This window comes from Choloepus didactylus, chromosome 4, assembly GCF_015220235.1.
Source record: "Choloepus didactylus isolate mChoDid1 chromosome 4, mChoDid1.pri, whole genome shotgun sequence".
Taxonomy (NCBI): Eukaryota; Metazoa; Chordata; class Mammalia; order Pilosa; family Megalonychidae; genus Choloepus; species Choloepus didactylus.
In genome coordinates, this window is record NC_051310.1 from 104,092,343 (window position 1) to 104,163,173 (window position 70,831).

General features: G+C 50.8%; 1 protein-coding gene across 1 annotated transcript; it reads right to left on the reverse strand.

The window, feature by feature from the left end:
• Positions 1-3,452: 3,452 nt before the first annotated feature.
• On the reverse strand, positions 3,453-30,661 carry LOXL1 (lysyl oxidase like 1). Its single transcript, XM_037833463.1, has 7 exons — positions 29,175-30,661; positions 11,801-11,909; positions 8,707-8,844; positions 8,080-8,236; positions 7,371-7,466; positions 5,634-5,749; positions 3,453-3,793 (listed from the first exon to the last, which is right to left on the reverse strand). The coding sequence occupies exons 1-7, from the start codon at positions 30,328-30,330 to the stop codon at positions 3,787-3,789; spliced, it is 1,779 nt and encodes a 592-aa protein (XP_037689391.1). The 5' UTR covers positions 30,331-30,661; the 3' UTR covers positions 3,453-3,786.
• Between the last annotated feature and the right edge of the window lie 40,170 nt (positions 30,662-70,831).

Sequence of the window (70,831 nt, forward strand, 5' to 3'; positions counted from 1 at the left end):
AGTGTAAGGACTGGGTGTGTTAACAGATGTATGGTGATTAGACCAGAGACTGGCACGTGGCGAAGTGTTCGGGAGCTTAGCTGTTAATAACATTGTTGCTGAGTGGATTCCCCTGCTGGTCTTTTCCCTTCCCCATCCCTAGGAGGCACTTGTGCTGCCACACCCCGAGGGCCAAGACCAGAGGTTGCTTCTGTGAACCAAGGGGCATTAAGCCGGGGATGCAAGGTTGCCCTGAAGGGGAGGAGAGTAGGGGCTAGTAGTTAGAGAGGAGGTGAGAGAAGCTGGCAGGAGAAAAAAAAGTTAGGAGGGCTCCCCCCAGCCTGGAGCGAGGGGTCGGTGGCTCTGCTAGTAGCAAGAACAGTGTCCTGCTCCTGGCAGTGCCCTGGGGAGGTGCTGAACCTCGAGGGACCTAGCCGCATGCTGGTCTTTGTGCCCAAGCTTTGCAGGAAGCAGAGACACCTGCTCTTGGGGCTTCAGGTGACTATTGCAGACTGAAGTCTACAGGGCCCCTCTCTGATGTCCTAGGCCTTTTAAGAACTCTAGGGTGGGGAGGAAATGACAGAGGACACTGAATAGGAGGTGGGGGACTCAAAGCAGATTAAATTTGGTTTTAAGACATTAAGAAGAGGAAAAAGCTATTTCACATAACCAGGGTCAGTGGGGACCAAAGTCCTTCAAGCTTTCCATATTTTGAGTTTCCTTGTTAAAGTGTTTTCAGGAATTGCTCATTCTGTCTCCTAAGAAAGTTCTGCTGGGATTTCCAGGGTGACCTCTGAACGCTGTCCTGCTCTCCTGAACCCTCATGTGCAAGGCTTTAGTGAGGTTCCTGGGCTGCGGGCAGCACCTTTTATTCTTCCTGGCCAGGCGGTGCCAACCCCACTAGGCGTGCCCAGGGGCTCTGCCTGCAAGGACTGCATGCAGGGAGGTTTGCAGGTTAGGGGGTAGGGTCTGGGCTTTTCCAGACAGATGCCTCAAGTATGGGGTGCACCCAGATGCAGACATGGTGAGGAGTGGCCCTGGAGGCTGATCCCTGTGAGTGACTAGCAGGCGGCTCTCGTCTTGACCACCAAGGGGAGGAGCTCCCAGGTGGGAGCTGGGCAGTGGGGTCCCCAGGCAAGGCCGGAGGGTAGACAATGTCAGCCTCATTCTGTCATGGAGGCACTGAGGGAGTCCAGCCAGGCCCTGCTGGCCCGAGGGGTGAGCATTAAGGGGTGACCCGTGGCTCGTGGGCCAGCTCGGGGTGCTGAGAGCCCTCCAGAGCAGAGGGGAGACTCAGGGTAAGGAGTCGGGGCCCTGGGCTTCCTCTGCCACCAGGGTTACACTTTGGATGCTTTTTTTTCATGAAATCTGTAAATATCCTTACAGGCCCCCCACCTGGCCAAGAAATCTGTTAAAGTACTATCTTAGACATCATTTCTATGGATTAAGAATCTCCTTATTCAAAAGGCAGCCCAGATATTTGGCCCGCTCTCTGCCCTTCGCATCTTAATCAGGTGCTTCCTCCACGCAGGCCTACATGCACGTCTCAAAAAAAGAAGGGAGACAGGAGGGGTGATATTTTAGCTCAGGGCCTTATGGAGAGATGCTGCTACCCTGGTAGGGGGGACAGCATGGAGCTATAGGCATTGGGTCCTGGGGAGGGGGGCATGGCTGAGGCTGGGGCCAGGACAGCCGCTACAGTGGGATGTGGGTCCGAGCTGGTGCCAGCATGCTGGCTTCACCAGAGATCCTGCCCCTGTCTCGCTGGGCCCCCCAGCACCGCTCAGCAGGGCTCAGCCCACCCCCTCCGCCCTGCCCCCTCCCAGCCCACCCAGCTCCCCTCCCCCTGGCCCTGCCCAGGGCAGCCTGGCGACCTCAAGGTTCCAGGCCCAGCCTTTGGTTTGGGGTCTTATGCCCCTGCTTCAGGCCTCTGTCTCCACACTTACACCCCAACCCCAAGTTGGACAATGCCCCAGGCCCACCCTGGGCACAGCCTCCAGCAGTCTCTTTACTGAGGATGAGGAGGGAGGCTGGACGGGTGACCCTGAGGTCCTTTCCAGCCCAGTTTGATTCAGACATGTTGGCATAGACCCTCTCCATCTGTGAGCCCCGGAGGGAGGTGCTGGATCAGGAACGGAGTTGGGTGGCTCACCATGCCTGCCCCAGGACAGGGCAGAGGAAGGTAGTTCATTGCCTGCCCCCTTACCCCTGGGGTGAGCACAGGCTGCCCCCAGGAGGCCCTGGCTGGTGCCAAGTGCCGAGCTCCAGTGGGGGCACACAGCATTGCCATGGGCCAAGAGGGTTCCCCGGTCAGCCCTGAGGCCCTAACTGTCTGCCAGGCAAACCTGCTACTGTTTCAGCAGAAGTTGATTTCTAAGCAGAACCCTTGTTTACAGACAGGGGTCCTGCTGCTCCCAGCTTTCTCCTTCCACTGTGCAGTCCCACTCCTCCTCTCCTAGTCCCCTCCAGTGCTGGGCAGCCTGACCCACCACGAGGAGTCCTGGGGTGGCCTGGTCGGCACCCTACAGACCCCCTGTGTGGCCCAGCGTGGAGAGGCCTGGGGGCCTCCCTCACACTCCCAGGCTTCCCTGTGGCAGGGGTGGGGGTGGGGAAGCCACATAGCAAACCCATGTTTGAGGGGAGGAGGGCGTATAGGAAAGGGGGTGATTAAGGAAGGCTTCCAGGAAGCCAGGATTTAAGCCTGCCCTGAAGGGGAAGACAGGAAGGGGCTGGGGCTGGGATGGAGGGTGTTCATATGCCCCACCCCTCACCCTCCTCCCAGATTGTAACAAGGTTCTTTTTGAAGAAGCTGCCCCCTTCTCTCCCCTGCCATCCAATCGTCCTTTCCTTCCTGGTGGGAGGCCGTGTGTACATGGAAGCTCTACCATTCCCGGGGCTGGGAAGCTGCCTGCCCTTAGAGCCCCGTGGGGCTTTGCTTTGAACCCTCGCAGGGGCCATCTCACTAGGAGTGGCCTTCACACTGCCAGCAGCCTTCCTCCTTTCCCGTTGGGTCGTGAGCTCCCTGAGACGGGGAACTGTGTCGATTCCCCTGCGTGAGCTCAGCTTTAGCACAGGGCCTGGCATTCAGTAGGTGCTCAATATGTGCGTAAGGGAATAAGGTGACAAATGGATGGTGGAGTGACTGAGTGAGAACACGAGCAGGGCGGTCCATGTGTGAGGCTGCAGGTGAGTTCAAGAAGGGAGAGGGGGCTGGAGCCACTCACCCCACCCTGGATAGAGGACCCCCTATCCCCCAGAGGGCCTCTTCCCATGCAGGGGGCTTGGCTCTCAGTATAAACCTCAAAGGGTTTGCACAATGGGCTCGATGCCTCACGGTCAAGCTGTGGTTCCGGCCAGGGCTGGTGGTTGCCCTTTCCACATTTTTCCAGGGGAAAGATGAAGCCAAAGGATGTCCCCTGAGCCTAACCTAGCTCCGGCCAGCCCAGCTGCAGGTCACATGCAGATCCGCAGAGTAGAAAAACCTTGTTTTATTCAGCCTAAACCTGGGCAATCTTGCTCTGTGGTATGGCCAAAATAAAAAAAATAAAAACCAACAACCAACAAAACTAAGCTTTAGAGAAAAGTTAAGTACAAAGATGGGCCTGGCATCTGGAATCCCTGTGGTTTCGGTCCACATCCGCTCCCTGAGGTTGGCAGGGAGGGATGCCCCCGGCGTCCAGCTTCCCCTGCCTGTGGGTTTGGGGGCCGGGCTCCTTGGGCCGGGTTTGTCCTGGCAGGAGGCTGCTTGGGGAGCAGGGCCTGCTTTGGGAAAGGGAGAGTTTGGCTGTCTGTCCACCCGCTTGGAGATCAGGATCTAAGGAAGGAAAGACAGCAGGTCAACTGCAGGCAGCAGGGTGGGCACCCCTCCCTCACTGAACTGCCAGCAGAACCCTCTGCAGGCTCCCCAGCTGGGGGTCCCCTTCCACAACTCAGATCCCTTGCAGGCAGGCAGGCGCATGCCCCCATTTCCCTGGGCCGTTTGGGCTCAGCGGAAAGGGACCGGCCCCTCAGTTCCAGAACCCTGGGGAGCCCACATGGGGGCTCCATGGACCTTCACCCTCCAGGGCACGGTCTCAGCACGCCCCTCCCCATGCCGTGAGCCCCAGACTGTTTTCTGTGCCATTAGCAGAACTGCTACTGTCTGGAAATACTCTTTCTTGTTATTTTCTAATTCAGAGCTTTTTTTTTTTTTTAAAGGAAAAAAAGGACTTCTTCCTCTTCAGAAACATGATCGAAACCCGCAGGCGTCAGTCCCGTGGCCTTTCTGGGAAAGCTCCGTCTGCTTCCTGTGCGCACTGGCCCGGCTGCCCGCCTGCGGTCAGGGTCACAGAGACGCTCCAATAATCCCGCCTCGCTCACCCGAGTCCTTTCCAAGCACTTATGTAAAGGGTTCAGAGGAAAGGGGCACAGCCTCCCCCTGCCACCTGCAGGCCCTGGGGTAGCTTCTCCGGTGTGCTCCCCCAGGGGGGCCGCCCTGGAAACGGGGTGCTGTCCCAGCCACCTTTCCCAGCAGCAGGCAGGGGGCCAGAGCCTCCCTGCTCCCCTGAATCCCCTTTCTCATCTCCGTCTGTCCTTCCTTCCTTCCTCCTTCTGGGCCCTCCCTCCGAGTCCTTCTAGGAAGCCTTGTGTACCGATTAGAGGTCGTTCTCACGCTTTGCTGTGGGGGCTTCGTGGCAGCTGTTTCTAAACCAGTCCTGACCCCAGTCTCAGGCTGAACGCCAACCTCGGCCACAGGCTAAACCTCTCATACCTGTCGACCACTCAAAAATACAGACTTTGGGGGAAAGATGCCTCTCTGTGCCTCAGCATCTCTGCCATTTATCCCACGTTGATGGACTAAAGCTCTGTGAGTATTTTATGTTTACTTTTATAGAAAGTAGTTACTTTTACCCGATTAAAAAATTTTTAATTCACACTATATGGAGTTGGGTTTCCTTGTGCACTTGAAAGCAGGGGGTCCCTTCGCAAAGTGCTTCACGTGGAGAACTGGGAGAGAGCCTAAGCAAGCCAGCCCGGAGCAGCTGTGGCTGAGAAGTCTGCCCAGCAGCTGCGTGTCAGAGGCCTGGGCCCAGAGTTCATCAATTTCATCTGCAAAGGGGACCCAGGGACCGATGATGGCTTATGGCAACCCAAATCACTTCCAGTCTAGGACTGTTCACTTCACTCCACTTGGCAAGGACACCAGCGATCATAGCTGCCATGCAGCTGCCAGGCTCTAGAACACATGCAGACATCAGGCCTTCTAAGCCTCCTGCCGTGCCTGCGTGGGAAGTACCTATTGTAGAGCTGATGAGAGCAGCGCGGAGAGGTGAGGTCAACTACCCGGTGTCACAGAGCGAGAAAGTCACAGAACTAGGATTCCAGAAGCCATGAGTTTCCACCGAGTTATGCCCCCTCCTGCTGGTTTCCACCTGAGAAACCTTAGGGAGCCGCACGATTGGGCCCAAATCAACACTCTGCAGACTGAGCCCCACCAAGTGTGCTCAGCTTGGGTTTAGCACAGACAAGGCTCTTTCTGCAGAGTCACCAGGCTGTGCCCAGCTGCAGCTGCACGTGGCCATCAGGGTGACCTAAAGTGCAAGTCCCTCTTGTAATTCATGTGGCTCTGACTGCTCCTGGGTAGGAAAGGGGCTGGGACATGGGTGAGCACTTACTGGACAATTCTGCAGTTTGTTGTAGATACGTAGCGGCCGGTGTAGTGGATGTTGCATCTCACCACATTGTTGGTGAAATCAGACTCCAGAACAGTGTACTTTGGGTTCACGTGCACCTGCAGAAAAAGGGGGAAATCGAGAGAAAAGGAATCTATTCAGGGGGCTGTGCTTCATCTCATCACCAGGGAAGGTGGTGGGGAGGCAGATGGACAGACACAGAGGAGGGACAGAGAGGGAGACAGGGAGATGGAGAGAAACCGTGTGAGACAATGAGGCAGAGACACACAGATAGACATGATGAGAGGCAGAGAGACAGGCAGAAGGAAGGAGAAGTCCATGTGGTCCAAGAAAGCACCATCAGATCACCCTGATCAGAAGATCTGACCCTTCCTCAGAGACTGGACCAGGAGGGCTGGGCAAGTGCTTGGGGTCTGAGAGCTGGGCACTGCTCTAGGGAGCAGTAGTGAGTGAGGGGCTGGGCAGGGGTTCAGTGCCTGGTCTGCCTGCCCCGAGGCCCACACCCTTCCCCCACACACTGTCCAGATGGCCCAATGAGGGCCTGTGTGAGCCAGGTGGCATCTCCTGCTCTGGGACAGACACGCACAGAGATGATGGGCCCCAGCATTGGGTGTTTTTTAAATCTGAAAAGGACCCATTGGAGCACAAGGACACTCTTTAAATGTTGGACTAATTTGGGTGGAGCTGCTTTATTTGCAACATTTAAGAACAGATGCAATTGTGCTACTTGTAAATCCTAGTTTAATCCTTGAGGGTGGGAACTGTGTATTACTTAAGTGGCTCGTAATCTCCAGTGCCCAGAACTCAGAGGAGCCTTTGCACATGCTGGGTGTATAGATGAAGGAGGAAAGGACAAGAATACAGCAGGCAACCCCAGTCCCAGGGTGGGCTGAGCAGAGGTCGAAATCACACGAACCTGCTGAAAGGAGCTCAGGATGGGGTTGCAACACACTATTCCCTGGTTAGTGTATTTTGAATGCAGCCTGGCCACCAGCCTGGTTTTTTTGTTTTTTTTTTTGTGTGTGTGTAGGGTAAAGCCATCTCCTGCAAACCCTTCTTCACTGCTCGTCCTTTGCTGTACTTCTGGGTGGAGCAGATCCAATGAACTGGTACAATGATCCCCACCCTCATCCACACACTGGGATTTGGCTTTGCCAGGTGAGGTCATGACAACCTGGCACCTGCACAGTGTGCACAGATGTTCCAAAGTAGGCTGTGTGTCTTAACATGCTTTTCTACTTGTTCCCCCAACAAGGGGAGGGGAGCAGAGTGAGCATAGACTGGAGCAGGAGCAATTCGTGCTCTACTGGACTCTAGGCCACAGAGGCCTTCGGCTTTGCGAGGATCACCTTCTCAGAGAAGGGCACTGTCTTCTCCTGGATGGCACACAGCCTGCCTTGCCTGCAGAAAGGGGGATGCACCACATGGATGCTCCAGCTCCTCCCCTGCTCTCTGTTCCTCTGTGCCTTGGAACACAGTGTCGCCCTCTCCTCTAGCATCACTGCACCTGGGTTTCTTTATGGAATGAAAGCTGCGTTGACCTGAGGCTAAAACCTTCAGAAGGGAAGTGATGTCCCAGGATGAGGCCCCTGCTCAGCAGCTGGGGATGAGGAAAGCGGCCCAGAGGCTGAAGCATGTTTCAGAGGTGGGCAGGGGTGGGGTGGGGAGCAGTGAGTGTGTCTCTCAGGTGGGAGGGGGTGCAGCAGACCAGGGGCCCACCTTGAGGATGTAGTTCCCAGCCTGGACATCGGTTATGTCGATCCACTGGCAGTCGATGTCTGCATTGTACGTGTCATAGCAGCCTGGGCTCAGGCCCTGAGAAAAGGGACAAGAGGTGAGGCTGGGGTGCTGCTCATTCTGCAGAGCTGCCCCATGGCTACCTGCATCAGCCGGGGCCTCCTTCTTCTGTGTTCCTCCCCTGCTCAGAGTGGATTCTGTCCCCTTCCTAGGCCCACTGGATGGATGGACAAGAGAGAAGATAAAGAGCTATAATAGCCAGATTTTGGAAGGGGGCAGAGGTATGAAATGAAAGATGGAAGGGTGCTTGGGAGAGATAAATGGAGGAACGGATAAAGAGACAGGATATATATGTAGTTTATGGATATTTGCATGAACTGATGGATTTGGGTGGATAAATGGGCAAATGGACCACTGTGCCATCCAGATGGAGTTGGAATGCTCCTTTCCATGAGCAGCCACCTCTGGGAGCAATGCACAGGATGGGGTTGGAGCTGGGAGGGGCAGTTCCAGCAGGCCCTGTGGTGCCCTGAGGACCAGCGTGACAACCCTCACCCTGCCCTGAGCTGAGCAGCCAGGAGCTTTGGCAGCAGCCCCTTTTCAGCTCTGCTCAGCCAGGCCGTTGCTCTCCTCCCTGTATACCCCCCGACCCCAGGCTGCTGTGCCCCCTGCCCCGCCACTGTAGCTCAACCTGTGTGTGCGAGGTGCAGGCATAGCGTTTGAGGTTGCCAAAGTCGCAGGTGCTATCCTCCAGGCAGAAGCTGGCCTTGTGGCCTTCGGCGACCTTCTTGCCTGTGGCTGCGTCCAGCAGGTCGTAGTGGCTGAACTCATCCATGCTATGGTAATGTCTGGGGGCAGAGGAGAGGGCGAGGAGAGAGAAGAGGGACCAGTCATCCAGGGGCCTCCCAACCTGCCCTACCCTGAGATGGGCCCAGGTGACTCTGAAGATGCAGCCTCCCACACAGTCTGGGCTCTTCTGTCCTGTGTTTCCTGGGGCAGCATCTCTGGTGCTCCCCGCCCAGCTGGGCCACCCTAGGAGAGCGCCTCTCCAGGACCCGGTATTCCAGATATTTCTAGCCCCTATCAACCCCGATCCATCCATGTCCCATATTCTGGCCCAGCTTTCTGCTAAGGATCTTCCAAGAAACTTTTACCCCAGCGACCTGTCCTTGCAGGACACACCTCGCCAGGCCCTCCAGCCAGCACCTGCCCCTCCTGGCACTCTGGTGGGGAAGGGGAGCTCAGGCACCAAGGCCGCCTGGAGGCAGGAGTGGATGTGGAAGGAGGCGGCCGAGCCCCTAGCCCTGCCCCCACTCACTGGTGGCAGCTGTGCCACTCCCAGGCATGCCGAGGCCGGTTGGGGAGGAAGTCTGCAGTGCCCTGGTTCTTCACACGCTGCGGGAAGCGCAGCAGCACCCGTACGTCGTAGTCGGTGGCCTCAGGGGCATAGGCTGTGCTGCGGGGACAGGTGGGGAGACTGGGATGAGTGGGGTGGGGGTACAGAGGGGCCACATCAGTCCCACCCCCACGCTGACCCATCTCACTGCCTCCACTGCAGCTGAGGCTCAGGCCTCTTCCTCCCGCTCCTGACCTCCACGCAGGCCTGCCTCCCCGCTCTTTCTGGCCTCCACCATGTGGCCGGCACCTGCCAGTGGAGTCATCCCAAGGCAGGTACCCATCAGGCTCGTGGTGACCCTCTGATGGCTCCAGGTGCCTGCAGGTGACTCTCAGCTGGGGAGAGCCCTGGATTGTGGGGATGGATGTCAGAGTCTTTGGAAGGCTTTTTAAAAATACTCCAACCCAGGGAATCTGGGAAGTCTCCCCTCCTTCAAACTAACTGTTGACCAAAGTATGTCATGTCTTAAGTGTGGGCATAAACAACAGACATGAGTTCCTTGGCGTCAAAGCCCCTTCATACTCCTGGTCTTGTCTGCCCTTCCACTCCCCCACATACTCTGGGTTCCAGCTTCGATATTTTGCCCATGCTGTTCACTACACTTGGGATGCTAAAAGCTCACCCAAACTCCTAGGCCCAACTCAGGTTCCCCTCCTCCAGGAAGTCTGCCCTGGTTGCACCACTCAGAGGAATCCTCCTGCCTGTGAGCTCTAACAGTGCTGCAGACAGCACACCCGATACCACACGTGCCCCACAATGGGTCGGATGGCACGGGGCTGCCTCTCCCTGACTGCATGGCTGCAGAGCCAGCGACCTGTGCTTTTCTATTCGGGGAGCATGGGGCTGGTACAGAGAGCCTGCTCACAGTTCACCTTCAATTCCCAACTGAGACTTGCCTTGTGAGAAGAGGAGAAGGGAAGAGAGAGGAATGAGGGAGGCAGCTAGGACGGACACACACACACACACACACACACACAGTGGGTAGGAACAGGAGGGCTGGCTGAAGCCCCCACCCCCTTCCCTGACTGCTGGCCCGGCTCAGGGGCACTTCCCTTGCACGCATTATGGTCTGGATCCTGGGGCCAGAGGCAGGAGGTGGCCAGTCCCAGGGATTAACTTGCTCTCTGAGAGGATGTCTGGGCAACAGGCAGCTCAGACTCCTGCCTGCCAGGACAGAAAGCCCTCAGCCTCGTCTCAGGGGGGCCTGGAATCCGTCTGTGTCTGGTTGGAACAAAACATCCTCCTTCCCCTCTGTTCAGTTAAATCTCACCCTTCTGTTCGGCTTAGCATATCGTGGGAAACTAGCACGGTCTAGGTTCTAGGCCTGGATTGGCCACAAACTTGTGGTGAGACTTGGAGCAGGTCCCTTCCCTTCTCTGGGTTTTGCAGTGTGGGAACTAGTGCTGGTCCAGGGGCACTGTGGAGGATCTGGAGCTCCAGGGCTCCAGCTCTGCAAGGTTTTCTAGGTCTGCTGCCCCGGGCCCAGCCTCCTCTGAGGCCCCCGACCTTGCTGACCCCTCCCTCCTGTGACGTTGCCCAGGCACTCTTCCAGCTCTCACCCCACTCCACATTCCTTGGTTCTGTCATCGGGACACTCCCTCCAGCCAGACCAGGAGATTCCCCCAAGGCAGGGCCTGGACTTCCTCCTCCTCTCCCCATTCCTAGCTCAGGTCTGGGACCCAGGAGGTTCCATGAAGATGTAGTAATAGCTTGGCTTTGTCCCAAACTCCTCAAAACGGCCACCGAGGCTGTAAGCTCCTCATGGCTGGAGGAGTTAGAGCAGGAGCATTACGCTGTCTTCCCAAGGACAACTGAGAGGGGCAAGACCTGGACGGGCAGCAAACTAAGTGGTACTCAAAGTGTGATCCCTGGACCAGTGTCGGTTTATCCACTGCTTGCTGACAAGTCTGCAGTGAGGTAAGAAACTTGCACCTGAGCACAAATCAACTGTGTCACTAATCACAGTGTTTCATTCAGCTGACTTTTTTTTTTTTTCCAAAGTAAAACTTTCTTGCTGAAGGAAGCAGTGAGTTCAGTTACATTTTATGGCAAGTTCCTTATCTTGTTACAGATAGGTAATGAACAGTTTCCCGTCAGCTTTTTAGTGGCACTGGACTAGAGGTTCCATAAATGAGAAAATACTGGAGTTTCACAGGGCTTCTAGATACTAAAAAGTAAAAGCAAGCAGGGATTTTAGACTTCAAAAAACCCCAGGTAATTAACAAAATAAGTACTTTTGACACAGAGGGATATCAACAAAGAGGTAAGTAAATACATTTTTAAATTTACTTTGAGTATAAGGAGATGTCCACCGAAGCACACGTTTGAGCAGAACACCGCTGATGAATTTAGGGAAGCAAGCTCTGCAGGAGGCAGAGTCGCCCACAAATAGTGAAGCTGTGCTTACCTTCCAGGTTCGTGTAAACTGGTCTTTTTCCCTTCCCTCTGGTGCAACATGTAACTAAGGCCTCCTTGTCACTCATGCCCACTGCCCCTGCTGTGACCAGGAACAGACAGCACAGGCCAGCCAAAGCCACAGCGGTCCTCCGTGGAGATGGCTGCACGGTCCTGGCCTCTATCCTGAAGGCTCACCCACCCTACACGACTTCCCTGGGTCTTGGCATGAGCAATGGAAACCTGGGCTCTCCATGAGGATCCTTAGGGGAGCTCAGATCTGGAAGGACTGAGACCCTTTTGTTGCTCCTCAGTTCCCTCTTCTGTAAAATGGGGGCAGCACATACCTTTAGGACCGGTGTGAAGATTAAATGTCATAGCAAAAATAAAGTTCCCTGCACGAACCGTATATAGAACATGGTTGGTAGCTGCTTGTTCTCTTCCCCTCCCTACTCCCTTGGGACAGGCAAGGCCTATAGATGAAGAGGTCAAGGCCCTGGGAGGCTCCGGCACTTGGCCAAGGTCATACAGCTCATGAGCAGCGTGGCTGGCGAGAGCACTGGGTCCGGGTGATTCCCAAGGGCCTGCTCCAACTCACCACATTTCATTCTCAACCCCTTACCTGGCCAGACACTTCTCCTCCGCAGCACAGCGCAGGGAGTACAGGTGGGCTCTCTGGACGTAAGTGGATGCTTGCACATAGTTGGGGTCCGGGACCAAGTCAGGGAGGCCTAAGTGGGGAGTGGGAGGGAGGGAGGAAGAGCATGACATTGAGGAGGGTCAGGCTGGCCACTGTTAATGCCTAGAGATGTCCCCCAGCCCCCAGCCCCCTTCGCTATCCTCCTTTCTCTACTCAGGCATCATCTGCTGCAGGAGGCCCCCCACCCAAGCTAGGTGTTGACTGGAATCATTCCCCCTGGGTGCTCGGTCCTGGGCTCAGGTGCTCCTTGGGCATCAGGGCTTGGTAGTGTGGGAGCCACTGAGACCTCCTGGAAGAGCTGGGATGTGAGCAAGATCAGGGAGACAGGGTAGAACGTGGAGAGCTAGAGAAGAGAGGGGGTGGATAGCATGAACCAAGTCCTGGGGGCAGGACTGAGTGGACTAAGTCATTCCCTGACAGTGACATTCCCCTCCCTGCCCTTTATTCCCAGGTGTCCAGACACCACCTCTTAGATGCCCTCTGCTCCTCTCCCCACCAGTGGCAGCCTTCTTTTTCTTTTTTTAAAAAAATTTAATATTTATTTATTATTTTTAGGCTTTTCTATTTTTTTTTTTAAATTAATTTATTGTCACACACTCCCTATCCACACCAAGCCTACACTCCTTCTGCGGCATTCTTTGTGAACCACTGAGAGAACCCTCTGGCTTCTGGCCTGGGGTGCATCCCAGAAGGCTCCTGGGCAGAGCCAGGTGAATTTTGGTTGGCAGAGGTGGGGCTGGGCAGGAAGGGCTGGGCTGGAAGGAAAACACGGCCCCGAGCAGGCTGCTGACCGGGCAGGACGCTCAGCCTGGGCGCCCAGCCCGGCCTTCTCAGGGCTCCTCTCCCCCGGCATGGTCTCTCCTTCCCTCTTCCTGCCACTGGGCACCACAGACCCGACCACGCCCTCCCCTGGCTGCACCCTCCAGCTCCTGACCTGAGTGAGGGCCTGGGCCTGGCGCCCTCCCCTGCAGGGCCCAGGGTCCAGCGTTCCGGGGGAAGTCTGGAGACTGCTCCAGCCCTATGGGTCACTTGTTCCCCACGATGTGCCAGAGCCACGGGCCTGCCATCCTGCCACTCTCCCCCGCCCCCTGCCGTGCAGGAGTTAGTCCAAGAAAGAGTTATTGGGTATAAGCAGAAATCAGACTCAGGGGTCCAGACCCCATCTGCAGTGGAATAAAGAAGGAAGGGCCTTCATTTGGGGAGTGATGGGCACAGGGGTGGGGTGGGAGGTAGATGGGGGCACTGCAGAGCCCTGGACTCTATCCCAGCTCAGCCACCGGCTTGCAGGGGACTCAACCTTGGGCAACAGAGTCCCTTCCCCTCAGGCCTCAGAGATCCTGGCAGGTGAATTATAGGGTGGGATGAAATGAGGTTCTAAGGTCTCTCCAGCCTCTTTCAAGCTAAAGAGGGGGCAGGGGAGGACGAGGGTGTGCAAGACAGTGGGGGACAGGGGAGGGGAGGGCTTGAGTCATTCAGACAGTCTTCCAGCCCCCTCCCCTTGCTGCCAAAACCCTCTTGTCAGAAGATGAGGCAAATGAGAGGAACTCTGGCTTCTAAGCCTTTGAAGGGGGTGTCTGAATGAACCCCAAACCACCCCCTCACACACGTACACCTTGGGTCCCCAGACCCCAGACCTGCCCTCTCTGGGGCTGGGGCCTCATGTGGGAGCCTGGTCCCAGCAGCCAGTGTGATCTCACCTACTAGGAATGAGGTGGAAGCTGGAGTACAGGGGTGGGTGAGGATGAGGTAGCTCCTGGCTGATGGGGGCCATCTTGGCGAGCCTAGGCCCTATTATCTAAGCCCCCAGGAATGCCTGCAGTCATTTCCCAAGGACCCTCAGGCCCACAAAGCAAGGGCCCAACTCAGGGCCAAGCTGGGAACTGGTGCTCACCCTCAGGTTCCAGGCATCCTCTGAAGAAGGGTGAGGAAGAGAGATGCATCCCCCTTCACCATCATCAGTGTGCCCTTCCCTCAGCAATATGTGGGGATGGGTCTGCTGGGCCTGAAGCCTCAGGCGACCCAGCATTCAGCACCAGACAGCCCACTCCCCACCCCACCCCAGCCCAGCCCTAGTTTCAGTAAACATTGCACAGATGGCTCCATAAGGCTTTTCTGGCCCGACCCTTCTTCTCCAGGCCATTCCATGAGCTGGCTGTGCAGTCCTGGGAAGTTGGAAGAGCTGACTGAAAAAGACGTCAGGGGTCCTCAGGTCCAATGAGGGACAGGGCTGCTCCTTGCCTTTGACTGAACCCTTACCATGAGCATAGACTGAGCTCTGATCCTGAGTACATACTGAGCCCTGACCCTGGTCACATGTTGAACCCTGACCCTAGTCACACACTGATCCCTGTCCCTAGTTACATACAGAGCCCTCAGCCTGATCACATACTGACCCCTGACCCTGGTCACACACTGAGCCCTGACACTGGTCACAAGCTGAACCCTGACCATGGCTGCATGCTGAGCCCTGACCCTGGTCATATGCTGGACCCTGACCCAGGTCACACACTGGGCCTGACCTGGGTCAAATGCCAAACCCTGATCACGGTCACATGCTGAACCCCAACCCTGGTCACACACTAAGCCCTGACCTAGGTCACACACAGGGCCTTGACCTTGGTTACACACTGAGCCCCAAACCTGGTCATACACTAGGCCTTGACCCTGGTCACACTCTGAACCCTGACCCTGGTCACACACTGAGCCCTGCCCCTAGTCACATGCAAAGCCCTCAGCCTGATCATACACTGAGCCCTGATCCTAGTCCCACGCTGATCCCTGATCCTGGTCAACACTAAGCCCTGACCCTGGTCACACGCTGAGCCCTGAAACTAGTCACATACTGGGCCATGACCCTGGTCACACGTAGAGCCCTCACCCTGATCACACACTAAGCTCTGACCCTGCTCACACACTGAGCCCTGATCCTGGTCAACACTAAGCCCTGACCCTGGTCACATGCTGAGAATGACCCTGGTCACATGTTGAATTCTGACCCTTTCCATATGCTTGGCCCTTATCCGGGTCACACACTGAGTCCTGAACTTGGCCTCTGACTGAGTTATGACCTGCTCCCAGACTTACCCTGATCCTGTACCTGACCAAACACTGAATCCTGAAGGTTGTCCCTGACTCTGAGCCTTAGACTCACTGCTGTTGTTCCCACATGATGGGCTAAAGCTCTCTATACACAAAAAATGTTTTAATGAGTTGCTTTGACATCAATCCTTTTTCATTGTAATTGAATGGGGTGGGTTTTTTGTAAGCTCCAAGCAACACCCAAGGAGGGGTTTTGTGAAGTCCTCCATGAAGGGATTCTGAAGAGAGAAAAAGGACGGACAGCTTGGGGCCACCGGTCAAAATATGAAACATGACCCTGGACCTAGATGAGTATCTTCCTCTTATTACTGAAGAATTTCAGGCTCAGGTGGGTGCCTCCTGCTCCAGGAAGTCTTCCCTGCTTGGCAGTGATCTCACAGACTGCACACTCTTCTATCTCACTACCCCACTGATATTGATCTGTAATTATCTTTAATCATATTTACCTGTATCTCCTCCTCTGCAGCCCACATGCTCCCTGAGGGCAGAGCCTGAGTCCTCCTCACCTCCTCAATGGGGTGACCCCAGTGCTCACCAACGTTTACTGCAGAGATGACTAACTGGCCTCAGTCTCCTCTGACTCTGGCAGGCAAGAGTCTTTAAAAATTAGTGGTTCTAAGAGGGGAATGATTATTGTAATAGTCCTGGATTGTAAGCTCTTACAGCAGTCAAATCTATTCCTGAATTGTAATGGCTTTCTCCAAACTTTGAGATGCTGATCCCTTAGTGTATAACCTGATTGGTCTCTGGAATATTGGGTATCTGTGTGACACATGAAACTCAGAGCTAGAGCTTGGCAGATATGAATGTCAGTATTAGTGCATACAGCCACTGTTAAAAAAAAAAAAAAAAAAAAAGCTGAAAAAGAGCCCAGACTTCAATTAGTGATATGAATGAAGCAGATCTGGTTAAGACTAGAGCAAATCGGGCCAAAGGGTAAAGGTCGAAACTGACTGTGTTCAAACTTCAACTTCCATGTGAGACCAAGGGAAGAGATGTCTATTTGGTGCAGGATCTATATTTTCTAAACAGTATAACTCTACAGTCGGTTTGTTCAAACACCACAATTACATGGAACTTTGAATAGGAAGTGAGATATGGTAGGTTTGTATAGGTTAGAGTGGAACAGTAACATATGCCAAAGTAATTTGGGCAGAGAATAAAAATATATTTATAGGACCCCTCTGAGGAGCTGGGGGAAAATGCAGAAGAGTTGGGCTTCCTCACCTGGACTGATGCTGATGTTGTCACAGACATTGAGGACTGGTGGTTTGATGTGCTGAGCCCTCTATCATGGGACTTGCCTTTATGAAGCTCATTACCACAAGGGAGAGGCTGAACTTGCATATAATTGTGCCTAAGAGTCTCCCTGAGTGCCTCTTTGTTGCTCAGATGTGGCCTCTCTCTCTCTAACTAAGCCACCTCACCAGCAAGTGATCTCACTGCCCTCCCCTCTATGTGGGACCTGACTCCCAGGGGTGTAAATCTCCCTGGCAATGCAGGATATGACTCCCAAGGATGAATCTGGACCCGGCATTGTGGGATTGAGAACATCTTCTTGACCAAAAGGGGGATGTGAAATGAAACGAAATAAAGCTTCAGTGGCTGAGAGATTTCAAATGGAGTTGAGAGGTCACTCTGGTGGACATTTTTTTTTTTTTTATTAAATTCAGTTTTATTGAAATACATTCATACACCATACAATCATCCATGATATACAATCCACTGTCCACAGTATTATAACATAGTTATGCGTTCATCACCACAATCTATCTCTGAACATTTTCCTTACATCAGAAAGAACCAGAACAAGAATAAAAAATAAAAGTGAAAAAAGAACACCCAAATCATCCCATCATCCCACCCCATTTGTCCTTTAGTTTTTATCCCCATTTTTCTACTCATCCATACACTAGATAAAGGGGATGTGATCCACAAGGTCTTCACAATCACACTGTCACCCCTTGTAATCTACATTATTATATAATTGTCTTCAGGAGTCCAGACTGCTGGGTTGGAGTTTGGTAGTTTCAGGTATTTACTTCTAGCTATTCCAATACATTAAAACCTAAGAGGTGTTATCTATATAGTGCATAAGAATGTCCACCAGAGTGACCTCTCGACTCCATTTGAAATCTCTCAGCCACTGAAACCATTTCGTCTCATTTTGCATCCCCCTTTTGGTCAAGAAGATACTCTCAGTCCCACGATGCCGGGTCCACATTCATCCCCGGGAGTCATACTCTGCGTTGCCAGGGAGATTTACACCCCTGGGAGTCGGGTCCCACGTAGGGGGGAGGGCAGCGAGTTCACCTGTCGAGATGGCTCAGTTAGAGAGAGAGAGGGCCACATCTGAGCAACAAAGAGGTACTCAGGGGGAGACTCTTAGGCATCTGCTGGACATTTTTACACACTATATAGATAACACTTTTTAGGTTTTATTGTATTGGAATAGCTAGATGTAAATACCTGAAACTACCAAACTCCAACCCAGTAGCCTGGACTCTTGAAAACAACTGTATAACAATGTAGCTTACAAGGGGTGACAGTGTGATTGTGAAAACCTTGTGGATCGCAGTCCCTTTATCTCGTGTATGGATGAATGAGTAGAAAAATGGGGACAAAAACTGAATGAAAAATAGGGTGGGATGGGGGGGATGGTTTGGGTGTTCTTTTTTACTTTCATTTTTTATACTTATTCTGATTCTTTCTGGTGAAAGGAAAATGTTCAAAAATAGATTGGGATGATGAATGCACAGCTATGTGATGGTACTGTGAACAGTTGATCGTACACCATGGATGACTGTATGGTATATGAATATATCTCAATAAAACTGAATTTAATTTATAACAACAACAAAATTAGTGGCTCAATACATCATTGTTCCAGTCACCCACAAGTGTGATCCACACCTCTTCTCCCAAGACACCAGGGCACATGGGGCCTTTGGAGGAGCTGGAAGAAACAGGCTCAGAGAGGGCTCAGAGAGAGCAATGAATTTGCCCAAGACCACACAGCAAGTCAGAGCAGCTCCAGGAGGAGATCCCAGGTCCCAACTCCCTCAGCCTGATAAGACACTGAGCCCCGATCCTAGTACCATAGATAATCTATACACAGGTATAATCTATACACAGCCAAACGCATAGATACATTGGGTGTCTAGTTTGATACGTTTTGACAATTGCGTACATCTTTTTAACTACCATCACAATCCAACTTTAGATGGTTTCTGTCACCCCAGAAAGTTCTCTTCTGCCCTCGCCCCTACCTAGAGAAACTTCCTTCCCCGTCCATCACCCCAGCAGCCACCGATCTGCTTTTTAATCACCATAGATGAGTCCTGCCACTTCTAGAACATCATACAAATGGAGTCACTCCTATCACAATTTGATTATTTTCTTAGTTCCACCATCTCTGACCATCGCTGGGGCCTCCTGGGGCTCCCCTGGCCTGCTCTGCCCCTGTCACGTCCTCACTGCCCTGGGAAACTGCAGGAAAAGAGGTCAGCCCTGGGAGCCCAGCCCCTCCCCACCCCTTCAGGATCCCCTGCCGAGGTCCTGGGGAACAGCAGGCCCCCTCCCTCAGCTGGTATGTTTTTCCAGGAAGGAACAATGCCTCCTTCTCCGGGCCTGCCCTCCCAGGGGCATTCTGTCGGCAGCCAGGCCTGCAGGCCCGGCCTCTCGGTGCCCTTCGTCATCAGGCTTGGGTGTGGGGAGGGGGGTTGTGTGATGCTGGGAAGGAGGAAGCGGGGAGGGGCTTGAGCTGGGGCCTGTGGGGTGTAGGGGTACGGGTACCGATCTGCCGCTTCCGGCTTGTGAGCTACAACCAGGCCCTTCAGGCAGGCTGGCCAATGTTGAGTGAAAAGAAGTTATAACCAGACCAGGTGACTGCATCCATCTCAGTAAGGGTGTTTTAAAGAAAGATCCTGGAGTGAGGGTGATGCGTACCCATGAGGCAGGTAGGAGCCAAGAGGGAATTTTGAGGAGGAGCTGGGATCTCTTTTTTAGCATATAAGGATTCATCTAGCCCTTGGGCCTGGAACTAGAGGCTCTTTAAAGTGTGTTCCAATGAAAACTTCTCCCAACTCCTGCCTGTTTCTATAAATGCAAAAAATGGAATTAATCATAATTCTCACCTCAGAGGAAACTGAACATTATCACTGGTCTGCAAGGCCCTTTCTTGCCTTAGTTAAAATTTGTTTTCGCTTTCATTCCCATCCCTGATCTGAACATCCAATTTGCAGTGCATTTGGGGTGGGTTGTGTTTTTAAACCATAAAAATGATATCTTATAGATCTCGTTCTTTTTCCTGATTTTTCAGTCAATGTAAACATTTAAGATCTCTCTAGTTCACTGTTTGTCCTCTCTAAATAGAAAGCTACAGTGTGTTCCCAGCACATCCAATCTGTCCAGTCTCCTGGTGATGGACTCCCAGGTTGCTTGCAACTGCCTGTCCATGGACCTGCTCCAGTGAACATCTTGTCCACAACGCCTCATGTACTTGGGTGAGGGTACACATCTAGCCCCCTTTCTAATATTGGATCATCTCCAGTCTTGCTGAGCTTTCTCCCAAGCCTCTAGCTCCACTGCTGGGTGATGGGGTGGGGACGGGTCTGACCACTCAGAGGATAGGTGGACTGTCTCACTCAGGCTGCCCAGGGAGGCCCTGGTCACCATGGGTGTCCTGCCTTCTGACCCAGGAGATAGACAGGAGCCTGGGTTCCTACCCTACTGTGTCACAGACCACGTGTGCAGTGGGTAAGCCCAGCCCCTCTCTGGGCCTCAGTATCCCCAACTACTAATTGCCCTCCACTCCACTCGTGGCCAGAGTAATATGTTGACCATAGGGGCTCATGCATATATAGATTCAGGATGCAGAGAGCCACGGTTGGGGTCATGAGTGGGGTGGGTGGTGGGGGTGGGTTGTAACATGGAGTCAGAGGGCTGCAAAGGCCCTGGGATGGCTGAAGCCAGGCTGCTCTAGTGGGGAAGAGCTGGGTGTGAGTGAACTGGAGTCCCAAGGCCATTCTGCAGGGAGCCACTAATCCCAAGGAAGCCCCTTCATACTTCAGACCCTTCAGGGCAGTGAAGTCACAGACCGGAGGGAAACGGATTAGTGTCCTTCACTCCTGCTCTGCCCCTGGAGCTTCCTCTGCAGGGGATCCAGGGCCCCAGTGGGAGAGACCCTTCATACTTACTCTAGGGGTCCAATGTGCTCTGGACAAGCCCACCCTGTCTTCCTGCCTCAGGAGCCTGGAGCTGCTGGATGGCCCATGTGCCAGCCCACAGGAACCCGAGGTCAGTGAGAGTTTTCTCCTTCCCTGGTGGGACTCACTGGGACCTTCTCATGGGTAAGACTTCAGCAGGCAAGTTTGCCACCTTGTCCAACCTCCCCGATTGCACAGATCCCTTCCACTTTCTGAGCCTCAGTTTCCCCATCTGGATAAAGGAGGAGATTGGACTAACTGGCCCCTGAGCACAGAGTTGACAGACTGATAAACACTTGGAGCTGAAAATACTTTTCAGGAGTTTTCACTCCACCCCTAGCCTTGTGCAAGAGCCTCTAGTTCACTGGATAATGCTTTCACAGTCAGGAAATTCTCCCACTGTCTGACCTAATTCCTTCCTGCTCCATTAGAAGCCTGTCCCCACTGCTCCACGGTTCCCGGAGGCTGCACAGTGCTGATGGCCCTGTGCTGACATTCCTGCCTTGTGCTCACACATCACCTGTTTCCCTCTCAGCATCCCCCTTTCTGTGCGTAAAATAAACCTGGTCTCCTTCAAAACCTTTTCTCCCCAAGCCGCCTGCTCACAAGAAGCAGATGATGGAAAATGGAATGCAAAAGAGTCCTAATCTCTTGAGCTCAGGGCTGGAGAATAAACAAAGTCCAGCAGGAACCAGTCAGTCGGTTGTGAAATATGTGCTGAGCGGGATGTTTTGGCTCATGCAGCCAGACTCCGGAGGAGCCCCTAGGTGGGGAGAAAGCAGAAAGCTTGCCAGAGCACTGCCTTGAATAAAGATGAGTGAGAGAGGGCCCCCAGGGCTCGAGCTGGCAGCTCCGAACCCCATGCAATTATTATCTAATAATCAGGACATTAAATTGTCAGCGCCGGTCCCTGAGGTCCCACATCTGACTGGCGAGTAGACAGGTAAGGTGGCTGCAGAATCCACCTTGTCCTTCCATGAAGGGGCCTGCCCAGCCCAGACAAATGAGCAAAGGGGGACACAAAGGTGAGCCCAGAACCTTCAATGGCCCACTGTTGCCTATAGAAGCAAGCCCAGAGTTCTCAGGGTGGCTTCTGAGGTCTGGCCTTAACCTGTCCTTGCAGACCTTTCAACCCTAAGGCTCAGCACACCCTTGACCTTTTCTGCCCAGCCCCCTACCCACGATGATCTCATGATGCTTTTGTCCTGGAATTCCCTGCTACACACACACATGTACGCACACACAGCCCAGCTCTGCCCAGTCTCGAGGCCCCAAAGCCCAGCTTCTCAGCCTGACCGCCCCTGCCCCCTGCCCCTTTGTACAGCACACAACTGCCACCACCAACAACTGGCAGAGACGGTCCAGGGTCAGCGACTGCTCAGCGACTGCCTCACTCCTTGTGTCTGTGCCACAGGGTCCAGCTTGGAGGAGGGATCTGTGAGTGTTTGTTCATTGAGCAAATCGTCCAGGGAAGCAGGCTGGGGCTGAGCTTAGAGAAGGACAGCGCTGACCCTTGGGGAGGTGGCTGCTGTCTCTGCTCGCCATGCCTTCTGCCGCCTCTTTGCACTCCCTGCTCACACTTCCCAGTGCGAAGACAGCTCCTGCCCCTCCTGACCCTCTGGAATCCCCCTCACCCTTGCAGGCCCTTAGTGCCCTCATTCCCACCCCCACCTCCCTGACACTCCAGCCCCCTGGGTTCCCTCTCTGTCTCCTGAGATCCTTCACAGTGGAGTTTTAATTTTTCTCACACAACCCACTCTCCCCACAACCTTCCCATCTCAGCTGATGGCAATTTCATCCTTTCAGCTCCCCAGGCCACAAACCTGGGTGCTATCTCTGACCCTTCTCTTTCTTTCACACCCCACAACCAATCCATCAGGAAATCCCATCAGCTCTAGCTCCGAAATATACTCCGGCTCTGACTTCTCACCACCTGCGTTGTCACTCACCCGCACCCCTGCTGGCTGCCATCCTCTCTGCCTGGATCTCTGCAGCAGCCCCTTCTGGGTCTCCTTGCCCACCTTCCCACAGTCCACTCCCACCACGGCGGGGGGGGACCCTGTATAAATGTCAGTTTTTGCTCAGCTCAAACCCTGCAGTGGCTCCCAAGTGCAGGGAGAGCAAAAGCCCAAGTCCTCACGGTGCCCACAAGGCCCTCCACGGTCTGCACCTGTTACCTCTCAACCTTGTCTCTTGTTACTCATACCCCTTCCACCAGTTCCAAGCACAGTGGAACACACCTGAAAACACCAGGCACTTCCTGCCTTGGGGACTTTGCAACAGCCACGCCCTCTGCCTGGAATGTTCTCCCCACAGATGGCTTAGGCGTTCACCCCCTTCAAGTCTTTGCTGCAATATCACCTTCACGAGGCCTCTGCTGACCACCTTTCCAAAATCTGTAACCTGCCCCTCCCCCACACTCCTGATCCCCTTGACTCACCTATATTTTTTTCCACAGAGCTTACCACCTTCTAAACGTCTTATTTACCTATTTATTATGATTATTACTTTCACATTAAAATCTAAGATCCACAAGGGCAAGGATCTTTGTCTCTCTTTTCACGCATGGAGACCCAGCTCTAGAACAACGCCCGGCGCACAGCAGGTCCTTCAGTAAGTGGTTCTGAATGGATGAGGCGGTGTCCTGACAAAGCCCCTGCAGGCAGGGAGCTGGTACCGCCTGTGCCTGCTGCACAGCTGCTGGTCCAGGTCTGGGTGCCTGGCGGGTGCTTGTAGCTGGAGAGATGGGAGAGATGGAAATGGGCCTGGACCCCTCTGCGTTCCAGGTGCCTGGCTTCTGGCTGCCGGGCTGGAGCTTCCGTGAGGGCCAGGACCAGTGGGGGGGGGGGGGGCTGAATTCCGGGGCCTGGCACCTGTAACTCCCTGGCGGGGGCATGTAGGAACACTCACCCCACCAGGGTCTGGTGGCATCTGCTGTGGGAGCACAGGCTTCACTGTCAGGGAGAGGGTGGAATTGATTCTCAAAGTCCTTTCTTTGGAAAAAGGATTTGTTTGGGGTTGGAAAACCCAGGGGTCCCATTGGCCCACGGGCAGGGGAAGGGTGGCTGTCTCCTGAAGCTTTGGTGGCAGAGGTCTGAGTCCCTTCCTGCCCTGGTGCCCTCATCCCTGTCGCCTGTTTCCAAGCGCCACTGGAACGCCTGCTGTCTGGAGTGCCCATCGACAAGGGAGAAAGGGATGCAGGCCCAACCCTCATCCTGCCATCCTGAATCCAGGCAAAAGTGCCCCTGGATCCAGCTGCCTGTGGCTAGGAGGCGGTTAGGTCAGAGCCTCTCCTCCCAGCCTGCCAAGCCCGAGTGCCTCCCCGCAGGAATGCCGGGCACAGGAATTGGAAGCAGGTGTGGGCCGCCCAGACGGGCTCCTCTCCCCCTGGTCCTCCTTCCTCTCCTGCCCATTTCAGCTGCTGCCCTGGGGAGTTTTCCATTTGTTCTTGGCTTGGACAGGAAGTGCGGTGGACCCTGACTGGCAGTTATTGGGTAGGGGAGCCCCTTCTGAGAGCAGAGGACATTGAGATGGGTGCCCGGGGGTGAAGAGAGAGGGGCAAGGGGCCCAGAAAGCCAGAACTCCCAGGCCAGGGCTGACAGTGGCCTGGTGCCAGTAAAGCCCTGAAGACTCTCTACTCCTTACGCCCATTACCCCTCAAGACTCTGCGGGGCCTGAAAACTCAAGGCAAAAGTCCAAAGTTTGTTTTTCTCATGGGGTTTAGACCTCAGAGAAACAATAGACACTGAGACAGGTGACACGGGCTTTAAAGCATCCTTCCCCAAGGGGCGGGGACAAGGTGAGGCTGAGGCAGAGTGGAAGTCAGCCTACGTCCATGCTTGGCCAGTCATGTTCTCTGAGACCCTGGGTAAGTGACTTCTCAGAGCCTCACTTCCTCATCTGTAAAGTGGGGAAGATACTACTGTCCATCTCACAAAGTTGTTGGGGGATTAAATAAGAAAATTAAAATTAAATGCTTGGCATAGTGCCTGGTGCATAGTAAGTGATCAAAAAACATCAACTGTTGTTATCATTATTATTTAAAATAGAAGCTATCGCTTCTTGCAGGGATGGTCCAATTTGAGACCAGGAGAGAGAGAAGGTGGCCTCGCAACCAGGTGATAAGAGGGGAGATGGGAAGTCTGCCTGGGATGAGGGTGCTGCGGACACTGTTTGCTCAGACATCAGTGACCCCTGACTGCCAGCCGGTGGGGGCAGGAAAAGGAACCGGGTCCTTCTGCCTTTACTGCCTGTCTGATCCCACGTCTTTCTGAAGGAGCCACCTGAGACACCTGCAGGGAAGGGAGGGGGAATGCTGAGCCAGACTCCCTGGGCTCAAACAGGGCTCCACCAGTTACCTGTTATGTGACCTTGGGCAAGTTACTCAACCTCTCAGACTGCCTCAGTTTCCCCATCTGCAAAATGGGGATAATAATAGTCCCCCTATCATTGGGTTGTCAGAAGGATTAAATGGCTCTAATTGTAAGGGTCCAAGTCCAGCACCAGGCACATAGTAAACCCGATACAATTGTTTGTTAAATGAGTGTTCTGTAGTCTGGAGTGAGCATGACAAAGCTTCACCCTGACACCACGCTGGGGAGGGACTCTTTGCTTCCCAAGCCCTTCAACCCACAATCCCATTTCATCCTGCTACAACCAGTGCCTGGAATATAGTAGTCAGTCAAATGTCTGTTAAATGAATGATTGAAAGAATTAATGAATGAATGAGGTGGGCAGGGTAAACAATAATGCATAAACATTTTTTAAAATAATGTATGGTGGTTAAGAACTCAGCATAGAGAGTCACATAAAGTCAAACCCTGCTTTCACGGTTAAGAGGGAGTATGACAGTCAGCAAGTGAGCCTGTCCCCTTATCTGTAAAGGGGAACTAAGTACCTGGCTCCTGAGGGTCGCTGTGGGAATTAAGAGCGACATATGTAAAGTGTGCAATAAATGCTAGGTAATTTTGTTCCCTGGTTGCAAATAGGGAAACTGAGGTTCAGCGAAGACAAGTTGGTGGAGTAGCCCTGAGCCTGTGCCCTGCCCCGCCTGGCTCGCTGGTCTCCTCAGAGCACTGCAATCCTCTGACTGAGCACTGTCCTGCATCTCAGTGCAAGGCAGAGAGCACACGCTCAGTCTGAATTCTGGCTCAGCCACGTCCAGCTGTGAGACCATTCCGGCCTCAGTTTTCTCTTTTGTAGGAGGATGATAATCTTCAGCTCACTGGGAGGTTTTGAGGATGATTGAAATTGCACATTTAAGCCACTAAGCTCAGCAGGTGCTCCTCGGCAAAGACCGAGTTGGTAGCATTATCCCTGCCTTCGAGTTCTAACTCGGAAAGCCTGGGTGGTGGAGGCCTACTTCTGTCCTTTCCTGCAATGACTCCAAGCCCTGGGGAGGCAGAAGGGGGTCTGGGGGGGGAGACAGCTGGCCTGGGTTAGCAGGAGGCCTGGATGTGAGGTCCAGGCAGTGGGGCAAGGAGCCAGATGGCTCTCAGGGACTGAGGGTCCTGGTCTGGCCTCTTGGGCCCAGGAGGCTGGACAGAGAGGGGGGAAGCAGCCCAGGCCCCATGGGGGGCTGTGGAGGCCTGAGAGAAGGAAAGAGGAGGAAAAGAGGAGGAAGCACGTGCCTCAGGTGCTAGAGCTAAGATGCTTAGATTTTGTCCTGAAGGTCTTGGGGAGCCACAGAACCTTCTTGAGCAGGGGAGTGACATGGTTACCACTGCCAGGGTTTATCTGCCCAACGTGTGGGATGGATGGAAAAGGGAGAGCCTGGGGATAAGGGTCACTCCTGCCTCCAAATGTCCATGTGAGGACAGGAATGGAGGATACATGCTGGGTGACACTGGCTCAGCCACTAGGCTATACCTTGTAAGGACAGCCAGGGCAGCCTGCTCCATGTTATGTTCACACAAGGGCCAGGAATGGTGAATCAGGCCAGGCAAGGAGGAGTGACGGGAGGCCTAAGGGGAGAGCTGTGGTCTTCTGGAGCTGGGGGAGATCTTAGCTGGCACAGAGACCACCAGCTCCAGGAGGCTGAGGCTGTAGGGGAGGCAGCAGCAGGGGCAAGGGGGCCTGGAGAGGAGGAGGGCCAGGCAGTGGTCGAGGGAGAGGCCACGTGGGAGCCTGCAGAGCCCAGGGGACCACCCTCCAGGCCTCTCTGCACCGACGTGCTGTGAGAGCCAGGGAAACACCCGACCCAGTCTGGATCTCCGTTTCCTCCTCTCATTCTTTCCAGTTACATGATTCAAAGGTGGGGACCATGATGCTGCAGGAGGCCTTGGGCAGCCCCAGAGCCCCAGCTGGGAGGGAAGAGGGTGCGGGCGCCCGAGAAAGGAACAGGGCTCAGGACAGGCGCTTGGAAACCACCAAAACACGGAAGGACGTGGGCGGCGTGCACATGTGTTTGGTGTTGCGAGGACACATCCCCGCCCACACGCGCGCGCACAGGCTGCCAGCAGCGGCCTCAGACCCCTTGGTGTGTGGCCAGGAGGAATGAGGTCAGGTTTGGAGAATCCGCCCTGGGCTCCCGCACCAGGCCTGGGGGTCTGATCTGGAGCACAAAGCTCGGCCTTCCTCGCCCTGGGATTTTCCATGGTCTCGACCTAGCCAGGTGGGGAGGTGCCTTTGCTCTCCCTCGGCCTCTTCCGAGCCCCAAACTAGCCTTTTCCCCATACACACTCCCACCCACTCCACTGCCTCCTTAACAAGGGGAGGTGGTGAGGAACTGTCCCTTGCTGCAATTCTTGAGCACCTGCTCTGGGAAGTAAGCCCTGAGCCCCCAGCCCCTGACGGGGAGACCCCTCCTCTGGCTCCCATAGCCACTGCCCCCTGTCCCCTGTTTGCCCAATGGCAGCACTGAGTTGCCCCTCTCTGCTACGTGCCCCTCACCAGGGCAGGGCCTGGGTTTGCTGCATACCAGCACACAAGGCTTGGCACTGAGTGTACTCCATTCAGGGGAGAAAAGGCTTTCACCCAAAATGAACTGTGGGGCTCAGGGGCAATGGCCAGAGGCCCTCCAAAGCACCAAGCAGCCCCGCTTCAGACTCAGCCTTGCCCTGGCCTATTCCACTCTGAACGTAACGGCTCCCCTGACGTACTGATGGGCCAAAGAGGGGCCCTAGAAAGCCCACTGGCTGGGAGCCCAGAGGCCGAGGCTTAGGCCTGGCTCTGCCAGCACTGGGCTGTGCCATTTGAGGCCTCGGTTGTCTCCTCTGCCCAGAGGTGGAGCTCTTCTGGCCGAGACCTACTCTGAGGTCTTGCATTCTAAGAAAAGCTGCTACAAAAGCTTAGCACCCTTTAGGAAACAGGCTCTAGGAGCCGTGGAGGCCCAGCTGTAAGGCATTCTGCTGTAGGGATGCTGCAAGTTTCCAGCAAGGGCCAGACTGAGGTGGGTCATGGTGGGCAGGAGAACACATCCTTCGTCATGTCACAAAAGGACCCTCTAGCTAGTTCCTGTCCTGAGCTCCTGCAGGGTCTCAAAGGGGCATTTAGCACCCAACTTGAGTGCTAGGCCTTAATGTGCGGAAGCAAGTGCCATCAGTGGGAACACTCCTGTCAATGAGCCTTGGGGTCCAGCAGCCCCCAGGGAGGCAGGAGGCCCCTCAGCAGTAGCCCTCCCCCAAGGTCAGTCTGGCTGGAGACAAGGCAGTGCTCCCCTGAGGAGCTGAGGCTGTGGGTTTGGTCCCTGGGTCCCTGGGCCCACAAGGCACAGCCCTCACCTAGCGGTCCTGACAGTGTACAACAGAGAATAGTGTGTAAAAGACATCTTTTGTAGCCTGAGAAAGGCAGGTCAGGGTGGAGCACATATCCATGGGGTGCTGAACAGAAGACACTGACCATAGCTGACCACTCTGCAGGGAGAGAAGAATGGGAATTCTAGGATAGCAGGGGATGGGCAGATGGCCTTCCAGCCCTGCCCAGTCCACCAGTTGGCCCTTACCACAGTAGCTCCCCCAGCACCTGTGGAGGTGCCCCATCTAAGGATCCCAGGCTGCCCCTCTACTGCCTCCTCATGTGTAGAGCATTTGGTCAGTCCCAAGACCGGGTCATATTGTCACCCCCCCCCCCCATGAAAAGCCAGAGGGAGGCACTCCCAGGGCTAGGGGTGAGGTGAGTGAGACGATTGGGCATCAAAAAGATCAGTAACCAAGATGAGTAGTATTTTAATGCAATATTTTTTTTTAAATCAAAATGAACACAAGAAGTACATAATGAACAAAATACTAAAATTTCAAGTAAAGATAGGATCAGTCTTACTGATTTTTCCTTTTACCTCAGCTCCAGTGTGGCTCAGCATCAAAATATTGCATTAAAATATTACTCATCTTGACTATTGAGTTTTTCGGTACCCCCTTAAATTCTGTGCCCCAGGCCAGCGCCTCGCTTGCCTCTCTTTAGTCCTGCCCTTGCAGCATCCCCCTCAGGGAGCTCTAGGTCAGCTCGCCTGGGCTCCTGCCTGGGCCAGGAGAGTCATGGATAAATTCCTGCTCATTCAGACCAATGCTCATATGCCCAGCCATGGGGAACTTGCCATACCTCCAGAATCATCCCCTGAGGCCTTTCAGACCCCAAGTTTCTGATGCTTCCTGCCTCATCCTGCGAAACTGGCACAGGGGCGCTCCATGGATGGAGGACTTGCCAGGACTGGAATGAGGCGGCAGCAGGGCGTTGGGCACCCTCCTTTGTCCCCAAATGACCCAAGCCGAGTCAGGAAGGTGTCTCCCCCAGAAGCTCAGCCAGTCCCTCCCCCCTCTCTCAAAGCCAGGGTCAGGATCTAGACTTGCCTGGCAAATCCTGGCACTGGTGATGCCTGGGTGGAGGAAGGCTGGGAGGTGGGAAATCACGGAGGCTGTTGGCTGGGGGCTGGGGGTGGAGGAGGCCTTAGTAAAGGATGGAGTTGGGGTCTGGGCGCAGAGAGCGATTCACCAATGACCAGGAGGCGGGACAGAGGGGCCTCGAGCCCGGGTGCGTCGGGGACCGGTACTCACCACGACCGTTCTGGTTGGGTCTGTACACGCTGCCCACGCTGAGGCGGCCCTGCTGCGCGCCGTTCCGCTCCGCACCCGGCGGGGGCGCGTCGGAGCTGCGCACGGGCAGGTAGGGCGGCTCCAGCACGCGGAAGGGGGGCTGCGGCTCCACGACCCGCGGCGGGACGTAGGCCTCGGGCGGCACGTTGGCGTAGGGCGGGTACCAACCGAGGCGGGGTTCGCTGCCGTAGGCGCCGCCGTTGCCCTGCGCCGCGTCCGGGCTTGGGTCCGGGTAGGCCTGCTCAAAGCCCGCGGTGCCCTCGTTGTACAGGCTGTGAGAGTAGCGGCGGTCTAAGCCGTCGGAGGGCTGCGGCTGCGGCGCGTACGGCCTCTCCGGGCCCGGGGCCGGGGCCGGGTAGAAGCCCTGGGGCGAGTACTCCGGCTGCTCCTCGCCACCGCCGAACTCCTCGTAGCGCGTCCGGGGCTGGAAGGGGTAGATGACCCCCGCCGAGGCCACGGCCGCCGCCCCTGCGCCCACGCCGCCGCCCGCGCTGCGGTAGTACACGTAACCCTGATCGTAGGTCCGTGCCGCGGGGTCGTAGTTCTCATACTGGCTGACGAAGGGCGCCTGCGGGTAGGGGAACTGCTGCGGGTAGGAGAGCGGCTGGCGGTAGGTGGTGGCGAAGGCCGAGGCCGAGGCCGAGACCGAGGAGGCGGAGCCCCCATGCCTTTGCTGGGAGACTGAGGTGCGGGCCCGGGCCATCCCCGTGCTGTCCCCGACGGCCACTTCGCGCCAGTTGTCGGGCACCTGGCCGAAACCAAATGGGTGCCGCGCCTGGCCGCGTATAGTGTCCGATCCAATGCGCCCGGGCATTGGCAGGGACGGAGCCTGTCGACGCCGGGGTCCTCCGTGGCTGCGCCGCTGCGAGGCCTGGGGGCTGCCCGCCAGTAGCACCCGGGAGTTACTCTCGGCGCCCTGAGGCCCGGCCGGCACGTACTCTGAGCCCGAGTTGAGCAGGCTGTACACCTGCCCGTTGTTCTCCCACTGGATCAGCTGTCGCCAGCGCCCTGGGTCTGAGCCCCGCTCCGGCTGCGCCTGCTGCCCGTGCACCAGGACGCAGAGGCAGGCGCCCCACATCAGGGCCCCCAGCTGCCAGCCGGCCGGGGCCAGAGCCATGGTGGCCCCTCTGCAGAGGCCTCGTGGACAGAGAGGCTCTCGGGAGTGGCCCCCTGTGTGTGCTTCTCTTCCCACGGCCTCGAGGACAGGACGGCTTCTTGCCTGCCCCAGCTCTAGCTTTGTCCATCCTGGCCTTGTCCCGAGCGGGACGGCTCCTCCGATGACAGCATTTCGAGGCCAAGGAGTCAGGGCAGGGCGGGGGTGGTGCCCAGGGCTGCACGAGGCTCTCTGCAGGGCACCGGCTGGGCAGGACCGCCTGGGGGCCTTACATGGCCAGCCCAGCACTGGCTGGCCGCTGGGCTGGCGCTTTCTCACTCTGAATGAATAAGCAACAGCCTGGGAGCCTTGGGAGGTTTCGGGCAGCTTGGTCCGCCTGCTGGGGCCTCCTCCGCGGGGCCCTATGGTCCGCCGGGTTTTAGCTATTTGGCCTATCCCACAGCTGCTGTGATCAGTCCCTGACACTCCCAGCCAAGCCACAGACCTGCCTCGGAGGGAAGGAATGAAGTAGGGAGTAGGAGGGGGCCTCTGGGGACTCAGTAAGTGGGGCCCTGGCAGGCAGAACAGGGCCGGGGAGTCAGCACCACCTTGTCCCTTCCTCTCTTCTTTGGGAGAGGACAGAACCCAGCTTTCCTTGTCTCTTCCTTTCTTACTGGGCTTTTTATTTAGGCTTGAACTCCCCTGACTTCTGTCCACTCCAGCCTCTCCCCAGGACCCCTGGGTTGTCTTTCTCCTATATCCCTGAAGTCACCCCCTTGCTGATGGGCCATCTTGGGAAGATGCTGAGCTCAAGGGGGCTGGAGCTTCAGCTTTTTCCCTTCTTAGCACACCTCTGGGCCTCACTGTCCTAGTCTGTAGATTGGGAGTTGCTCCTGAGCCGAATAGGAATTGTAAAATTATGAGAGAGATGAACTTCTCACACATCACCTGTGGTTTCTGATCTACCTCTCTTGATTCCACATAGCCTGGTAATAACCCAAGTGCACGTAGGGATAAAATGAAACCCAGGGGCAGCCTTTGATATGGGATACGGGTCATTTTGAGGTAGAGGAGCCTTTAAGCATAGTACAAAAGTATAGGGAATTCAGGAGAAGCAGGGCCTTTTCCCTGTGCTGTGATTAAGTTGCTGGGTGATCTTGAGCAAGTCACTTCCCTGCTCTGATCCAGTGGTCACATCTGATTAATGTAGGGTTAGACGAGATGCGCTGTTAGGAGGTGCTCTGTTCCCTCTGGGGTGGTGGAGATAGGAGGGGTCCCAGAGGTTTGACCACTTCGGCATCTGAGACATCACCTTCTGAATTCTGTTCTTTGTGGACTGCCTTCTCCACCCTTGCTCCTGGGAACTGAAGGACAGAAGTTTGCCTTTTGTAGGAAGAACCTGCTCTTAAGTTGGCCCCTGCAAACTCCCCTTCTTCTTTGGAAACTCCTAGAGCCCACCTTGGGAGGAGACAGGCAAGGTGGACTTTCCTTGCAATCCGCAAACCTTCTCTTTGCCCCTTACTCCCATCTGACCAGTCAACACCTGTTCACCCATTGCACTGATCTTCAGGTAACTCAGGGCTTGCATCTACCCTTTAAATATTCATAACCCAGGCTAGGGGTGGGGGTTTTCCAACACCATTCCTGGCCAGGAAGCATTCAACTTGGACCCCTCAACTCCCCAGCATTTGGTTCGGTCCCGAGGCAAGAGGGTCTGGAGTGACCTGGTTGGCTTAGGACACCAATCAAGATGCCCGGGGACAGGCTCACTGAGGACTGGGATCTGGAGAGTTAAGTCTTCCCTCTCTGCTGCCTGCCCCCTGCAGTGCTGGCCTCAGCTGCTTGGAATCCTTGGGGTCCTGTGCAGCTCTCATGCCAGATGGGCAGCAGCGCCAGGAGAGGAGGAGGAGAAGTGGAAACAGGCCTCAGGATACCCCCAGGCAGGGAGGGGAAAGGAAGAGGAGGGACAGAGGGAAGACAGAGGATGGTGATGAGGAAGTGGGAGCCCCATTGGCCTGGAGTTGAGAAGGCACAACCCCTCTCCTTGAGCCAGGCAGGGGACGGGGGCTACCCCAGGGAGCTGTGGGGAGATGTCTAGATGAACAGGGCAACGGCCATCCTGCTCAGCCGGCCTCAGCCTCGGAGCCAGCGCTTGGCGTGAAATCCTAGCCGCTGCTGGCTCCTGCTCCCCTTTTTTCTTAATAAGGTCGAATCAAAGTGAGTCAGAGGAGCCAAGTTTCCTGTTAGGCTCTGTTTGAATAAACTCCGCTCTGAACATAGCTTGGGCCTCCAAGTAGCCTCTCCAGGCCAGGGCTGTGGCCCTACCAGCCGCCCCTGCTGAAACCAGAGGCCCTGGGGTCCTGGCCACTCCCCAGGGAAGCCCATTAAACTGTCAGAGTTTCAGGGTCTTCGTCTGTGACCTGGGAGTAATAGCACTTCTCTCGTGGCATATTTGGGAGGATGAAATGAGAGGATTATAGAGCATACCCAGCGCAGTGGCAGGCAGGCAGCTGCTGTTTTCTTGCTTTCCTCTTGACTTGAGAGAGAAGGGAGGGGTTTGTCTCCCTAGGTCCCCCCCCCCCCCATTTTCTCTGTCCCTTTCCTGTTTTTATCTGTCTTCAAATTCTTTCCTTGCCCAGGGTGAGCCTTGTACAGGCAGGGCCTGAAGTGGCATCTCCCTCAGGGCCTGTCCTCTTCCCCTTTCTCTACTCCCTCCCTCTGACCTCCTTCTCCCTGCCAGGCTGGGTCTCCCACAGTGGCCCATAGGTCCAGCTGGGCTGGGGCCTGCAGCTCTGTGAGCCCCAGGGGGCCTGCCTGGTTCCCCTTCTCTGCACTTGGGGCAAGGCCTTGCCTCAGGAGCTGGAGGTAGGCTGGCATCCTTCGGTTGAAACCTGCAGAGTGGTGACCTGGAAGAGACCCAGGAAGCTGTGGAGCCAGGAGGTGAAAGTAGGGCTTGGACTTCCTCTCACCAGGCTGGACCTGAGCTGCGGGAGGGGACGGGGAGGGCAAGACAGCTCCTCTTTCTAGGCCTGTTCTGCACTGGCTGGGGTCTATACCCACATTTTTTTTTTTAATGAAATTCAGTTTTATTGAAATATATTCACATACCATACAATCATCCACGGTGTACAATCAACCGTTCACAGTATGATCCTATAATTATGCATTCATCACCACAATGTATTTCTGAACATTTTCCTTACATCAGAAAGAATCAGAATAAGAATAAAAAATAAAAGTATAAAACCATCCCCCTCATCCCACCCTATTTTTCATTTAGTTTTTGTCCCCATTTTTGTATTCATCCACCCATAAACTAGATAAAGAGAGTGTGATCCCCAAGGTTTTCACAATCACACTGTCACCCCTTGTAATCTACGTTATTATACAATCATCTTCAGGAGTCCAGACTGCTGGGTTGGAGTTTGATACTTTCAGGTATTTACTTCTAGCTATTCCAATACATTAAAACCTAAGAGGTGTTATCTATATAGTGCATAAGAATGTCCACCGGAGTGACCTCTCGACTCCATTTGAAATCTCTCAGCCACTGGAACTATTTCATCTCATTTCGCATCCCCCTTTTGCATACCCACATTTTAAAGACCCAGGGAGGCTTGTGGTTGAGGCTAGCTGCCCATCCCATCCCTGCCACTTGTACGGCCCATGACATAGGGCTGAAAGAGCCTGATGACAATCTACAATTTATTAAGCACCTACTGTATGCTCAGCTCCAGCTGGGTTGCTCTATTGCTGGGGCTCCCATGGAGCAGCCATGTCCCATGACACTGTGATAGAACTCCAGGCTAGGGATAGTCAGAGGGGGGAGTGAAGAGTGAAGTGCCTGAGAAGCAGAGGGCCTGAGGAGCCGAGAAGGGACCACGGCCATGGTATGTCTCACGGCTTTGCAGAGGAAAGGACCCGGAGGCCTGCTGTGGATCAGCAGGATTCCATTGCTGGGGATGAGGGATAAGGGCAGGCCCTGGAGTGCCCCTGCCCTCCATCTCCCGGACCGGGCAGGGCTGTGTCTCTGCCTCCTTCCCATGATCCGCGACTGCCTGGCACCTGGGCGGGCAGCTCAGAAAGGGCTGTTGATGGGATTTATGCTGAACTGGAAATGGAAGTCCCACCCAGGCCAGCAGAGCTCTGTGCGGGCCCAGCTGCTTCCTTTGGAAAGTGGGGCTGGAGGAAGTGCTGAGTGAGGAGGCAGGCGAGCTGGCACAGGAAGCGCTGACTCTGCAGGGATAGGACCACCGAGTGACCACCGCCAGCTGGGCCCCGGGCCCACTCTTCCCCCCCGGCAGCCACATCTGGCACAGGGGCGGGGGAGGTGAGGGGACTTGGGTCCCTAGAGCCAAGGCAGCCATACAGGGGGCCCACCGAGGGGGCTGGGCCCTTTGGTTTGGAAGTGTCTCTCTTGAGGGCTGGAACTTAGGAGCAGCCTGGAAGTGGGGGAGGTGAGGTCAGAGCCTTTGTGAGGGGCATGTAGGGTGGGGGGAAGGGAAAGAACCCACCCTTCTCCAGGACCCAGGGGAATTCAGGGACTCTGGCCACTTCCCACTCTACTTTCCCTCCTGGCTCTTTGGACTGCCCCCACCACACACACACACACACACACACACACACACACACACACACTCCTGCAATTGGACACACACACACACACACTCCTGCAATTGGACACACACACACACACACACACACACACACACACACACTCCTGCAATTGGAAATACCAGAGCTGATATAATAGTCTGGGTATCGAGGCAAAGTTCCAAGAGGCAGGAGGCCCTCTCAGGCCTCTCAGCCACCAGCCAGCTTCTAGTGCAGGCAGGGCTCTGGGGTAGGCTGAATGGGAGCCTTCCCTGTGCCCCACCCCCACCCCAGCTTGGCCCAGCCCAGAGCTGCTGGAGGCAGGGGAGGGCCCTTGTTAGAAGACGTCACTGGCTGGGAAAGGAGGGTTAATCCCAAGGGCCTTCTCCCTGCCAGGCTGAGTCTCCCGCAGTGGCCAATAGGCCCAGCTGGGCCAGGGCCAGCAGCTCTTTGAGCCCCAGGGAGCCTGTGTGGTTCCCCTTCTCTACACTTGGGGCAAGGCTGGAGGTATGCTGGCATGCTTAGGTTGCCACCTGAAGAGTAGGGTTCTGAAAGAGACCTGGGGAATGGGGTGGAGCGGGGGCAAACAGCTCTGCCAGCTCAGCCTCAGCTAGAGCAAGCTCAGGCAGGGGCTGCTGGGTGGTTGGGCCCTTTGGTCCCATAGGTCAAGCAGCTCTTAGGGTTTTGGTTTGGGGGGGGTGGGCTGGGGTTGGGGGGGTCGTACTTCAGACACCATGGGGTAAATGGGAGGATGCAACAGAGATCCCTTGGACTGCAGCCTGATGAAGCTCTAGAGAATTAGCAGGGAAACTAAGGCAGGAATCCAATGGTACTGACTAGTAAATAGACAGGCTAAGGGAAGACTACAGTCCTCTTATCTCTCTGTCTCTATCTACCTCTGTATGCTTAACTTTCACTTGCATCTCTGGGTTTCTCTAGCGTTTTTTGTTTAGTTGTTTCTTTTTTCACTACCTTCCCATTTTCTCATTCATTCATTCCTTTTTCTGTCTGTCTTCCTTAGTCTGTCTTTGCCTCCGTCTCTGGGTCCTGCAGTCTCCATCTCTCTATCTCTGTTTCTGTTCTCATTTCATTCATTCATTCATTCTCTATGTCCCTCAGTCTGTCTTTGCCTCTGTCACTGTGTCTTGTCTTCCCTGTCTGTCTATATTTCTGTTTCTGTTCTTTGACATCTCTCTTATTCATTCATTCTGTCTCTATCCTTGCTGGTGTTTCTTCCAGTTATCCATTCATTAATCCACTTACTCACTAATGCCAGGTCTGTTGCAGAGAAGCCAGACCTGTTTGAGGGCCCAGAGAGCTTGCGGTCTAGTGAGAGTGGTGGACATGTGAGTAGACAAGCACAGACGATCCCTGGGTGTTTGTGGAGACACGGTGCTGGCTCTCTGTGACCTTTGAGAGGCATTTCTCTCTCCTTCAATCTCAATGTCTGTCCATCCATCTCCATCCAAGCTTTGTTTCTGCTTGCTGTGGGGATGTGTGGTTTGCTTATTTCCCTGTAGTGGGAGAAAGCAGTGGAACTGAAGAAGGGCAGGTGGGCTGGGGTGAGGGTGGGGGAGTGATGGGAGGAGCAGTGCCCTTGGGGGCAGCATGGATAGCCACACCTGCCGGAGGGCTGGGGACAGGGCTCCCTCTCCAGGACACAGCTCTGCCCCAGGACTGCTTCAGGGAACTTCAGGTCACAGTGATTTCCCAAGTTCCATCCAAGCCATCTGGCACTTGGGATTCTCTTCAAAGAGTGTTTCCGTGAAGGAAGTTCTTGGGTTAAGTAAGGTATGTGGTCGTGGGTAGGGATTAAGCTCCTACTGTATTCACAAGACTGGACAAAATAAGGCTTTTGACTGGTGCATTTCCTTTACTTCAATGTATGTGGTTCCCTGACACCCAGAAGGCTGTGGTTTGGGAGAAGAAGGGGCCACAGGGTGATGAAAGAGGAGTGGAGACAAAATATCAGCAATCCTCTTAAGTTTTTAAAAATAACTTTTCACTTCAGATAACTAAAGAAATATGTCAATTATAGGAAACTTAGAAAATACATACTAAACGAGAAAAAATAGCTCATCCTATAACCTAGAGAAAACCACTGTTCTGGGCTTTATTTTCCTTACTTAAAAAAATTGGGGTCACATTGCATATGCTGTCACGATATTTGATGAACATATTCCTGTGTCAGGCAACTACCAGGACCCACTTCTTTCAGTTTTACGTTGATCACAGGAGCTCCTGGCTGCCCAGATGAGGAGGTGATCAAGCCTCCGTTCCCTGAGAAGCTCTCTGTGCTGGGTGGGGGAACTGGCTCGCCGAGCTGCTGCCTCAGCCCTCCAATGGGAACCTCAGGACTGGAGCTGGCTCCTGAGCCTATAGTCGGACCTCTATCTCCACCCCCCTCCGGTGGGTTTCATCTGTGAGGTGGGCTCTGCAAACAGATGTGAGCTGGGGCATCTCCACCCACAGGTTGAGAAGAGAAGGCGGGATGGTGGGGATGCTTTAAATCCCTGTCGGCCCCAAAGGCCTGCCCCTTCCCGCACAGCCACTTCCTTCCCGCAACATTGGGAGGACCAGACTTTCCCAGGCCATGAGTTGTTGGTTACAAGCTCCCCGTGGAGCAAGTGGTACAAGTGGTGCCGACCCCAGCCTTATGGGTACACAGCCAAGAGGAAACCTCCAGGGACTCCTCCCTGACCCCAGATGACCTGCTCTAAGAATCTCTTGTGTTACCCTAAGGGGAGAAGTATCTGTCAACTTAAATTTTTTAAAATTACTTTTTAAAATTTTAGTATAACATACATACAGAAAAGCACATACATCCTAAGTATGCAGCTTGGCAAATGATCACAAAGTGAATTTACCCACGTGACCACCACCTAGCTCAAGAAATGCAGCATCGCAGCAGCTGGCAGTTTCTGACAGGGTGCTCCTTAAAGTTCCACCTATGACAATGCCTGGCCGCATCTCAAGTTGTTTTTCTTCAACAAGATTTTTTTTTTTTAATAGCAAGACAGAGAATTTATTGATAAATGAGAGGTGCAAGTTGGCTTGTGAAAAGTTTGTTTTTTTTAAAAAATTCAGTTTTATTGAGATATATTCACATACCATACAATCATCCATGGTGTACAATCAGTTGTTCACAGCACCATCATATAGTTATGCATTCGTCACTCCAATCTATTTTAAACATTTTTCTTATACCAGAAAGAATAAGAATAAGAATCAAAAATAAAAGTAAAAAAGAACACCCAAATCATCCCCCCCACCCAATTTTTCATTTAGTTTTTTGTCCCCATTTTTCTACTCACCATACACTGGATAAAGGGAGTGTGATCCACAAGGCTTTCGCAATCACACTGTCACCCCTTGTAAGCTACATTGTTATACAATCGTCTTCAAGAGTCCAGGCTACTGGGTTGCAGTTTGATAGTTTCAGGTATTTACTTCTGTCTATTCCAATACATTAAAACCTAAAAAGCGTTATCTATATTGTGTGTAAGAATGTCCTCCAGAGTGACCTCTCGACTCCTTTTGGAATCTCTCAGCCACTGAAACTTTATTTCGTTTCACTTCACATCCCCCACTTTGGTCAAGAAGATGTTCTCAATCCCACAATGCCAGGTCCAGGTTCATCCTCGGGAGTCATATGCTGTATCTTCAACAAGATTTTTAATGACTGGATTATGTGGAAAAATAATCGTTGGATGAATAACTCTCCCTTTGTTGATTAATATTTTCTAGTATAAATGGTGCTGTAATGAGCACTGTGTCATGTACTGGGGCTGCTGTAACAAACGACCACAAACTGGGTGCCTTAAAACAACTGACATTTATCCTCTCACAGTTCTGGAGGGCAGCATTCTGAAATCAAGGTGCTGGCAGGGCCACGCTCCTTCCAGAGCCTCTCGAGGAGGAGCCTTTTTGCCTTTCCCAGCTTCTGGTGGCTCTCGTCTTTCCTTGGCTCCCGGCAGCATCACTCGGATCTGCAGCTGTCTTCCCATGGCCATCTTCTCCCCGTGTCTCTCTGTGTCATCTCCCCTTCTTCTGAGGACACCTGTCATTGGTTTAGGGATGACCACCCTAACCCCGTATGACCTCATCTAAACCCATTGCGTCTGCAAAGACCCTGTTTCCTAGTGAGGTCACATTTCGAGGTTCTGGATACGAATTTTGAGGGGACACTACTCAACTCACTGCAAGTACATGCAAACATCAGTCTTCACATTCAGCTCTGCTGGGTGATGGCATCAGGTTCCTGGGTTTGGTTCCAGCTTCCATTATTTGTACGCTGTGTGACCCAGGAAAAGTCGGTCTCTTCGTGGCTTTTTCCTCTGTATAAAGTGGGGATACTGATATGGATTTAAATGAGGTGGCATTTGGGGTGCATTTAGTGCAGAGCCTGTTACATGCATACACTCAACAAGCATCAGCCTTTGTTAGTCCCTTAGTTTAATGTTTTGGAAGTTGGATTTCTGGTGAAATGGTCTGTATGTTTTAAGGCTTTGGCACAAATTACCCAGCTGCCTCCAGAAAGGTTGCCCCCATTTACCTGTCCCAAATGTCCTCGCCATCATCAACACTGGGTACTCTCTTTTTTAAAGAGCGTTCAACATTGGATGGGTTAAAACCAAGGTAACTCATTTATATATATATAGATTTTTTATTGAGGTTGTTCACATACCATACAACTATCCAAAGATCCAAAGTGTACAGTCAGTTGCCCATGGTACCACCATACAGCTGTGCATCAACACAATTTTTTTTCAATTTTTAGAACATTTTCATTACTCCAGAAAAGAAACAAAGACAAAAAAAGGAAACTCAAATCTTCCCATACCCCTAACCATGCCCCCCTCCATTATTGATTCGTAGTATTGGTATAGTACATTTGTTACTGTTGATGAAAGAATGTTAAAATACTACTTACTGTAGTGTATAATCTGCAATAGGTATATATTTTTTTCCTATATGCCCCTCTATTATTAATTTCTAGTTATGGTGTCATGCACTTTTTCTGGTTCATGAAAGAGATTTCTAATATTTGTACAGTTAATCAGGGACATTGTCCACCACAAGATTCACTGTTTTATACATTCCCATCTTTTAACCTCCAACTTTCCTTCTCGTGACACACGTGACTCTGAGCTTACCCTTTCTACCACCTTCATACACCTTTCAGCACTGTTATTCTCACAACATGGTATCATCACCCTTGTCCATTTCCAAATATTTAAGTTCACCCTAGTTGAACATTCTGCTCATAATAAGCAACCACTCCACCTTCTTTAGCCTCATTCTATATCCTGGTAACTTATATTTCATGTCTATGGGTTTACATATTGTAATTAGTTCATATCAGTAAGGTAACTCATTTTTTTAATTCCAATTTATTTATTTATTTATTATTTATTTTTATTAATTTCAGTTTTATTGAAATACATTCACACACCATACAATCAATCATCCATGGTATACAATCCAGTGTCCACAGTATGATAACATAGTTATGTGTTCGTCACCACAATCTATCTCTGAACATTTTCCTTACATCAGAAAGAACCAGAAAAAGAATAAAAAATAAAAGTGAAAAAAGAACACCCAAATCATCCCCCCATCCCACCCCATTTGTCCTTTAGTTTTTATCCCCATTTTTCTACTCATCCATACACTAGATAAAGGGGATGTGATCCACAAGGTCTTCACAATCACACTGTCACCCCTTGTAATCTACATTATTATATAATTGTCTTCAGGAGTCCAGACTGCTGGGTTGGAGCTTGGTAGTTTCAGATATTTACTTCTAGCTATTCCAATACATTAAAACCTAAGAGGTGTTATCTATATAGTGCATAAGAATGTCCACCAGAGTGACCTCTCGACTCCATTTGAAATCTCTCAGCCACTGAAACTATTTCGTCTCATTTTGCATCCCCCTTTTGGTCAAGAAGATAATCTCAGTCCCACGATGCCGGGTCCACATTCATCCCTGGGAGTCATATTCTGCATTGCCAGGGAGATTTACACCCCTGGGAGTCGGGTCTCACGTAGGGGGGAGGGCAGCGAGTTCACCTGTCGAGATGGCTCAGTTAGAGAGAGAGAGGGCCACATCTGAGCAACAAAGAGGTACTCAGGGGGAGACTCTTAGGCACCATTACATGCAAGTTTAGACTCTCCTTTGTGGTAATGAGCTTCATAAGGGCAAGTCCCATGCTCGAGGGCTCAGCACATCAAACCGCCAGTCCCAATGTTTGTGACAACATCAACACCAGTCCAGGTGAGGATGTCCAACACATCCACACCTTCCCCCAGATCCTTGGGGCTGGGGAGGGGGAGGCTGTAAATATATTTTTTATTATCTGCCCAAATTACTCTGGGATGTGTCACTATTTCACTCCAGCCTATACTAACCTACCGTATCTCACTCCCTATTCAAAGTTCCATGCAATTGTGGTGTTTGAACAAATCGACTGTAGAGTTGTACCGTTTAGAAAATTTAGATCCTGTGGTAACTCATTTTTAAGTTGCGTTTTTTTGATCACCTGTGAAAGTGAACATTTTGTCCTATTTGTTGACCTCCCGACTAGTCTTCCTGCTTCTACCATTGGGTCCCAGAAGTCCATTCTCAACATGGCAACCAGAATGATGTTTTTAAGGCACAAGTCAAAATTTCACTCTTCTGCTTAAAACCCTGCAACGGTTCCCCATTTCACTCGGAATGAAATAGTCCTCTTAGTGGCATCTGGGACCTCACCGTTTGGCCCCTTGTCCCCTCACTGCTGGTCTCCCACCACACCCCCCACCCCCTGCTCCTGCCACGCTGGTCTCCCCACTGTCCCTCCAGGGCACCATAGCTCCTCACGCACATATCCTCTGCCGTCCACGTGGCCAACTCGCCTGACTTGTTCAAGGCTTTGCTCGAAAGTCGCTTTCTCAGTGAGGCCTCCCCTGATCCCTGCACCTCCCATAGCCCACCTCTGGTCACCTTATCTTATTCTGCCTTTCTCTTACCACTAGTACTTATCACCTTCTAAAATACTCCATGATTCATGTGTATATTGTCTGTCTCGCCCGCTAGAATGCAAGCTCCATGATTACAGGGCCCCCTGTCTTGTTCACTGCTGTGTCCCATGAACCTAAAACTGAGTCTGGCACGTTGAAGGCGCTCAATAAATATTTGTTGAATAAATGAGTGATGAATTTCCCATTCCTATTCTTTGACTATTTTCTATTGGTACATTCATCTTTTTGGTATTGATTTATAAGGTGTAATATATTTAGCATCTGCTTCATTTTTCACTCTTTGTCATATACTGTGCAGCTAATTTTTAAAGCTTGTCATTTGCTTCGACATTTTTTATAGTTCATTGATGTCCTCGTTTTTAAGCTGTCAGATTATTAATCTTTCCTTCACGGTCTCAGACTTTATTGTTGTACTTAGAATGACCTTTCCCTTCATCAAGAATATGTAAACTTTCAATTAAATTTTCTTCTATGATTTTATAATTTCATGTCACTTTTTAAAAATATTTAACTCTTTAATCTATTTCATCTTCAGGTATGGTGAGAGTTTAGAATCTAACTTTAAAAAAAGTAAGTGACTATCCCAATATAAATCATAGATGAATTCATCATCTCTCAGTGAACCGAAAATCTGAAAGGCCACCTTTACCATACCCTGAATACTTCTATGTGTTTGGTTAGGTTTCAATTCTGTTCCATCAGTCTATCAGATCAATATTACATCAATATTGCCCAATGTTAATAATTGTGGCTTTTTAATAAGGGTTGATAACTAAGAGTGCAAGTCCCCTTTATTCTTTTGATAAAAATTATTCTTGGCTATTGTCACATATATTCTTCAAGATGAACTCTAGTTTTAATTTTTTCCCAAGGAAAACAAACAAACAAAAATCCCCCTGGGATTTGGAGAGGGATTACATTTATAGATTAATTTAGTGATGATCGACTTCTTTCCATCGAGTGTTTCCATCAGGAACATGGAATATCTATTAGTAAAGTCTTTTTTTAAATTGTTGTTCCTCAGTGAAGTTTTGTCTTATAGATGAATGCATGCATTTGGTGCTTATTTTCATGCAATAGGGCAATGGCGTTTGTGTTCCGATGCTTCTGACACGGCTCCGGGTGACCTCCACCTCCTGCGAATGTCGGACCTGGTGACTCGCTTCTAATGAGTAGAATATGGCAAAGGGGATGGAATGGGACTTCTGGGATTAGGGTGTAAAAGACTACAACTTCTGTCTCTCTCTGAGGATCCGTGGGGTAGGGAGGGGGCACCAGCCCACCAACCTCCAAGGAGCTGCCTTCTGCCAACGAGCTGAACGTGCTTGGAAGCACATCCTCCCCCAACTGAGCCTGCAGGCGAGATCCCAGCCCTGGCCGTCACCTTGACTGTGAGAGGCCATGAGACCCAGGACCCAGCTAATCCACACCTGGATTCCTGACCGGCATAAACTGTGAGATAATAATTGTTGTTGTTTTAAGCCACTAAATTTTGTTTTAATTTGTTGTGCAGCAATAGATAACTAAAAAAGCGCCTTTTTTTTTTTTTTTTTTTGGCATTGTATTTCCTAACAGGTTATTAGGAAAGGGAAAAGCTATTAAATTTTTTATACTTATTTTATAACCAATCACTTTATGAAACTCTTCTATTCTGATAATGTTATATTTATTTTCTTGTTTTTTTAGGAAGACAATCATTTGCAAATAATTATAATTCTTCTCTTCTTTTCTAATTTTTTTCTGTCTAATTGCAATAGCTAGGATCTTTAGAACAATGTTAACTAATAAGATAGTCAAAATCTTTGTGTATTCCCAGATTTAATAGGAATGTTTCTTGCATTTCACTCTTTTTGACCCTTCGTTTGAAATTTAATATTTTTTATTATGTGAAATAAGTATATTTTGATTTCCAGTTTAATAGAGCTTTAAAAAAAATTCAGGAATGGATGTTGAAATTTACCAAACATCTGTCCAGCATGTAAAATGATCTTTTTCTCCTTTGACCTGGTGCTGTGGTAAATCAGTTTACTGCAGTTCTAAGGGAGAATCATCCATACATTACGGGAATGTTTGCTCATGGTGTATTCTTTTAATATATTGTTGGACTCACATTGGACTTATTCTGATTAAATCTTTATTAGGACTCTATGTGCGTATAAATGAAATTGGTGGTATGACCTGCTCATTCATTCTGTCTCTCTCTCTTTGTGCCATTTGCCAGGTTTTAGTGTCTGGGTTATTCTGGTCCTGCAGAAAGAATTGGGAGTGTGTGTGCCAAGATTCTGGCAAGAAACATAATTCACCCAAGATGGTTTAACTGAAAGAGATTTTCATGAAGGACTCCTTATGGAAGGGAACAAATGAGGGAGAGTGGGGCACCAGGGACTCGCATTAAGGGGTAACTGTTCCATCCCTAGGGTTGCAGGGAAGGGGGGGGAACCAGTGTGCCCAGAGCCCAGAGAGAGCTGGAACTTGGGAGAAGAGGTCAGGGCAAGAGCTGAGGTTGTGGAGGGACACAGCTATTGCCACTAAAGTGGAGAGAGAGCAGGGAGGATACACAGAATCTTCTCTCCTCCTACCCGCCAGTCCCCTGCCTGTGCCTCCCATTGTCAGAACCCAACCCAAAGCTGGAAAGCCAGGGAGCCTAGTGGAATGCAGTTTGCAGGGCTCAGTCTCCTGGGGCACAGGGTAAGGCGGGGAAGGATGGGGGGTGGGGTGGGGTGCTGGTTTGGATGTATTATGTCCCCCTAAATGCCATTATCTTTGATGCAGTCTTGTGTGGGCAGGAAACATATTGGTATTGATCGGGTTGGAGACTTTTGATTGGATGTTTCCGTGGAGATGTGATCACTCAGTTGAGGGCAAGATCTTTCATTGGATAATTTCCATGGAGGTATGACCCTGCCCATTCAGCATGGGCCTTAATTAGTTTACTGAAGCACTATGTAAGCTCAGACAGAAGGAGCAAGCTTGCTATGGCCAAGAGGGACACTTTGAAGGATGCACAGGAGCTGAGAGAGCAGCTGCAGATGAGAGACAGTTTGAAGGTGGCCGTTGAAAGTAGACTCTTGTTCCGGAGAAGCTCAGAGAGGACAAACACTCCAAGAGCAACTAAGAGTGACATTTTTGAGGAACTGCAGCCTAGAGAGGAACGTCCTGGGAGAAAGCCATTTGGAAGCCAGAACTTTGGAGCAGAAGCCAGCCACATGCCTTCCCAGCTAACAGAGGTTTTCCGGACACCATTGACCATCCTCCAGTTAAGGTACGCGATTGTTGATGTGTTACCTTGGACACTTTATGGCCTTAAGACTGTAACTGTGTAACCAAATAAACTCCCTTTATTTATAAAAGCCAATCCATCTCTGGTGTTTTGCATTCTGACAGCTTTAGCAAACTATAACAGGTGGCAAGGAGGGTTGGAGGGGTAGGAGTGCATCACCAGCCTGGGCAAGTTGTGAATCTTTTTCTATGTTTGGAATCATTCAAATAGCAATCATTCTGAATAGACTTCCTTTTAAAATTATCTGGACCTAACAGCTTTCTTGTAGGTACTGATTGAAAACCTTAAAGTATGTTTTTTTAAAAAAGTATTTGTATATTCAGATACTCAGATTTTCTTTTCACCATTGAGTCAATTTTGATCATTTATATTTTCCTAGCTAAACCATGTATTTCACTGAGAGTTTCAAATTTAATAAATAGAATCAGACCTTGGTAGTCACTTGTATGCTTTGAGACCATTCATTATTTGGGAGAGCAGGCTAATAGACTGTGGCGTATATATTTTCTGTGTTCTGAAATGTGTTTAATTTTTCTAGGTTGCTTAATATATGGTATACATGTACTTTTAAAAGGCTTTACTTAAAAAGGTATCTTCTGTATTTTTAGGATGTTGAAGTTTATAATGGGTATATTAAATCAACCACATTAATTATATTTTTTGCCTTATTTATTTGAATGGGTTTCACACTTCAATATGCAAAAGAACCACCCATGGAATTCATAAACGTGGATTTCTTGGCCATATTCCTGGATATTTGGATTCATGGTTCTGCATCCCAGATGATTCTGATATGGCCATGCTTTCATTCACACTCTCCTGTGTCCTTGTCAGGAAATAAGCTTCTCCTGTCAAGTAATAAAAATAAATGTGCTAAAATGCTGAACTGCCATTGCTTTTCTTAAATTTCCTATGCTGCTAAATCTTTTTATTTTACATTCCAGCCTACATTATTTATTACATAAAAGCTCACTACTTCCAAATGTCCCCGCAATTCCCCTCCTGGGTATACTCAAAAGAATTGAAAAAAGTTGTTCGAACAAATCCTTGTACGTGAATGTTCGTATCAGCCCTAGTCACAATAGCCAAAAGGTGGAAACCACCCAAACGTCCATCCGTGGATGAATGGATAAAAATGTGGTATATCCATAAAAAGGAATACAGTCCTGACACATGCTACAACTTTGAAATACTACGCTAAGTCAAAGAAGTCATACTCAAAAGGTACATATTGATGATTCCATTTATAGGAAATATCCAGAATAGGTAAATTCACAGAGACAGAAAGCAGGTGGCTAGGTGGCTAGGGGCTTGGGAGAGAGGGGAATAGGGACAGCTAGCTTAACAAATATGAGGTTTACTTTTGGGGTGACGAAAATGTTTTGGAACAAGAAAGGGGATGGTTGCACGACTTTGAGAATGTACTAAATGCCACTGGATTGCATACTTTAAAATGGTGAATTTTATGTTATGCAAGTAAATAAAATGCTAAAAAAAAAAGAGGTATGTAAAGCAAAAACCCCACAAGAACCCACAAATAAATAAAACACACGTGTGTGCTCTTTACTTTTGTATCTTTTTTCCATTTAAGGATTTTTGCCTTAAATTCCATTCTTTCTCAGATTAATCTTGAAACCACTCTTTTTAGAAACAGATTTCTGAGGTATAATCCACATACTATACAATTAAACTATTTTAAGTGTACATTTGAATGAATTTTAGTATATTCACAAAATTGTGCAACCATCATAATCTAATTTTAGAACATTTCTCCCATCCTAAAAAGAAACCTCATGCCCATTTACAATCACTCCCCATTTTCCCCTTCCCCCAGCCCCTGACCATCACAAGTCTACCTCTGTCTCTATAGATTTGCCTTTCTTGGATAGTTCGTACAAATGGAATTATATAATACGTGATCTTTTGTGTCTGGCTTCTTTACACTGAGCATAATATTTGTGAGGTCCATCCATGTTGTAGCATGTGTTAGTATTTTGTCCCTTTTTATTGATGAATAGTATTTTGTTATATAGATATCCACATTTTGTTTATCCATTCATCAGCTGACGAACATTTGGGTTGTTACTGCTTTTTGCCTATTGTGAATAAGGCTGCCATGAAACTTCTGTGTAAGTCTTTGAGTTGATATATGTTTTTGTTTCTCTTGTATAGCTATTCAGGATTGGGATTTCTGGATCATATGGTAAATTTACGTTTAACTTTCTAAGAAATCGCCAAGTTGTTTTCCAAAGTGGCTGTACCCTTTTACACTCCTACCAGCAATGTATGAGGAGGGTTCCAATTTCTCTATGTTCTCATGATCACTTTTATTGTGTCTCTTTGATTATAGCCATCTTAGTGATGAGAAATGGTAGATCCTTGTGGCTTTGATTTGCATTTTCCTAATGACTAGTGATGCTGAGCATGTTTTCATATGCTTATTGGTCATCTGAATGTCTTTTTTGGAAAAACGTCTAATCAAATCCTTTGCCCATTTAAAAAATTGGGTTATTTGTCTTTCTGTGTTGAGTTGTAAGTGTCTTTTATATATTCTGGATACAATCCCTTTCTGAATATATGATTGGCAAATATTTTCACCCATTCTTTGGTTTATCTTGTCATTTTATGGATGATGTCTTTTGAAAGAAACCAGTTTTCAAATCTGTACTTGCCTAATAAATCTCTGCACTTCTTCCCTGGTGATTCTCAGGTGCTTTAAGTAGGTCTCTTTTAGAAAACAAAGTTTCTTATTGCTTTTTGAGTCAATCTGAGAAATTTTGCATTTTAATAGTAAAGTTTAGCCCATTTACATTTATTTTATAGAAGATATGTTTGGATTTGCTTCTGTTGTTTGATTTTATTCTTCTCTGTGTGTGTGTGTTTAAATCTCCTTGTGTGACTATGTCATTGGTTTTGTGCATTTGTTTGTTTTGCCTGTTTTGATATGGACTAGGTCTTGTTTCTTTTCCTTTTTTTTAAATTTTCTAGTTACCTGGAAAATAAACTTAAAAAAATGTAATAGTGGTTATAAGTCATTTTACAGGAAGAATTATAGTGCTTGAATATACCACTTTGCTTTATATATCAAGAATTAAATACACCTTTTATAACCTTCCATTCCTCCCTCCCCACGTTTCAATTTTTGTGGGAGTAATCTGGGATTTTATTATTGATACTATGCTAATAATACTGGAGTAATATATTTCTACATTATATATCTCGAGTGTTATTTCTGAAATTTACCTTCTGTTTATCTCTTGTCTGCGGGACACTGATTACGTGCTTTGACTTGGCGGGCCTGGGCTGGGGGAACTGATCAGCCCCTGGGGAGGGTGGTGGGCACGGGCGACAGCGCCCTCCACAGCCCCCCGGGCCTGGGAAAGTGAGGCCGGAGGCAGGCCCCATTTTCTCACCCAAAATACTACTGTTGGGAGAGGCTTGCCGGAGGGAACCGCCTTTTCCCCACCCCCTTATCTCGCCTGGACACTCCCCATTGCCAGAGCAACTCCCCCACCGTCAGTGCGCATGCGCAGTTACCAAAACAACTCCCGCCCCTTGTCTATCAACCTCTGCGTCCTCTCTGAACCAATCCAAGCCTTCGACCTCTACAGCTACCCCGCCCTCTAATCGCCCAATATAAGCTTGTGCTCTCGCCTAATAAAGCTCTCTCGCTCTCTTAGTTTTCTTCTATGACCCTAAAAGAACCGTGTCCCGCCTGTTCCTTTCTCGCCGCCCTCCACACCTTGCACGCCTCCCGCCGGGGACCTGGCCAAGTCCCCCGCCTCGCCCTCGCCTCCGGGAAAGAGCCCCCGCCGCCGGTACCCTCAGAGCAAGCCTGGGAGCCTAGGATTTAGCAACCGGCCGCCACCCTCCCCCAGATGAGTCAACTGCGACCGCAACTGGCGCCCAACGTGGGGCGCGACCTCTCCACGCAGCGATCCAGTACACCACCCGCTCGCCCGGACGCCTCTCCAGCTCCCCTTCTCCTCGCCTGCAAGGTAAGGGCCGCCTCTCCTTCGCCGCTCCCGGAGCCGCTTCTCCCTCGCCGCTCCGCGTTAGGGGCCGCCTCTCCCTCGCCGCTCCGCGTTAGGGGCCGCTTCTCCCTCGCCGCTCCGCGTTAGGGGCCGCCTCTCCCTCGCCGCTCCGCGTTAGGGGCCGCCTCTCCCTCGCCGCTCCGGAGCCGCTCCTCCCTTCCCCAATTATCCCGGCTGCCTCTCGTCCTTTTCTTCTATGTCCCCCATTCCTTCTGACACTCTTCCTCCAGTAGCTCTCCCTCTTCCCCTCCATTACTTTGCTGTAGTCCTTTGTGTCTTTGTTTCTTTGTTTGGCGCCGTGTACCTCTTTGCAACCGCCCCCCCAGACTGCTCCAAAATGGCGAACTTCCTCCTTCTTCTTCTACTGAGGGGAGGAAGTGCTCCAGTGATGACGTCAGCCCTAAGCCCTGCCGGACCTTTCACAGGGCGGAGCTAGTCCGCCATCTTACGCCTTAGGCCCCGCCCTTTCACAGGGCGGAGTTAGTCCGCCATCTTATGCCTTAGGCCCCGCCCTTTCACAGGGCGGAGTTAGTCCGCCATCTTGTGCCTTGGACCCCGCCCTTTCACAGGGCGGAGTTAGTCCGCCATCTTATGCCTTAGACCCCGCCCTTTCACAGGGCGGAGCTAGTCCGCCATCTTGTGCCTTGGACCCCGCCCTTTCACAGGGCGGAGCTAGTCCACCATCTTGTGTCTTAACCACGCCTACCGCGCCGCCATCTTGCGACGTTTGGGGCCTCCCACTTCCGCCTCCCCCTTCGACAAGCTCCCCCTCGGAGCCGCTACCGGCAGCTGCCGCCGCTCCTCCCACCCTGCCGACTAACAACCCCTGGCTGCCTTCTACACCTCAAGGCAACCCTTAGGACAGCGCTGCCCCTGCCCCCACCCCTGTGCCAGGCCCTCTGCTTTGGGTGCACCCTGCTAAAAGCCGGCTTAGCAAAATTTGCCCCGCAGTGCGGCTCTGAATCAGCCTAGCTTCAGATCTAGTCACCCTGGCTGTTCATGTATTTGGAGCGCCGCCGGAAAAAATTGTTTGGCCCCTGGACGCAGGCCAAACCCGCCTGCTTATACGTGACATGCAAATCCTCTTAGAAGGATTTCAGGGGGAATTCAGCTGCCACTATCCTAGCCATCGACTGTTACAGGGGCTCGCCAAGCTTCCCTTCCGCAGCCCCTTCCATCTTTTCCCCTCCTCTGCACCCATCCCGGGTGCCACTACTGTCTTCACTGACGCCTCCAAAACCCGTTTTGCCTTCCTCTCTTATTCTCAGGACCACCCGGAACCCCGCCTATTCAGTTATGTCAACCTTCATTCAGTTCAAGTGGGGGAAATTCTGGCGGTGTCATACGCGCTAAACACCCACTGCAACCACCCAGTAAACATTTTCACAGATAGCCTCTACACGTATCAAGTCTGCCGAGTCCTCGCGTTTTCCACCTTTTTCCCGGGAGACTCGGCCATTGATAAAGCACTTTCTGACCTCAGAAGCATCCTGGAGCATTGACAGGATCCTTGGTTCATTAGCCACATTCATAGTCACTCAGGCCTTCCGGGGCCCTTGGCTAATGGCAACAGTATAGTAGACCAAGCGGTCTCAGCTCAAAATATCCAAGCTATGCTAACCCACACGGCAGCCCCTCCGGGGGATGCTGTTAATCAGGCCAAGTTATTGCATTCCAGGTTTCACTTTTCGGCTACGTCGTTACATCATCTATGTGGCCTCCCCTTAGATACCTGTAAACATCTTGTCCGCAATTGTGCAACTTGTGCGCCCTTTGCGCCGCTTGGCCCCCTGCAACCTCAGGGAGTCAACCCACGAGGCCTAAAGCCCAATTCTAGATGGCAAATGGACGTAACTCACGTTCCGTCCTTTGGACGCCTCAAATATGTGCATGTAATAATTGACACCTTCTCGGCCATGTGTTATGCAGTCCCCCTTGCCGGGGAAACGGCCAAACACTGTATCAAGGCCCTAAGACAAGGAATTCTCTTCATGGGAGTCCCCTGGGACCTAAAAACGGACAATGGGCCTGCCTATCGCAGTGCCTCCTTTGCGGCCTTTCTTCAGTTATATAACATCACCCATCATTTCGGCATCCCTTATAATCCTCAGGGTCAAGCCATTGTGGAAGCAGTCCATCGCCGCTTAAAAACACAAATTGAAAAAGAAAGGGCAATGCTCCCCCAGGCAACTCCAGGGGACCTTGTCATAGCAGCCCTTATTCACCTTAATCTACTCACATTCAATAAAGAAGGGCTTTCACCCCTACATAAACATTGGGGGCCCTCGTATAGACCCACCCAGGCCCCGATGGTTTACTGGAAGGACCCAGAGAATAATGCCTGGAAGGGTCCCTCCCCACTCCTCGCCCAGGGGCGCGGGTTTGCTTGTGTTTTCCCAGATGATGCAGCACAACCAATCTGGATCCCAGGAAGGGCAATCCGGCCCGCCACCAGCAACCACGCGTCTAACGAGACGAGAACGCTGTCGTCTCCGCAACCTAGTGCACCAGATGACAACAGTACACCTGGGCCTGGACCCCAGTCCGAGTAAATTCCTCCAACTCCAATCTTACCTCCTCTTGTTGGCTTTGCCTCTCCACTTCCTCCCCCCTGTATGAGCCGGTCGCCTCCAACCTCTCTTTTTCAGAAAACACAGAGGACAGCCCTTCGGAATGCAATTGGAATACCTCTGCCGTCCCCTTAACCTTTCATTCAGTCTCCTTTACAGGAAAGTGCATCCGCCCTCACTCGAGTAACTCTCCCAGCCTCACAGCTTGTGCCAACTACTCCTCTCCCAGCAGCTCTGCCAAGTTTCTTATTCCCCACAACTCCTCCCAATGGCTCTGCTCCTCTACAGGACTTACCCCCTGCCTTAATATACAAACCCTCAATACAACTCATGAAACTTGCCTCTTGATTGTCCTCATCCCTAGGGTCCTATACCACAGTGAGGAAGACTTCTTCCTCCGCCTGGAAACAACTGCAGCTCCTGCCCCTCTGCAAAAGCGAGAACCCATCACCGTTCTCACGATTGCCTCCCTCCTAGGTCTTGCAGGCGCTGGCACCGGAATCGCTGCATTAGCCAGTCAAAGCTCCGCCCTAACTCATCTCCGGGCGGCTGTTGACGAGGACATTCGTCACCTACAGAACGCTATTTCCCATCTTAAAAATTCTGTCAATTCCCTCTCTGAGGTAGTGCTCCAAAACCGCCGAGGTCTCGACCTTCTCCTCCTCAAAGAAGGAGGCCTCTGCGCCGCCCTAAAAAAAGAGTGTTGTGTTTATGCCAATTCCACAGGTCTCGCCGAAGACAGCCTAAAAAAGGTCCGAGAGGGACTGGAGCAATGTAGAAGAGACCGTGAAGCCACCAGCTATTGGTCCCACATCTTTACTCCCCTCCTTCCTTACCTTCTCCCTCTCCTCGGCCCCCTACTAATGATTATTCTAGCTCTCACTTTAGGACCCTGCATTATCCGCAGAATTGTCCAGCTTGTAAGGAAACAAACGGATGCTATTTTTTCCTCGTTCGTGCAAGTCCAGTACCAGCGACTCACCACCTCTGACGCTCCCTACTCCAAGATGACAACCAACCCTCCGCGACCTCACCGCCACCGGTCAACCCGCCGACCACGAGGCCCTTCTCAATTGCCTGAACCTCATACCAACCTCGAGCTCCAGCTTCTCTGAACCTTCAACTTTAAACCTCCCACCTTCGCCCATCCCGCTAGCAGCAAGGCCCCTGTCGAGCGCCCGGGCGCCACACCAATGCCGAGCTCCAGCCTCGCTGAGCCACCGTCAACCCTTTTTCCCCTCCTCAACCTTCCCCTTCCCTCATCCCTTAGCGGACCTCTCCGGTAAGCTTCTTCCTTTAATTTGAAAAGAAGGGGGAAATGCGGGACACTGATTACGTGCTTTGACTTGGCGGGCCTGGGCTGGGGGAACTGATCAGCCCCTGGGGAGGGTGGTGGGCACGGGCGACAGCGCCCTCCACAGCCCCCCGGGCCTGGGAAAGTGAGGCCGGAGGCAGGCCCCATTTTCTCACCCAAAATACTACTGTTGGGAGAGGCTTGCCGGAGGGAACCGCCTTTTCCCCACCCCCTTATCTCGCCTGGACACTCCCCATTGCCAGAGCAACTCCCCCACCGTCAGTGCGCATGCGCAGTTACCAAAACAACTCCCGCCCCTTGTCTATCAACCTCTGCGTCCTCTCTGAACCAATCCAAGCCTTCGACCTCTACAGCTACCCCGCCCTCTAATCGCCCAATATAAGCTTGTGCTCTCGCCTAATAAAGCTCTCTCGCTCTCTTAGTTTTCTTCTATGACCCTAAAAGAACCGTGTCCCGCCTGTTCCTTTCTCGCCGCCCTCCACACCTTGCACGCCTCCCGCCGGGGACCTGGCCAAGTCCCCCGCCTCGCCCTCGCCTCCGGGAAAGAGCCCCCGCCGCCGGTACCCTCAGAGCAAGCCTGGGAGCCTAGGATTTAGCAACCGGCCGCCACCCTCCCCCAGACGAGTCAACTGCGACCGCACTTGTCTTTCTGTTTTCAACTTGTACTTTCATCCTTTGCTTTGTGATATTGGGGCTGGGACTCTGCTACTCGTATTGCAATATTTCCACACTCTCAGGGCCAGCCTCATTCCATCCCTTCTGCTTCCCCAGGGGCCCTCTCCTCCAAACTTTTAACCTTTACTATGTTCCCCAGCCCATGGGGTAGTGGCTTCTTCCTGAAGGTACAACCTCTGCAATAACTCAATGCCCACCTTTTGCCTCTTCACAGTTCTCAAATTCCTGGTTAACAATTATTTATAATAAATTATATTTGTTAAAATAACTGGTATGGGTTCTGTCTCCTGGCTGGACACTGGCTGATGCATATGTAATCATGTGTTTAATATATTTTTAATATTCATTTCCAGGTCTTTTATACAATGCCCCAAATTGATTTTTTTTTTACTTTAGTTTTGCTTATTTTGATTCTTTCTTGTTTGCTAACAGTATATCTCTGTGTATCTCCCCCCCCCCCCCCAACGCTGCCATGAAATGTAGCGGCCTGCAAGACATGGTATTTATGGAAGTCTCTTTCTGCTGTGTTCATGCATAAATGCACCTGGAAGATTGTTGAAATCTTCGGTAACAACTGTGACCCCTCATAATTCTGTAGAACACTGGTGCCCAAAGTGTATTCCATTGAGCACTGTGGAAAAGGGTTTCTTACTCTAATAAGTTTGAAAACTGTGCTTGTTAATATTGCTAATTTAACAACATGCACGCATACTTTAAAACCCCTGAGAAACCTCCAGTATAGGATTTTGCCTTGTTTTGCTTAATTCAGCATTTCCTAAGTTTATCTTTATGACAGAATCTTTTTTTTTTATATTTTATTTTGAAATAAATTCAAACTTACAGGAACAGTTGCAAAAACAATACAAACCCCATACATAGAACTCCAGCATACCCCGACCCCCTCCCCCAATACCCCGATCCACCAACTTTAACATCCTGTCACACCACCATTTCTTTCTTTCCCTCCCTCCCTCCATCATCTATTGCTTTGTCTTCTGAACATATGAGAGCAAGCTGCACACATCCTTGAACAAACAATATAATTCACATATACATTTCCCATGAACAAGAACATTCTTTTATGCAATCCCATTAAGCACAGCTAAGAAATTCAAGAAATTCAACATTGATACAAAGCTTATATTCTATATTTCCTTTTTTTGTTTTTTTTCTTATGTCCCAACTGTGTCCCTTTGAGCCTCCTCTCCTCCATCTTCAGATCCCATCCAGGATCATCCTTGGCATTTAATTGTCATTATCTATTTAGACTGTCTTTTTTTTTTTTTCACTTGTGGAAACATATATACAGCCTAAATCTTCCCATTCCAACCCCTCCCTAGCATTCCATTAGTGGGATTAATCACATTTAGAATGTTGCAATGCTATCACCTTCCTACCATCCATTACTAGAAATTTCCCTTCACCCCAAACAGAAACCCTACACTCATTTCTTAACTCCCCATTGCCCCTTCCCCACTTCTTGTAACCCATACTCCACTTTTCATCTCTATCGTCATATTCTCTGATACTTTCTTTGTGTTTACCATGGAGCTTAAATTTAACCTCTTAAGTCTATAACAATCTAGTTTTTCTTTCATACCAACTTAACTTCAATAGGACACATAAACTATGTTCTTTTACTCCTCCATTCCCCCACCTGTATGTAGTTCTTGTCAAAAATTACATATTTTACATTGAGTCCAAAACCACTGATTTATCATTACAGTTTATGCATTTTAGGTCCTGTAGGAAGTAAATAGTGGAGTTACAAATCAAAAATACAGTAGTATTGGTATTTATATTTACCACGTGATCTTTACTGGAAATCTTTATTTCTTCATGTGGTATCAGTCAATTGTTTAGTGTCCCTTCCTTTCATCTTGCTCAATTCCCTTTAGCATTTCTTATAGGACTGATCTACTGGTGATGAAGTCCCTCAGCTTTTGCTTATCCGGGAATGTTTTCATCTCCCCCTCATTTTTACCCTCCAGGTGTTTGTGAATTTTCTGTCTCTGATGGTTATTGGCTTCTATTTGTACTCCATTGCGGTCAGAGAATGTGCTTTGAATAAATTCATTTTTTTTTTTTAATTTATTGAGGCTTGTTTCATGTCCCAGCATATTATCTATTCTGGAGAAAGATCTGTGATCACTAGAGAAGAATGTGTGTCCTGGTGATTTGGGATGTTAGGTTCTATATATGTATGACAGAACCTGTTAACTTTCAATGTAAGTACGGAATCTCTTCTAATTGTACATTTTAAGAAATGTTGTTCTAGATATTTCTCCCATTTTCCCCTCTGGATGGGTGCATATAAGATTATTTCTTTACCCTTAAAAGTGAAAACAAAGCTGCATGCTATTTCTAATTATTCATTTCTTGTCATTAATGTGACTTAGAAAAAGAGGAACCTTTTACATTTATAGGCCTGGGCTTTTCGTCCACTCATAAATACAGTATTCTCCTTGGGTTCTTAATTTTGTTTCACATACACAGTCTCTGCATTGGGCCCTAATATCTATCAGGTTTTCTCCATTTTCTTTTTTTTTTAAATCCTTTTGGCCTTTTCCTCTGCATTTTCAGAGAACTTTTCATATTTTCCTCCACATTTACAGATTCAGTTTTCTGTAGATTCAATTTTGTTCTTTACCATTTTAATGCAATTTAAAGTTTTGCTGCTGTGGTTTTAGTTTGGTTATAGCTTCATTTCCACCTGCCACTCAGCCAGCAGCTTTCTCATCTCATTCTTTTCATCTTGTTTTTCAACTCTTGTTTCTCAGAGTTCGTGTTTTAATTAAATCAACTGAGTAAAAAGCATATGTGGTCTGAGTTATGTTTCTGTGATAAATCTTTTTCCAAGAATTATGTCTCCCTGCCCTTTGAGTGCCAATTCTCTTCCTTTCATGATGCAGAATCTTTTCAAAGGCTCTGTGTGTGCATTCGTGTTTGCTTTTTCCTTAAAACAAAAATGAATGTTTTATAAAATCTCGTGATTTCCCACAAAAGAAGGGGGAAGGAAGTGGGTTCTCTTTAGCTCACTGCCCACCTGAATGATTTTCCAATCGTCTTGTCATAATTAAGTTGAAATTGTGCAACTGCGAATTCACATCTCCGGCTCGCTATGAACATGAACTGCTTGTGACTTATGCCCCCCACCCCATTAGCCGCATTGATCTCTGAGTCTAGCTAGCTGGTGGGGCTGTGTGTGTATGTATTCTGCTTTTCTTTCCCGTCTCAGGTAGTGTCCTAGACAGGGATCTGGTTGGGTAAAGGTGGGAGTGAGCTGTGGGAAGGCCCAGTGGTGCCCCTTGCCTCCTGATTTAGGGAAGCCAACACTCCAGGGGCCAGCTAAACGTGCCCCATGTTCTGGGTTGCCAGGCTGCCCCGCCAGGTAACTGATGCAGGTGTAAATAGTCTTGTTCTAGGTGCTAGTGCCTGCCCTATCATGGAAGGAGGAAAGTGGTATCAGGGAGAAACCACTTCAGGGAGGAGCTTCCATCCCCCTGCCCCGCAGCTATCCAATTGCATAGCAACCACATGTACCCCAAGGCCTCCCAGTCAATTACTTCCAAACACTGTTGATCTGCAACACTGAAATGGCTTCCAAATGACATTTTCTGCAAGTCCCACCCGCCTTGCAGATTTGGGGGACAATAGGCAAATTATGCCAGGATCTTATCTACTTGCTTCCCATGGTACAGTTTTGCTTTCTCAGAAACTAGAGTTGTGAATCAGCCCTGGAGTTCTCCCTTCAATGAGGATCTTGCACATTTTATAGAGATTCCAGCATCTCTGGTATGGAAATGTGCCTTCCTGGTTTCCAGGGCCGACACGAGCTTTCCCCTTTTTTAAAATATTCTTTTGATCATTTCAGCTGGGGTCTTGGAGGGAGGAAAGTTCTGCAGGAATGTAACAGGATGTTGCCTGGGACATTCCCTCCTGTTTTGAAGTTGCAGCTCAGACACAGAGCTGAGTACAAAAGGCACTAGAGACCCTGCATTCCACATTCATTGGGTTGCCAGTGAGCAGCCTGCAATTAATACCATCTTCCTTCTGCAGAGCTTGCAAAAGGGGGCTGGGCTGGCTCTTCTCCCATCAACCACCACAACCTCCACAGTGAATTTAAGAGGAGCAGAGAGAGGGGAATGCAGTCGTTTGCCATGTGGGAGTGCAGTGTTTGTGGCAGAGGCAGCTTTCTCCCCTCTGTATGGGCGGAGGGGGGTACTTTCCCTCCCTGAAGCCACAAGGGAATCACTCCTAAGTAGAGACAAGCATTTCATCCTCCAGGTGGGTGTCTGCTTAGTCTTGGACTCGGTGACATACCTCTGAGCTGCCTGGGTAGGGAAAAAAGAGAAATTGAAGACACGATGGGGCAAAGAGCGTGCACTGAGAACAGTAGCTGGGCCCAAGCTGACTGGCTGGCACTCCACACATACAGGTCGCCCTGTAGAGCAGAGGTCCTCCATGCGAGAGACTCTTGAACAACCATCACTCAGGGCAGCATGGAAGGGGTGGAATTAGCCACAGAAGCAGTGGCAGTCCACCCAGGGGCAGACAGTCATGTGAGGAGGAGATTTGCTTCCACATCTTCTCCTGAACCCCCATCCCAGAGATGCCTAGAAGAGGGAGGGAGACGAGGGGTCTAGAACAGGGTGGACATCCTCTCTCTGAGCCAAGCAACTGGAAGTGGGAGGACATTCTGAGCAGGGGTGGAGATGGGGAAGGAGATGAACAGGAACAAGTCTTGATTACTGAAATGAGACTGCTCTATTAGCTGGATATGACCGGGGAGTTATGGGATGCAGCCAAGAAGCTATTAAGATCCCTCATCGCCCAGCAGGAAAGGGGATTTCAACAGGGCACAGTTGGGGGACAGTTATTAGAAAAAATTTCATGTTTCTACCCCAATAAATTGAGCCTCTACAATAAACCCATTACACCTAAAAAATCTTTCTTAAGAGTAAAAGAAATAAACAGCTTTGGAATTTTTAGTGATAGGAGATGGGTAAAAGCATGCGATGGGACCATCTGTGAGTGAGTCTGGATGGAGGAGGCTGGGGCTGGAGGAGCAAGTTCCTGTCTGTCCGTTTGCTTGCAAGCTGCAGAAGCGCAACTCATACTAGCTTAAGCAAAAATGGTAATTCATTAGAAGGATCCTGGAGCATCTCACAGAATCTAAGTTAAGTGTCAAATAATTGAGCGAGGGAAGGGCAGTGATGCAGGTGGGCATCAGCGACTGCTGGAACTAGGGATGGAAACTCCAAGCCCTCAAGTTTGCTTCTTGTCGCAGGCCAGCTTTATTCTTTTTTCTCACTGCAGGCTGGTTTTGTGCACAAGGCAGGAAATATGGCCACTGACAGCTTCCAAGTTGTGTAGCTTGGAGGTTCTGCCACAAGAGACAACTGCTTTTTAATGGTCTCAAGTCTAAGAGCACTGGAGGAGGAATTCCTTAGCCGAGCTCAAGCCAGATGCACAGCCCTGGACCTGTCAGCCTGGCCTCGGGAGGGGTGGAAACTTCTCCGAAGGAGGTGGAAGGGGAGCCACACTGATAAGCAGGAAGAAAGAGGGTCAGTGCTGGCCAGGCTGTTGTCACTGATGTTCCCTACAGTGTCTGGCTGTTGGACACTTGGCCCAGGCTGGCCCTTCTGCAAAGGAATCTGATGACCCGCCATTCCTCTACCTCCCAGGGTGCTATGCCAGCTGCAGAGGCTCTGATGAAACTGTGCCTTCACCCCTCATGGAGCCCTGGCAAGTGTGACAGGTAACAACAGCAGGAATAATAAGAGCTGACATTTATTGTGCATTTACTTATTGTACCAGCCCCTGGGCTGTGATCTATATGAATTTTGCATCGAATCCTCCCAGCCACCATATTATTTCCCTCGTTTTGCAGATGAGGCTGCAGATTTGGAGAGGTTAAGCACCCAAGTCCCACAGCTGGTGAGCGGCAGTACTGGCACCCTGCTCAGGCACCATCAGGCTCTGCTGCCTCCAAGATTGTAGGTCAGGGCCTTGGCATTTCCAGAGAGGCTAGAAAAGTCTTCCTGGCCTGGGTATAGTTTGTCATGTGGGCTTGCGGGCATCACTGCAAGAGCCTGAGAATCTCCCGGGAGCTGTGCCCTTCACGCTACCCAGCCATGTCACCAGGAGGCTCCAGAAGGCCGCGAGCTCTGGAGGGGCTGACTCTCCTGGAAGCAGCTGGCTGTGGTCATGGCCGGATCCTGTGTCCCAGGGGCTTTGGGCCCAGAGTGGGCCCGGTTCTCCTCTTCTCCCTTGGTCTCTCATCTCCCTTCCCCCCACCCCTCTCTTCTGATAGTTTTCCCTCTCTCTACTCTGGGCGGGGAGTGGGTATCCCCAGGCGTACAGAGCCTTCTCCATGGGCTCTCCCAGGTCGAATGGGGCTGACAGCGCTGCGGTCAGCAGAGGGCGCCAAAGCCTCTCCACACACCCAGCCGAGGCCGCCTGCAGGGAGAGCAGGGAGCTCGGTCTGCGGGGCAGGGAGAGCATGCGGGGTCTCAGTCAGCCGGGGGTCTGCGCGCCTGAGTCCCCAGACGACCAATGGGCACGTGCCCTCGTGTATGCGTGTGTGTGTGTGCGCACGCGTCTGCGTGTGGTTCATCCAGGCAGCACATCTGACAGCCTCACAGGGTCCAGGAGGAAGGTCAGGATTGCGGCATATGGACAGATACTGTGTTCAGACAAGACACTGAATTTACGTATCTCAGTAAAACTATTTCTGGGCAGGCGTTAGAATTCTAGTTTCTGTTATTCTGGAGGGACAGACAAAGAATGACTTTCTGTGATGAGAGGGTGTATTAGTTAGGGTTCTCTGGGGAAACAGAACCAACAGGAGAGATCTGTAAATATGAGATTTTATAAAAGTGTCTCACGCAACTGTGGGGATGCACGAGTCCAAATTCCATAGGGCAGGCAGCAAGCTGGCACCTCCAGTGATGGTGTTCGATGAACTTCCCATGAGAGGCTGGCTGGCTGAAGTAGAAGTGAAAGCTCTCTCTTCTCCCTTAAAAGTCCTCAACTGACTGGACCATTGTGAAAGACATGCCCTACGTTGATGTGATCAGTCACAGCTGCAGTCAACTGACCAATGATTTAATAAACCAGCCACAAATGTCCTTGCAGTAACGGCCAGGCCAGCGCTTGCCTGACAAGACAGCTGGGCACCATCACCTAACCAAACTAACACATGAACCCAACCATCACAGAGGGGAACACAGTTATCGCGCCCTCCCTCTGTGCCAGGCCTCGGCTGGAAGGTTTAACACCTGTTATCTGGCCCATCCCAGCAGTACTGGGAGGCAGACAATTAGCCCATTTACAGATGAGGACGATGAGGCTCAGGGAGGATAAGTAACTTCCCAGAGGACACACAGCCAGGAAGTGGTGGAGCTAAGATTTGAACCCTAATCTCTTTGATTCCACAGTCCATGGTGGTTTAACATCTTCTAAACCTGCCCTCTCAATGCTGTGTTTTCCCTGCATGCAGCTGCCACGAAAGACAGCCCAATGGAGTTCCGGGAGCAGCAGCTGGCTCCTGGCTGGAGTGACTGAGCTGGGAAATTAATGTTGATGGACAATTTGTGGCTGATTTCTAGGATTCAAGGAAGAAATGACTATATTTAGATGTTTGCTGTGGGCTAGTTAGCTGGTGTGGAGGGAGGGCCCAGATTAGGGGGAGGGAGAGAGAAACAGAGGGAGAGAGAAGCTATGTTGTCTGGCCCGTGTCTTCCCCTTGGATTGGGTCTCTGCAGCCAGCTTTGCCTGGATGCATGGAAGCTGATTGGTGAGGGTCTCTTTAGGAAGGAAAGGCCTAGCCATGTCCCCAGGCTGGTGGGACAGAAAACAAGTTTGCAGGGGAGAGCCTTGCAGACCTGAGGATCTCCTTTCTATATAAATGCGATTGGTCCTTGGTTTGTTCTATGCCTGAGGGTACTTGTTGGTGCTGGGGCTCTGTAGATCAGCACTTGGCATAGCTCAGAGCCAAGGAACAGTTTCTCAGCCCTGCAAATGCATCTTCAATGGGGTTAGGGGTGACGTTTTTCCCTTTGATTTTCCTGACCTCAGCTGCCTCTCTCCTCATGGCCCAGGACCTGGGACACGCCCCTTCTCCCTCACGAGGGTAAATTGAGGCACTTACTCTGGAAGCTTTTGGACTTGGTTTTTCCTGAACAAACTGCTTCCCAGAAGAGCAGAGAGGCTAGGACTTGCCTTCTCTTTGCATGGAGGTCGGTGGCTGTGCCCCAGCCTGCCCCCCTCCACAGCACTCCTTGTCCCTTTCATATGTGACCAGTGGAACTGGTCCCTCATCCTTGTCTTCCACCTGCCACCATGCTCCCCACCCAAATTTCATTCACTAGACAATGTCGTGGAGCAAGGTCAAATTTACTGACAATTTGAAAAGGAAGATCAAGAAGAGGATTTCACACCCCATGGCAATGCTTGAAATCCTTCTTTGACATTTCTCTCAGGCCTCTCCCTCTCTTCCCCCACTTAGATCTCCCCCTCCCCGGCTCCACCCTCCCAATTTTGCCCACCCAAGTCCTTCCAGTGAGCAGCACAAGGGACCCTGTCATCAAGACCCAACTTACTGAGGAGGCCATGGAGAGTTACAAATAACAACAAACATTCTGGGGCTCTGAGTCTGAGTAGTTTAGACTGGCCAAAAGGACATGAAATCGGAGCCCAGGAGACCTGCCTAGTCCCACCCCACCCGTGGGGTGGGCCTGTCCCTTCCCTTCCCAAGCTTCAGTTTCCTTACACGATACTCAGAGACATTCGCATTCTCCTGACATTCAGGCTGGTGCATTTCTTTCTAGAACACAGTGCCTTGAGGGGGAGGCACCCAGCATATCCATCTTGGCAACCTGCCACCCAGTCGACCACCATCCCCAAGCTGATTCTGTCCTGCCCCTTGAGAGGCTCAGAGCCAGGACATGTAGCAAATGTGATGAAACACGTTCATGGGAGCCATAGAATCATGGGGAGAGGTGGGCAAAGGCAGTGGGGGCTCTCTGAAGCTAAAAAAACACCCTGATTTGTAGCTGTTGCCAATTTCCATGGTGTAAATACTCCCACCATAGACAATTTCAAGCTACCATCATCCATCACTGAGCATGAAATTAGGAAGAAATGCACAAATTTGGTTCCTCCAAGCCAGTGCAAGCTGACCTCAGCACCCCACTGAGTATAGGGAAGGGCCTGAACCCAGGGACCCTAACCTCAAGGATGTGCTGAAATCAGCCTGGTAGAGCCACCCTGCAGGCCCCTCAATCTGCGTGTCCCTTTCATTGGTTGATTTAAAATGGAAGAATAAAAACTCAAGGGAATGTTGTGAGAGAATTTTTTTCAGAAACAATCAAATCACTTAGCAGTTTAATTGCCTAAATATTTTTTACTTAATTTGAAATTGCTCATCATGTGAGTAATTGGGCAATGTATTATTGAATTACTGAGAGATTTAATGCCTAAATTGAAGAAGCAATCAAACATTTGCCCCTTTGATGCAAGCAATTGATTGACACCTAAAGAGGCATTCACTTGGTGGCTGGGGCTGGGGGGCGCCGGAGACCTTGTCCCCAGGCCCTGGGAGTCAGCACACAGCAGAAGCAGGGGTCGGGCCTGGGCCCGGCCGCCATCCTGGACTCCCTCATGCTGCCACGCTCTTTGCTCTTTGCTCTGCAGTTCTTACTTTTGTCTGCCCTTGGCTCCTGTTTCTGTCTGTCCCTCCCATTCTCAAACTGTCTTCCTGTTTCTGCCTCTGTGTGTTTGTCTCTGTTTGCCTTGTCTCACTCTGTCTTCTTCCCTCGCTCTGTGGCATTTGTTTGTTTTGTCTGTGTCTGCTTTTTCTCCCCATCTCTCTCGCCCTTTCCCTCCTCACCTCCTCCGTGGTGGCTGTGGTGGATCGAATTGTGGACCCCAGTTCAGACATGTTCTTGGTCTTGGTTTGCATTCTGGTTGGTGTGGATCCACCATAAGTTAGATCCCTCCAAGATGTGGCTATTGTTAAGGTGTGAATCCCGTTGGGTTTTAATCCGGATTTCTGGAGTCCTTTATAAGCAAGTGAAAGTCAGACAGAGAGAGAAGCCACAGGGAGCTGCCAGAAGCTAAAGTCAATGGAACCCGTAGGGGAAAGGAAAAGACACCACCATGTGCATTGCCGTGTGATGGAGAAGCCATGGAATCCCTATGGTTGCTGGTTGTCCAGAAGACGCCAACCCCGGGAAGAAGCAAGCCTTCTAGTCTCTGAAACTGTGAAACAAAAAATTCCTATGTTAAGTCAGCCTGTTGTGTCATCATTGTTTTAGCAGCTGGAAAACTAAAACAGCATCTGTCTGTTTCTCATGGTCTCTGTCCATATCTTGAATTCTCTTTTCTAACACACACACATACCTGGCCTTTGTCTTCCCTCCCAGGGGCTCCTCCCTGCTCTGGTTTGCACCTGACCCAGCTGTCCTCCACTCCTTGGTTCCTGCCCACATCCATCTTCACACAATGTGCCTACTTGTCACTCCTCCCACCTGGAGCTGCCCTGCCCCTTGAGGGAGGCTCAGGGCCAGGACCTGGAGCAAATGCTGTGGATCCACAGATGTGCTCAAGGTTTCCTCACACCTGGAGAGCCACAGGTTTGGGGTGCGGTGGACAAGGCAAGGTGGCTCTCTGAAGAAAAATAAAAGCCCTGATATAGCAGTTGCTAATTCCATGGTGTAAATGATCCAAACATGGTCAATTTCAAGCTAACAATGTGACCTCACTGAACACTAAATTGGGAAGAGATGCACAGATTTGGTGCTTGTGAGTCAGTGCAAGCTGATTTCAGCACCCCACTGTGCAGGGAACTGGGCCTGCCTTCCTGCCCCCAAGATGTTAGGGAGGTTGCCCCCAGAGCTGGCCATGGAGCAGCCCTGCATCCTCCCTAGGACAAAGTCTTACTGCACCTCATGGGACTGACTCTGGCCCAGACTAACTCTGTTATTCATTTTTTAATTTTACTCTAGTAACAGCTATACAATCTAAAATTTCCCCTTTTAACCACATTCAAATATACATTTCAGTGCTATTAATTACATTCACTATGTTGTGCTACCATCACCACCATCCATTACCAAAAGTTTTCTGTCATCCCAGATGGAAACTCCGTAGAATTTAAGTATTAACACCCCATTCCCTCCCCTCATATATAATGCTGCTATAAACTTCAGTGTGCAAGTATCTGTTCAAATACCTGCTTTTAATGTTTTGAGTATATTTGTAGAAGTGGGATTGCTGGGTCATACGGTAATTCTATACTTAACTCACTGAGGAACCACCAAACTGTCTTCCATAGAGGATGCACCATTTTATATTCCCACCGATAATGAATGAGTGTTCCTATTTCTCCACATCCTCGCCAACACTTGTAATTTTCTGTCCTTTTTTTTTTTTTAAATAGTAGCCATTCTAGTGGGTGTGAAATCGTATCTTGTTGTGGTTTTGGTTTGCATTTCCCTAATGGCTAATGATGTTGAACATCTTTTCATATGCTTTCTGGTCATTTGTGTATCTTCTTTGGAGAAATGTCTATTCAAATCTTTTTCCCATTTTTTAATTAGGCTGTTTGTCTTTCTGTTGTTGAATTGTAAGATTTCTTTATATATTCTGGATATTAAACCCTTATCAGATATGTGGTTTCCAAATGTATTCTCACATCTGTATGTTGTCAGTTTACTTTCAAGATAAAGTCCTTTGATGTGCAAAAGATTTTAATTTTGATGAAGCCCCACTTATCTATTTTTTCTTTTGTTGCTTGTGCTTTGGGTTTAAAGTCTAAGAAATCACTGCCGAACACAAGGTCCTAAAGAAGCGTCCCTACATTTTCTTCTAGAAGTTTTATAGTTCTGGTCCTTGTAATTAGGTCTTTGATCCATTTTGAGTTGATTTTTGTGCTCTCCTTCAGTGTCCTCTCCTATCAAGGTCAGCCCAAGGTGAATGCAAAGTACAGGGTCTGCCCTGTCTTTTCTGGGCCTGTGTCTTGTCCTGGGCTCGTGCTTGCTAGTGTGGTGTGGTGGTGGTGGTGAGGGGTCTGGGGGGATGGACGAGCAGTAGTTTCCCAGTACAGTCCTTCTCAGCTGGAAGGAGGCCGGGGGAGGGACCCACAAAGGGACTCCAGTGCACTGCCCTGGGGAGGTGTTCTAGTTTGCCAGTGCTGCCGGGATGCAAAACACCAGAGATGGATTGGCTTTTATAAAGGGGGGGGGGGGTTTATTTGGTTACACAGTTACAGTCTTAAGGCCTTAAAATGTCCAAGGTAACGCATCAACAATTGGGTACCTTCACTGGGGGATGGCCAATGATGTCTGGAAAATCTGTTAGCTGGGAAGTCACGTGGCTGGCGTCTGCTCCAAAGTTCTGGTTTCAAAATGGCTTTCTCCAAGGACGTTCCTCTCTAGGCTGCAGTTCCTCAAAAATGTCACTCTTAGCTTCTCCGGAGCAAGAGTCTGCTTTCAACGGCTGTCTCCAAACTGTCTCACATCTGCAGCTTCTGTGCTTTCTTCAAAGTGTCCCTCTTGGCTGTAGCTCCTCTTCAAAATGTCACTCACAGCTTCACTGAGTTCCCTCTGCCCATCAGCGCATTTATATGGCTTCAATGATCAAGGCCCACCCTGAATGGGTGGGGCCACGCCTCCATGGAAATATCTCATCAGAGTTATCACCCACAGTTGGGTGGGGTGCATTTCCATGGAAACAACCTAATCCAAACGTTCCAACGTAATCCCCACTAATATGTCCTCCCCACAAGATTGCATCAAAGAATATGGCTTTTTCTGGGGGATATAATACATTCAAACCAGCACAGGAGGGCTGAGGGAAGGGCCAACAGGGTACCAGGAGCTTCTCCCATGGCTCTTTTAAGCTGCGTTTTCTTGATTTGGCACTTGTCCAGTAAACGAAACCCTTTTACTGTTTTCCGTAGTTTCAAGGAAGGGCTACTTTTGCCCAGGGCTGGTTGGAACAGTGGCCGCTCTCAGAGCCGGGCACCGAAGCAATCTGAAGTAGCTAATTCAAAGCAGTGATCACGTGTTACACTGCACACCCCCGGACCTCAGGAACCAGGTCTATATATCCCTCTTGGCACCAGCAGGCTGTAGCAGGGGCCGGGGTTGAGTCCCTCACTGCTGCCTGCTGTGACCTGGGGGATGGGGGATGGCAGTTGCTGCCTGATGAGTGCAAGTCACCAGTATTTACTGCCATTTACCAGCCTCTCCCCCCACTCTTCCCTGGATGCTGTAGTGTTCTAGTAGACTCTGGGGTTTTGAAATAGTTGATTCAGAGAGTTTCTGCCTATTTAATAGTTGTTCTAGTGGAGGGACAGATTCCTGGAGCTTCTGACTCCATCTTCCCCAAATCCACCATCCTGGTTATTTCTTCCATGGAGCTGACCTCACAGCAATGTTCACCTAAGAAGGGGCAAGGAGCCCAAGCATTGACTTCCATACTGGAGAAGACGGCTTCCTAGACAAAAGCCTGGGCTGAGTCACAAAGCAGAAGTGCAGAAGAGGGTGGAAGGACCTCAGCAAGGATGTGCATAGCTCTTTTGGGGTGGGGGGCAGTGGGGGATGGTAGTGACCACAAGCAGTTCAGCATTGCCTGAGTATCAAGTATGAGCCTGGAAAAGGTGGAGATGGTACAGAAGAGACAGACAAGGGCTGGGATCATTGAGGGCCTTGAATGCTAAGTGAAGGAGCCTGTTTTTTTTCTAATAAGGCAATGAGGAGAGTAATATGATCTGATGTTGCCTTAGTTTGGTTTTCTCCCCAAACAGACCTTTTGTTAAGGATTTCGGTGAAGTCACTTATTTGGGAGTCATTTCAGGAAGTACATGAGGGACTAGGGAAGTGAGAAAAGGAGGAGAGGAAAATCAACAAAGTGTGTGCTAATGAGCTGGTTACTGCTCTGGGCAAGTGGGGTTCAGTCCCATGGGGAACCCTATCAGACTGTATAAAACATGCCTCAGAATTGTCCCATTGAGAGGTGAGGAAGTTAGGGTATTTACTCACAACTCCCTTCCCTCTTTGGTTGAGGGTTGCTCCTGGGATGCTAAACATTCCAGCCTGACCCACGTACGGGCCAAGTTCAGTCCAAGGCCATAGAATGCCCTCACGCCGACAGGCCCAAGAAGCTGCTATGTATATGCTTTAGAGAGGTCACTGGCTGCAGTTTGAAGGGGGGTTGGAAGAGGAGAGACACTGGGAGATCAGGTGAGAGGCTCCTGCAGGACTCCTAGTGGGTGACAATGGTCCAACCAGGGTAGTAGCAGCAGGGTGGAGAGACGTGCTCAGGTTCAGGAGGTATTTAAGAGATCAGTCAACAAAACTTGGTAACTAGTAGCTGCTGAGGAGCAAAAGGAGAAAAGGATGTCTCCAAGAGTTCAGTTTTAGATGTGTAAAATTTGAGGAGCTGCAGGGTCAGATCTCAGAGAAGAGGTCTGGCCAAGAGAAAGAGAATTGGGCACCATCAACACAGGCTTAGTAACTGAAGCCACTGGAGGGGATGAAATGGCTCAGGTGGGAGACTGGCCACAGAAGTGGTCCCAGTTCCCTCACTGTAATAATGCCCTTTGCAATGTAACTTTTCAGTCCCGCCTCTTAAGAGGTGGAGTCAGCTTTCCATCCCTTGGGTCTTGCTGGTTTGTGACTTGCCAATAGAGTGTGGTGGAAGGGACAGTGTGCTGATTCTGAGTCTAGGCCTCAACAGACCTTGTGAACATCCCATCTATCTTGGAACCCTCCCTCTGCACTGTGAGAACAACACTGGATTAGCCTGCTGGGGGGTGTCCCAGCCAAGGCCATTCTAGGCCCATCAGCACTCAGCAAACCCACCAGCTGACCCCTTATACATGGGTGAGCCTGCCAAGAAAAGAAGTTTTATCTACCTAACCTGCAAACTCTTGAGTCATACTAAATGCTAATTGTCTTAAGCCCTGAATTTTGGGGGTGATTTGTTACTCAGTAATAGCTAACTGATACACCCAGAGAGAATGAGAAGAGCAGAGGCCAAAGAGGAAACCTAGAGAAACACTGATCTTTATGGGGCAGGTGAAGAAGAAAAGCCTGTGAAAGAAGAGAAGCCGTGATCAGAGAGTGGGGAGGAGAGTTGGGGCCGCAAGGAACAGAGTGGGTCCAGGAGGGTACAGTCACTGCGGTTGGAGGCAGCAGAGAGGCCTGGTATGGCAAGAAGTAAAATGTTTGCTGGTGACTTTGGGGAGGGCAGTCTCAGTGAGATAACAGGGCAAAAGCCAGAGGGGAGAGAGTTATGGGGAGAATAAGAGATAAAGAAATAGAGACAGAAAGTATAGACTTCTGCAAAGTTTGGAGAATGAGAGAACTGTGGAAGGCACTTGGGGGTGGGGAATTGGTGATCTGAGAGCTGTTGTGGAGTTGCTCAGAGCCAGAGCAAGGAAGCAGGTGGACTTGTAGGAGCAGCAGCAGGTCACCCCACCAGCTGCCAGACCTGGATTGGAGGAAAGGTGGGTGGTCCCTCCCCAGAGCACCCCAGCTCACACTGATTCATCCTGAACAGGCAGGGCTCTGAGCTCACACCTTGCACTTCCATCTTTCTCCTTGGGAGTCATGGATCAGTTCAGCATGACCCAGTTCTGCAAGCATTTATTTGATTGATTGGAAGCAGACAAGGTTTCTGCTCTCCAGGGGAGCAGATCCCACGCTAGGCATCAGAAGGGATGAGAAAACGAGGAAGATCTGGTCCCTGTCCCTATAGACTAGGGAGGATGCAGCCATTGAACAACAGCTGCGTGCTGCAGCCTGTGGGTGTGCACCGACAGGCACCAGCGTGTATGGTGGAGACCAGAAAGCAGGCAGCTGTTCTGTCTGGGCTGAGGAAGGGTTCTCAGAGCAGCTAGGTCTTGAAAGATGAGGTATATTAGTGGGGAGTGAAAAGAGGTGGCAGGCATTCCTGGATCCGAGGCTTCCCAGCCTGCTTCGGCCTTCCTGGAAGTTGGCTAGCACACACCCTGGGGACCAGGGGCTCACTCCCTCCACAGCTAGAGCCCTCCTGCTGTCCTTCGATGGAGTCGGATTCTGCCACTGTTGGGGAGGCATCAAGAAAGAGGGTGCTTGGAAAGACATGAGGAGTGCAACACTGGTCATCCAGCTTCAGGGGAAAAGGGTTCCCAGGCATAGCAGGCTGGATAATGGCGCTCCAAAGATATCACATCCTAATCCCCAGAACCTGTGGATGTTCCCTTATATGTCAAAAGGGACTCTGCAGATGTGATTAATTATGGATCTTGAGATTGAAGATTATCCCAGATTATTTGGATAAACCCTAATGTAACCACAAGGGTCCTTATAGCAGAAAGACAAGAGGGTCAAAAGAGGATGTAGTGACATGACGATAGAAGCCAGAGGTTGGGGTGATGTGGGGAAGGGGTCACAGCCAATGCATGCAGGCAGCCTCCAGAATCTAGAAAAGGAAGGAAATGGGTTCTCCCCTAGAGCCTCCAGAAGGAACTAGCCCTGCCCACACCTTGAATTTAGCCCAGTGAAACTGATGCCAGACTCCTGGCCTCCTGAACTGTGAGAAAATTAATGTGTGTTGTTTTAAGACACCAGGTTGGTGGTAATTTGTTACAGCAGTCCTGGGAAACTAATACACCTTCATCTACGGTGAAGATCTGCATGTAGGAATTTGAGTGGGGAGTGCTCTGGCTATCACACCGGCAGGGAGTGAAGGAGGCAGAGGTGGGCAGAGCGGGGAGTCAACCTGCAACGCAGGCAGAGATGATTGGCTGGGAAGCCCTGGGGCTGCAGTGGCTCTGCACACCTGCCCAAAACAGGTAAGAGCCTGGTGCGAGAACCCACAGTGAGCAGTCAGTGGACGGGCTTCCTCGGGCAGGGGAGGGGACCTTAGGTGAGGCAGTTCCCCTGGGCTGAGAGCGAGTCTTGGGGAGGCACACAGTCATGAGCCCTAAGCAGGCCATGCTCCCGGGAGCTAGGGAGGTGAGAGCCCTGAGGGGAGG

Excerpts from the sequence above, each read along its gene's own strand:
- LOXL1 (XM_037833463.1), bottom strand. The coding sequence starts at position 30,330 with ATGGCTCTGGCCCCGGCCGGCTGGCAGCTGGGGGCCCTGATGTGGGGC. Across the intron at positions 8,845-11,800 it reads GAGGAGAAGTGTCTGGCCAG|CACAGCCTATGCCCCTGAGG; the intron begins GTAAGGGGTTGA and ends CTGTCCCCGCAG. Across the intron at positions 8,237-8,706 it reads GAGTGGCACAGCTGCCACCA|ACATTACCATAGCATGGATG; the intron begins GTGAGTGGGGGC and ends CTCTGCCCCCAG.